General features: G+C 39.7%; 1 protein-coding gene across 1 annotated transcript; it reads left to right on the forward strand.

The window, feature by feature from the left end:
- Nucleotides 1–18,720: 18,720 nt before the first annotated feature.
- si:dkey-121b10.7 (heparan sulfate glucosamine 3-O-sulfotransferase 6) lies at nt 18,721–48,749 on the forward strand. The gene is made up of 2 exons (XM_052137483.1): nt 18,721–19,369; nt 47,005–48,749. Exons 1-2 carry the CDS (start codon nt 18,867–18,869, stop codon nt 47,621–47,623), a joined length of 1,122 nt encoding a protein of 373 aa, XP_051993443.1. The 5' UTR covers nt 18,721–18,866; the 3' UTR covers nt 47,624–48,749.
- Nucleotides 48,750–66,600: the final 17,851 nt, after the last annotated feature.

A 66,600-nucleotide genomic window follows, 5' to 3' on the forward strand; every position in this document is an offset into this window, starting at 1 on the left:
TGAAATTAAAAATAAAAATTTATTAAAAATTTCTTTTATTTTACTGAAAATAAAGTGGGCTGTCTTTTTGTGTGTAGAATTGTACCCACACATTATAACACAAGAACCTGTATAATAAAGTAGATAAATAAAACCATATTCACACTCTTAATCTCAATATTTAATTTACAAATCTGTTATTTCATTCTGTTATAAGCACAACACAAACATATCATGTCCTGTCAGTACTTACTGTATGCAAGCACTAATAAAACCCAAATGTTCTCTTTACTGTGACTCGTGATATTTCAGAAATGATGAGCTAACCATTATCAGCAATGATTACTTCTGTGTGTAAAAGCTTTCAAATACAATTCTTCATAAGAATCATAAACTGATAGGACTCTTATTTCACTCTGTTGTCAGAATTGATTTGACATTTGACTGACACGTTTTACTTAAAGCAACTGAGAGTACACTCAATAAACTGTAGAGGAACAAATAGGATGTTTTGCTTTAGGGCACAACAGTGATATAGAAATCTCAGTAAAGTTGTCATATATGTACCATCTATATAGGTTTGATGGCTTTTAAATGAAGATCCTTAATCACTATAGCATCATGAAATATTCAATAAACTGATTCAACTTGATCTATATGAAAATAAAAGTGAAAGAATGTAATTGAACTACACACAAAGGTGGAAACTAGTTTGTTTTGCTTTGCAAAAATTGTGATGATTCCCATTGAATGGTGGTGAATCTTTCACTCAAACATTTCATCAGACATTTTTACATCGGCTCACACATAAGTACCTTCCCTTGTGGCATGACCGGTAGTGTGTTGCCTCAGCATCACGGGAGACCAATGTTCAGATCCCACATTGAAACAAGGAAGCAATGGTGTTTGCAAGATCTGTGATTATTCAGAGGTTGCATTTTTTCCCTCTAACATCACATTTTTAGTCCACTTACGGTCAGGTTTAGATTTGAAGTTAAAGTTGATAAAATATACATTCCTCTTCATTATATTACAGCCTGTACATCTGAAAGCAACTTGCTTCACATGTCGCTTTTGGCGCCACTGTGAATACTACAAGAGGAAAATGAGCTTACATATGTCCGTATGCACAACAACACTTACTGCTTTGGACACTGTTAAAAGACATTCCTAACTGCAATACACCATCCCCCAACACTATAGGGAATCAAAAACTGGCTGATGACCTGGATGTGTTTTACTGTAGATTTGAAAACCCGGTCACACACCCCACACCCGCTCCAACCTTCACAGCACACAAACATTTACACCTCCTGCAACCTCCCTCCTCCCCTCTCCTGTTAATCAACCTGCACTTAAGATCTGTGAAGAGGATGTCCAGCTGGCTCCCATATTCACACAGATCTTCAACAGATCGCTGGAGCAGTGTGAAGTTCCCTGCTGCTTCAAATGCTCCACAATTATCCCCATCCCAAAGAAACTCAAAATCACAGAATTAATGACTACAGACCTTTTGCTCTGACGTGTATGATCATGAAGTCATTTGAGAGACTAGTGTTGGCCCACCTGAAGTACATCACTGAACCATTCCTGGATCTCCTGCAGTTTGCCTATTGAGCTAACAGGTCTGTGGTTGATGCAGCCAACATGGGACTATGTTACATCCTTCAACATTTAGATAGACCAGGGACTTACTGAGTATACAGATACTATTTGTTGACATCAGTTCGGTGTTAACACATCAACCCTGCTCTGCTATGGACTAAATTAACCCAGCTCTCTGTTCCTGCCTCTATCTGTCAGTGGATCAATAGCTTTCTGATGGACAGGCAGCAGCTAGTGAAAATGGGGAAATTCACCTCCAGTAAATGTACAATTAGCTCTGGTGCCCCCCAGAGATGTGTAATCAAGTCTTTTGGGAGACTTTATTTTTGCAAATTTCAGCCGGGCTTGGATGTTTTTCTTTGTAAGAAAAGGCTTCAGTCTTGCCACCCTACCCCATAGCCCATTCATATGAAGAATATGGGAGATTGTTGCCACACGTAGCACACAGCCAGTACTTGCCAGATATTCCTGCAGTTCCTTTAATGTTGCTGTAGGCCTCTTGGAAGCCTCCCTGACCAGATTTCTTCTCAAATTTTCATCAATTTTGGAGGGATGTCCAGTTCTTGGTAATGTCTCTGTTGTGCCATATTTTCTCCACTTGATGATGACTGTCTTCACTGTGTTCAATGGTATATATAATGCTTTGGAAATTCTTTTGTACCCTTCTCCTGACTGATATCTTTCAACTATGAGATCCCTCTGATGCTTTGGAAGCTCTCTGCGGACCATGGCTTTTGCTCTGAGATGCAACTAAGAAAATGTCTGATAAATCCTACTAGAACAGCTGATCTTTATTTGTGATTAATCAGAGTCACTTTAAATGATGGCAGGTGTGTAACGACTTCTATTTAACATGAGTTTGAATGTGATTGGTTAATTCTGAACACAGCCACATCCCCAGTTATAAGAGGGTGTGCACACTTATGCAACCAGTTTATTGTAAGGTTTTTAATTTAAATTTTCCCCAGATCCTGGGAAATAGCTTTAACCCGTCCCAGACTGATGTATTTCAATCACCTTTTTCCTCATAATTTCTGGAATTTCTTTCGACCTTGGCATAGTGTGCTAATGGGGGAGACCTTTTAGCCAACTTCATGCTGCTGAAAAAGTTCTATTTAGGTGTTGATTTGATTGAACAGGGCTGACAGTAATCAGGCCTGGGAGTGTCTATTCCAGCTGGACCACAATATGAATGCAGTTTCATAGATTTGGGGATATAGTAACTAAAGGGCAAATACTTTTTCACACAGGCCCAGTTGCTATTAGATACATTTTTTGCTTCAATAAATAACATTATCATTTAAAAACTGTATTTTGTGGTTATATTAGATTTTATTAGAAATTTTGAAACAATTTAGGATGAGATATACACAAAAACAGAAGAAATCAGGATGGGGCGAATACTTTTTCACAGCACTGTATCTTGTCATCACAATGGACATTTAAACAATTGTTTAAGCAGAGGACGAGGCAAGGTCAAAAAAGGTGGAAATGGTTTTCCCTCAGGTCGACTCAGCGTTATTGTGCATTCGAAAAATATATGCAAAAAATACAATGAGAATATTAAATTAAAATAAGGAGTTACAGCATGAAGAACACATATTCGTGGTAAACTAATAAAAACTCTAAACAGTAAATCGCACCTAAAAACATCCTTAACCTCTCCCGTTTAAATTAATTGTGACAATTTTGTGTTTGTGTACAGTAGATAAAACAATTATGTAATATATAATGTTTATAGAAAATAACATTATTGTAGGTTATATATTTTGATATATTGGTCGAAAATATGGAACAATAGCTCCTTGAATCAAAAAGATAATTTAATCTTCTTCCTTTTTCTGTGGTACTCTTCTCGGAAGAAATTAAACTTTAAATTGTCACTCCGATATCATCTGTTATGGTTGTCCTTTATTGCAATTACATAAATATTGAATTATAAATTAAATTAAATTAAAATTTAGTCAAAAAGCTGAAAAATATTGAAATAGTTACCTCGATATTTTCCAGCCTTTTGACGATATTCAATATTGAATTATTTACTTATATCACCCAGCCCTAGTGCCTACATCTAGCCTACCATCTGTCCCCATTTGAAATGCTCTTTGTAATTTCAGAGTTTGAGTTTGGCCAGCAGAGGACAGGCTGAACCACAAGACTGAAATGTTGTTCATTGTACCACACCAGAGCGGGCAGGGCTTCCTGGTAAAATATTGATGGATTAACTGGAGTCTAAACTGTACACCCACTCTGTTTTTACATTTTTCTCAAGCAATGTAGCACTGATTTAAGCCATTCTTTTAAAAGTTTATAAGAATTTCAATGCTTTTTTAAATGAACTTGGCAATTGGACACATGGAAGCCTTCTACAAGGAAGCCACCATCATCTTTCATTATTAGCGCTTAAAACAAGATCCAGAGTTGCACACGTAGACCTGAACACTTGGTGCACAAAACAAGGTGACCATAACAATCAACAGATACTTTTATTTTTATCATGAACATGTAATTTAAATAGAAAATTAACCAGAATTCACACAACAAAAAGTTACCAACCGCAAGAAAAAAACATGATAAAAATGGTTTAAATAAATGTTCAAACAGTGAAACCATGTGTGATAATGACAGGTTTGTGGGCAATGGAGGAGTCAGGAGACAGCGAACAGTTGAGTGTTTATTCACCCACACTTTAACAAATACACAAAATCAAAAACGGCTCTAGTGGCAAACTCAAAATAACTCTCTCTATAATACAGTCTCTGTTGCGGGTCTTTCCTCTGCCACTGCTCTAGGCCACTCTCTCTCTCTCTCTCCTCTGCCACTGTGGTGGACCTTATCAGGTATCACCCCTCCATCACTGTAATGAGTGACAGGTGTTAGAGTAATTACAGCCCAGGTGACGAGCTTTATCGCTTTCCCTCTCCTACAAACAGAAACATCTGCAAATTCCGCTTGCAACCAGGCAATGTCTTTAAGCTGCGACAGTTAGAGAGGGTCTCTGCAAGGGACAGGGGTGAATAAATTTGATTTGTGAGATACATCCGGCCTTCCTCCCAGGCTTCATGTTTGATGTTGAGCACGCTGCATGGCCGGCACCCATACAGTAACTCAAATGGGGAAAATCCTGTGAAGGCTTGCGGGACCTCTCGTAATGGAAACAGCAGGGGTTCGAGCCACTTATCCCAATTCTTAGCGTCTTCGTGTATGAACTTACAAATCATGTTTTATTAAATTGTTCGACCAACCCGTCAGTTTTGCAGGTGATAAACAAATCAATTTAATGCCTAATAAATCATACAGTTTGCATAGTATACGTGACATGAAGTGGTCTAATGCACATAACTGGTAAACTGGTAATCAGAAGGTTGCTGGTTCGATCCCCACAGCCACCACCATTGTGTCCTTGAGCAAGACACTTAACTCCAGGTTGCTCTGGGGGGATTGTCCCTGTAATAAGGGCACTGTAAGTTGCTTTGGATAAAAGCGTCTGCCAAATGCATAAATGTAAATGTAAAATGCATGAATGTTGTACCTTGATCAGTGAGGATTTCCTTAGGAAACCCCACTCAGGAGATAATTCTGAATAGTGACCCAGCAACACTACGTGCTGAGATGTTGCGCAGGGGCACTGCTTACAGATATCGCATTGCATAGCCCACCAGAATAAAAAGCAATGGCCGCATGCAGTCCACTCTAATGGCCTGACGAGGTCCATGCCAATTCTCTCAAAGGGGACCTTGATCAACGGCACAGGGCACAATGACACTTTTGGGGTGGCCAGTGGATTCACCAACTGACATTCACGGCATGCAGCACACCATTAGCATACGTCCCCAGGAATGCCCGGCCAAAAGAAACGGGCCATTATACTGTTCAGTCTTTTCGTGACCTAAGTGACCATCCATTGGGTTATAGTGAACCACCTTGAAGAGTGTTTCTCAATGGCTCTTTGGTACTAACAGCTGAGTTGTATTCTCTTTGGTCTGAGTGTCCTGCGTCACTCGATTCAACCACTCTTTGATAGTAGAAAAGTACGGGTATGTGAGCGCAACATTAGGATGGAGCTGTATAGACCATCAATTACTTTCACTTGGTCAAAGGCATGCTTGAGGGACTCATCACGTGACTGCTCCAGAGGGAAATCCCCTCAGGAAAGCCCCTGAGTATGGGAATTCCCTCATCTCGTCATCGTGACGTGGAACAGAAGTTTACCTGGCACCGCCTCTCCAGCCATAGCGTTGCACGTCACACACAGTGACACTGCTGGACCCATCCACACACATTACCCTCAATACATTTTTAAAGCTAGGCCAATTGGTTCCCAGAATTAGTGGATGGGTGAGGCGGGACTAAACCGCAGCCTCAACTCTATCTCTTTTTCCATTGAATTGTATCTCAGTTGTAACCACTGGATACTTGTGAATGTCACCATGCATACACCACACCCTCACCCATTTATTCTTATCCAATGGCCAGCCTTGTACCAAGTGTTGGTTAACAGATTTTTGAGAACAACCTGCATCCAACAAAGCTTGATGTGTATCCCCTTTAACTCTTACCAGTATCCGATACGCCCCTGCCTGATTGGGGGCAACTTGTGGCAGGGATTCGGCCCAGTGTCCCCACCTCCATTACCGGACACTGATCCTGACTTTGTCTGGCTTCCCCACAGCTCCAGCAGACTGGCCCAGGTCTTCCTTCCGCACTCGTGGGGGTGGTCTCTCCAACCTGGGGGGGATAGCGGAGGGAGACAGGGGGAGTAGGAGGGACAGACAAGGGGAAGGGGCCTCTGGACCAGGGGTGGGGTTTGGGCGGGGCTTCTCCCCACTTCCGAGGAGCCGGAACTGGGCAGGACTGAGGGGGATGGAAGGGGGAAACATGAGACACAGGGGTTGGAAAGAGAAGAGATAGAGGAGAGAGAGAGAAGAAAACACTGCTTCACGACCTCGTAGAAACGCCCCCATGTAGTCCTCTGCCAGCTGGATGGCCTCCTCCAGCGACGCCGGGCAGTGGCACTGGACCCACTCGGACATGCCTCGAGGAAGTTGGTAGATTAACTGCTCCAGTACCACATGATCGACAACTTCCATGGTGCCGTGATTTCCCCCTACCAGCAACCACTTCCAGCAGATGTGACAGAGCTGCTGCGCAAAAGCAAATGGACGGCCGTGCTTCCAGAAGCTTAGAGACCTGATTAGCTGCTGACTTTGCTCTGGGGTTCGACAGACCCAGATGTCTTTTTTCATGTGGCTGTAATTAACAGGGCTGGCAGCGGGAAGCTGCTTTGTTGCTAGCTTCGCCTCCCCATGAGAGTAAGGGCAACAGGCAGGCCGCCCACTGATTGGGAGGCCACCTCCATACCTCGGCTGTCCTGTCGATCAGGTTGAGGAAGGCCTACGGATCATCATTTGGCCCCATCTTTATCAGGGCCACAGGTGGGGTAAGCTCCAGGGAGGTCGTTGCGCCAGCCCGCTCTCTGGCGATCAGGCTCCGGAGCACCACTTGGTTCTGGAGCAGGACTTGGAAGCGCTGTTCCTGCTCCAGGCGTACCTCCATGAAGGATTGATGCTGGTTCTGCTGAATACTGGTGAGAGTCTTGAAGACTTCTCCCAGCGGTGAGGACTCCATAACGTCATTCTCATCCAAAGCTGGGTTTTCTGCACCACTGTGATAATGACAGATTCGTGGGCAATGGAGGAGTCAGGAGATAGTGAACAGTTGCGTGTTTATTCACCCATACTTTAGCAAACACACACACAAAGAATAAACGGCTCTAGTGGCAAACTCAAAATAGCTTTTTCTATAATACAGTCTCTGTTGTGGGTCACCCTCTCTCTCTCCTCTGCCTCTCTGGTGGGCCTTATCAGGTCTCCCTCCACCATCACTATAATAGGAGACAGGTGTTAGAGTAATTACAGCCCAGGTGACGAGCCTTACCGCTTTCCCTCTCCCACTGACACACACATGACCATGCCCCCAAAATGTATTTGACTTATTTTATTTACCTGTGAAATTTACTCAAATTAGCAAATAAATATGACAAGGTTTTCTACTTTAGGATTGAAACATGATTGTGCATTGTAAAGACAATCATAAATAATACTATTCATTTTTTTACATATTTGAATTGAGAAATTTTTAATTTACTTTATATTTTCAAAGTCACACTTAAACTACCTTATTCAATGTAGAGTTGACTTTATCTTTTTTGCTATATTTACTTCTCCACAAAATCATAATTCTTTTTCAGTGTGCAGTTTCAAAATGTTAATAAATGTCCCTACTTCGCATTAACAGTTTTTACTGACATCAGCATCTGTAATAATCCCTAAAACATGCCTTAAGCAGTGCAGGCAAGTACAAAGAAAAACATGCAATGTTAGCATTAATGAAGCTCATTTACAGTAGCTCTTTTTTATGCTTAGTGTTAACCACAATTCAGTGCCTTCATAGTAATTAGCATTATCAGTGTTTAGTAATAGCAGTCCATGTAGACATTATCTCAGCAGTCTCTCATTTACCAGTAAAAAGAAAAATAAACTGAAAGGCACAAGAAGGCACCACACTACAGGACAATTTACCATAATTTAATAAGAAATTGAACTGGTTTGAACAAGACAGGTTGTGCAATGTTTTTCAACAGCAATAAATGTAACTCAGAGAACTCAGTTTTATTTACCATTAATTATAACTCCTTGAATCCCTATAAATCAGGTAATGAGGAAGTGTGTCAGAAAAGGAGAATCCCTCAGGCACAGACTCATTAGATTAATCATGACACAAAGAACTTGTGGTGACTTTATCTGTATTAACTTGCATATGATTGATGTTTCTCTTTTGTTAGCAGATCATTTAGGATTGCATGCTTGCCATCTGTTTACATGACAGTTTCACCCATCCAACTAAAGTACAGAAGGTTGTCCTACATATGCGCAGCCTGCTAAATGTCTTAAATAGAAATGTAAGCCTACAGATTGTCGTACCTACACTTTAAGTCTTGCTTATACCAGCTGTGACAAACTAGGATAGCTAAAATCTGTACAATTTGTTTCCCTTCCTTGTGTATGACAGAAATGTACATACAAATTTGTTTGGGGGGGAAGTTCTTCTTAAGATTTTGCCAAAGGAAGCCTACCTAATAATGTGGAAAAGAGACAAACCCCATTACCTGGTATTCCGACATAATTGATTTTGCTGGTCATCCATACAGTAAAGAGCACACATTCACACAAACACACACACAGTGAATACACACACTCTAGCAGGCATGCATGTGTGGTCCTAATGACTGTAGAATTGGCTCCAGATATCATATCAAAGCAGTGCTGATGGCTAACCTATGGAAGAAAAGAAGCAAAAGGGCATTACATTACAGAGCCATTGAAAAAATAAAAGGCTTATTTCAGATTTCAGAATTCGGACAATGTTTACATGTACTTTTTAGTAGGAGTCAAGTAAGGAATAATTGATGACGGATCATTGAAATTTTAAAAATGATGCAAAGCTGAGGTGGTAATGCGGTGGTAATGCGGTCATGATGCATTCCCACCGCGGGTGTGCATAATTTTTCAACAATTCAATGGGCCGGTGTCAATTATTCCACTTATATCATGGTTACCACACCTTGAGACATTGTTCAGGGCTTTATCTCAAGACATTTTCAGTTTTTTGTCCCTAAAATGCTCTTGTGAGAGGAACTACTTTCTTCCACCAAAGACTGAGCGTCTTGCTCTCATATAGTCCGAGCCTTCGTTGCTAGTCAAAAACATCACTTTAGAACTAGCAACAGAGGCTTGCACTGCTGTACTGGAGTATTAAGTAGTGTGTTTGTGCACGTGTGTCAGTTTGTGTTTGAATGATCGAAAGAGAGAAACTCCGAAACTGAGAGAGATCACGTGTGGGATTAACTTTATGAATTATCTTTATTTTGGGGGCTTTTCTCAGCAAATAATGATGTCTGCGCTTAACTGTGCTCAATTTGATTAATGACAGTCATTTCTCATTTTATAAACCACAATGGAAAAATACTTAATTTCCTAGAATGTTTTAATTTGTTAAATATATTATTAAATATTTACATTACATGATCTGAAATCATTACATGATTCGTAAGTAGGTACTCGAAGACGCTAAGAATTGGGATAAGTGGCTCGAACCCCTGCTATTTCCAGTACGAGAGGTCCCGCAAGCCTCCACAGGATTTTCCCCATACTGTCTGTGCCTGTTTTGCATGTTTACTGTCACATTGAACATCTTCTCCATGCACAACTGCAATGGGTTTGTTTGCACGGACACAACAACTTCAGCTCAATGATGATGTGAATTTGGGGCAGGACAATCTATTGGTCTGAAATCAGGTACAGTGTTTGAAAACAATAGGTTTGCAAGTCTCTTGGGCACCACTAGAGGTGCAGAAATTACACACTGATGTAAGATGTTTAGAGATGTCCTGCCCAAACATGCCCACTAAAAACATCCCTTTATGTCTCTCTCTTTATGCAAAGTGTTCTCTCCTTCGCTCCTTTTTTGTCTACTACACCCATGCACTGTAATGTAATTCATGTCTTCCCTATACTTAAGGCTAACCACAGGCCTTCCATGCCATGCATGTAAAGAGACTTGCTTTGCCACCATAGACTTCAGCTTTCATGTGCAAACACTGTGATGAGGTCCAAGAAAAGAACACTCAAAAATGGAGTATTTTTCAGAGAAGCACCGCAAGCAAATGCAATGGATATATGAGCGTATTTTCACTGAACTTCTTTGAGTGAGTGTTGCTAAGAGGCTTTTAGGCAAACATTTCTCATAGAATCAATTTACTATACGTACATTTTGGCTAAATGATTTTAAGTGGCTTGTTGTACGTATCGCTGCAGTTACCTGGTGACATGAACACTAGAGGCCATTTATCAACAGTGACTTTTATTCGCTTTCACACAAATCACAAGTAAAAATCAAGAATATCGGTTCATAGACAAGTACCTTTCGCTCTGTTCCTCTGACAATGCTTTCTTTGACATATAAACACATTTACATTTAGCTGTGCATGCTACACAACTGCTTGTCCAAGCTTTTGTTCTATCCAGGCTGGATTATTGCTTCTGGCAGGCCTTCCAGCATGTACTGTCTAACCTCTGCAATTGATCCAGAATACAGCAGTGAGAGTGGACTTCGACGAGCCCAAGAGAGCGCACTTCATGCCTCTCTTCATCCAATTGCACTGGTTGCCAATGGTTGCTCATGTTAAGTTAAAGGCATTGATGCTTGCTTACAGAACAACCACTAGCTCCGCTCCCCACAATCTAAACTCACTACTTAAGACTTATGCTCCCTCCAGAAATCTGCGTTTTGCAGATGAATGGTGCCTCATGGTGCCATCTCATAGAGGCACAAAATCACTGTCCCAGACCTTTACTTTGACTGTTCCACACTGGTGGAATGACCTGCCTAACTCCACCCGAGCAGCTGTGTCTTCAGCCTCTTTTTATTTTTCTTGAACACCTAATCCATTCATACTAACACACTCATGTTCTTTAAAAAAATGTTTACTTTCCCTGCTATGTGTACTACTGCTCTAAGCTATGTGAGACTTGTATTACAGCACTTATTATATTGTTGCCCCTATTGTTGGATGAATCGCTTCTATTTTCTATGTGATCAAGTACGAAAGCTCAATTGATAGCACGATGCACTTGCGATGCAAAAGGTCATGGGTAGGAGTCCTGAAGAGCATGCACATTGACATGTGGGTCAAAAGTGTCAAAGAAGCAACACAAAATAATGTGGTTGCTTAAGCAATTGCATTTTCACATCTTCGATAGTTTTGTTGATTTAAAACTCAATAGACAGTTTACATTAAACTCACCTGTTTGGGAAAACAGGGAATACATGTAACTCGCTTTGAGCGCCACACAGTAGATATATTTCACCTCAGAAATGTTGGGACATGTGTAATAGACCACGTAATGTCTTCTTGTAAAAAACCTTTTTTTTGGACATTTTTACAATTAGGTTTGGTGCAACTAGTGGCACAGACACAACACACTTCTCCTTTAAAGACTGTATTGAAAATATAATGACTTGCTGCTGCAGGTGAACCTCAGCTGGCATCCCAAAGATGTTATGCAGGTGTTCAGGAGGCTTTGTACTTATCTCACCACTCCTCAAGTTCCTCTGTATTCTGATAGAGGTGACCTTGGAAACTCTGCTCATTTGTTGTTGTTTTTGAACCATTAGCGTGATGCGATCTGCCCTCATTCACACTTCTCTGACTGAGCAACCAGATTAAAAGAGGTTTGAGTGTCAGAATAAATGTGTGCATTTGTGTGAGTATGTGTGGGCATGTTAAAATAAAGAAACACCTCCCCAGCTGTGAAAACAAGTGTGCCACATCTGGCTGAAGGTGATTAAGGACATGGGCATCAAGCGTAAAACGTGAGACAAAATTCTGATTAGAATAGAGAACTGGTCCCTATTTTTTGCTGTCCATTCTAGCATTGTCCGAATTTTGATTTCAGATCATTTGACAAAAGAAACCTCCATGAAAGATGCCTTTTGGTATTGCAGATCAAAAATTGGTCTCTTTTTATGGTTTAAAATCTTGGGCCATTGGGGTGTGAGTACAATGGCTTGCATCTCGGTGGTGGGATGATTAACCGCTTCACCATGCATGCTGGGACACGGGACAGAGACGGGTCTCTCAAAGAGAAGCGAGAGGCATTCTCTTAAATCAGCATTTAACGACAGCCGTTATCAGCAGCAAGTGATTGTCATTGTTCCCCTACACACTCTCTCTTTCTGTCTCTCTCTCTCATGCCCTCTACAGTCGGCAGCCTGGGTTCTTAATTTTTGACCACAATAGTTGCGCTGACGAGAGACGAGGTCAATCCGAGACAAGTGCTATTTTCACCTTGTTTCATATTATCTGTCCCTTTTTCTTTTCTTACATTTTGATGCCATATTTTATGGCTTGTGACATTTCACACACTGCTGAGATATTTTCTCAACCTACCAGATTGTCCACCATGTTGGATTTTGACCTGCTCTCTACTTGCCATCTCACTGCTCACCACTACTGGGTGGGGCTACGGAGGTGATAAGGTAAAGTAGGCATTGTTGTGGAGGCGGTCAGATGCAAATGTCTACCACAATGTGACATCACAATGTGGAGGAAGTAGAGAATGAGCCGTTTTGGCAGCTTTGTTTCAACAAATGCCCTTTTCGCAGTGAAAAGTGTTGAGTTCTGAAATTTAGAGTATAAAGTAAAACCATACTGTAATACCAACAAAATGAACCATGCTACAATCATCCTTACTACAATATTACTATATATAAAACTATATATTTTTACTATTTTATTAAATATAAAGCTATATAGAGGAAAACATTGGTTACTAAATGGATACAGTATTCATTAGTAAAACCATAGTTAATCATCAAAACCATGGTTTTCACCAAAACATGGTGACTACTGTTCAGTCATGGTTATAACAATATTACTATAGTACAACCATGTTTTCCACCCCAAAAAAAACAACAACAAAAAAACAAGGTTACTACAGTCTATGGTACAATACTTGGCTTACAATAGTAAAACAATGGTTAATTTTTCAAAGGGTTAAACAAACACATGGAGGTCTTCCTCAGCAACCTGTCACGAATGGCGTGTCAAATCTTTCTCTGATGTCCCACAGTTCTTCTCTCACATGGAGCCCATTAGAGGTATTTCATCATCATGGCATGCCTTCAATATACCATCAATGCATGCCATTCGGAGTAAATTCTAGAGACTGTTGTGCATGAAAATCCCAGGAGATCAGCAGTTACAGAAATACTCAAATCAGCCCGTCTGGCACCAACAATCATGCCATGATCCAAATCACTGAGATCACATTTTTTCCCCCCATTCTGATGGTTGATGTGAACATTAACTGAAGCTCCTGACCTGTTTCTGCATGATTTTATGCACTGCTGCCACACGATTTGCTGATTAGATGATCACATGGATGATTGTTGGTGTCAGACGGGCTGTTTTGAGTGTATCTGGGATTTTCACACACAACAGTCTCTAGAATTTACTCCGAATGGGGCCAAAAATAAAAACATCCAGTGAGCGGCAGTTCTGAGGACGGAAACACCATGTTGATGAGAGAGGTCAACAGAGAATGGCCAGGCTGGTTCGTACTGACAAAGTCTACAGTAAATCATATAACCACTCTGTACAATTGTGTTGTGAACAATAGCACCCCTGCATGCTGTTTTGAGATGCGGGTTGGTGCTGGTTTGGCGGCATGAAGGGGACCGCAGGTGCAGGTGGTTTTAATGCTGTGGCTGATCGGTGTATGTACATACAGTTTGTGTTTTTGTCCACACAAGTAATTTAAAATACACTACAAAATAAGTTCATTTTCAAAATATGATTGTATTGATGTTTCTGTTGGAAGTTTTCTCATTGTTTCAAAACCAGCTTTGCTTGAAGCTACATACTATTCCGTAATCCCCCTTAAATAATGATAAGATTTGTTTTTCACTTGTAGGTATAAAAGTGAAAGACTTGTCTTACTGTATGCTTTCTGTCAGCAGAAGTAAGTTTTCATTATATTTCTGTCATTTTACAACATTTACACCACCACACAACAATAATGTTATTTTGGCTTGAACAGCAGATGCTGAGTTGACAGGTTGGCAGGTCATCAGTCATGCGTATGATGTGAGTTTGTGGGTGGCAGCTCTCGTTTGGTGGTCCACCTCAAACGTGTAGCCGTGACCACTCTTCTCCTCTTGAAAACGGGCACTCTTTTCTAGATTATTTGATAGAGGTTTGTTTTAAGTGATGAACAATATCTCATGTACTGTAACTCAAACTCACAAATAATTATTTCAAGAAGCCAATCACTGGCTGTTGTAATAAAAGGGATAATGTACAGTCAGATGGTCATCATCACAAAAGACACCCTGACAGGTTGATAGGGATGAGTCTTGTATTTACCTGAAGAGGTGTATTTTATGATAATGGCCGGCTGACAGTATATACAGTATTTCTGCATATTACTTGGTTACATATTAAATAAATAAATAGACAGGAAATATAGATTTTTGAAATAAATAATAACCTATAATAACATGTTACAGTTTTATGACATATTGTTTCATGGACTTCAACACCAACAACAAACTCTGGAAGCAGATTTCGGCAATTCTGAAAAAGTTGGGACAGTATGGAAAATGCTAATAAAAACAAAAAGGAGTGATTTGTAAATTCTGTTCACCCTGTGCTACAGAATATATATAATGTACTACATCAACATATTATTTGATGTTTTACATGTAACATTAATTGTTTTGTCTTTCGACAATATATACTCTCATTTCAAAACAGATGATTGCAACACGCTGCAAAAAAGTTGGGAAAGTCAAGTTTTTACCACTGTTTAGCATCACCATTTCTTCTAATAACACTCATTTAGCATTTGGGCACTGAAGACACAAGTTTGTTAAGTTTAGCAAGTGGAATTTTACCCCATTCATCCATTATGCAGGTCTTCAGCAGTGCAATTGTACGGGGTCTTCGTACCACAAACTGCCCGGATTACAAGTGCACAGCTGCGTAAGCAGAAAGTACAGGTGCTAGATTGGCCTGCATGCAGTCCTGACCTGTCTCCAATCGAGAATGTATGGTGCATTTTGAAGTGCAAAATACAGCAACAAAGGCCCCATAAAATTGCACAGCTAAAGACCTGCATAATAGATGAATGGGGGAAAATTCCATTTGCAAAACATTGGTCTCCGGTGGCCAAATGGTAAATTAGTGTTATTAGAACAAATGTTGATGTTACACCGTGTTTGTAGCTCTAGAACTGTACAATATTGCTATATGAACACATTTGATGAAATGAATCTGAGTTTGACATAAGGTCCCTGTGACCCGCCCTTTAGGGTGAAGAGAGTGGGCAAAGTCAGGCAATATTGTTTTTAGCCTTGCAACAGGCTCCGTAGAGTCTGGACCATAATGACACCTGTCCTATAGCGTCAATGAGACTGTAGACTGTCAAGACAGATTGTCTTGTCAAGATTGTCTTTTCAATTTCAAGACTGTCAGCACAAAATCAAATGTAAATATTACTGGGGGACTGCAGTTATGATGAAGTCATAAAACAGGAAATGAGGCTAAATCTTGGAAACACTTGGTCTATCGAAAACAAAAGATGGTATGCGTCATTAGGACCATGATCTAAGGGTGCGTGCAAAGTTTGGTGACACAACCACTATTGGTCAAGAAAGCTAAAAAAAGTTCGATTTTTTTGCCCGTAACTTTTGAAGCGTTTGGTCTGAAATCTACAGATTGTATCGCCGCTCTGCCGTTTGTCATATTGAAACAAAACTTGTTAGGCATCATCGATACCATGTCCTGAGGAGTGCACCTGAGGAGTTTGAAGAGAGCGCCACCTAGTGTTCAGAAGAAACAATCTATTTTATAAGTGGGTCACTGACAAATAACAGCCTGGTGTCATGAAATGAATGTGAACATGACAACATTTTTGCAATTCAGAATGGATGTGCTTTATAACATGTTTTGCTGCAGGTTTCTAGTGACATTTAAAAAAAGATATCCTTACCAAATCAACGCCTAAACCTAAACATTAATGCTTTAAAATATGTATGAGATGTTAAAAAAGGCATCCTTACCTAATCAATGCCAAAACCTAACTGATCGTGTTTTAAAATGTAAACGTGAAATGAAAAAGCTAATTTTCTGAAGCAATCACATGCACTCTGTCGTGTCATAAGTCAGCTTGAGTTTCTGGCTTGAATTAAACCAAACCAAACGCATCAGGGAGGGGTGGACTGGGAAGAGAAAACTGTCCTTTTCTGCATATCGCTGCCCCCTTCGTCATATTGCGGTGCCATTTTGCGTCCCATTCATTTCAGCTTATCGTGGTCCGTTTCGTGACCGGCCCGCCCGGTTCTCCCGATGGGCTGTCCACCCCTGATCGGCCCCAAAGTGCGTAGGCCCACCGGGAAAATGCCCAGTATGCCAGATTACCAATCCAGCCCTGGCATCAGGTGAGCTACAACACAAGCTAATCATGTTGGAATAAGTGTATATATATGTAGGTGGGTCTGTAATACGAGCATTGAAATGTTTTGTTTTTCAAAAGAAATGTTTGCGTAAAAGTGTGAAGATATTATTCAATAGCAGGGTCTGAGTAATATAGAGAAAAATACGTCTTTATATAGTCATAAACAGCCATTAAAGTCATGATTTGAGTGAAAGTGAATAAAACACACAGATGTTGTAGCGCCTCTAGTGTTCATTTCACCTGGAAACTGCAGGGAATTAGCAGTGATAAAAATGTGAAATATTTTAAAACTTTTACTTGCACACAGGCCAAGTTTGTAGAAATGTAATCTCAGGGTTCATGTTGGTTTCATACAATTGAGAAAAATATTTTGAGCATTTTCTATAATATAAATACTGTAAATGTAAATTTAAACACTTTAAAAATGTAATGTGGTGTAGCCATCAAGTAAAAGGAATTAAAGTACTTTCATTGCACCTTAAATACATGAATGTACACAACTTAATCATTACTTTATACATTATTAATTAAAATTCAAACACAATTTTCTAAGTTATTTTATTATTATTATTATTATTATTTTAAATATCATGAATTTTTGAGTCAAGAATATCAAGATGTTTTATCAGGGTTACTCCATATGACCCAAAACTGCCTTTTTATAAAAAAAAGTTTTTGAACCACTCACAGTCTGGAGGGTCTAAAGGGGTCCTCCCTTTTTCTAACAAAATGGCCATTTTTAGTTACAACAAATGATTTTGATTTGGCAGACAAAAGTTTTTAAATGTATTTGTTTTTTGATATGGATAATATGTAATATATAATCTCTACATATTAAAAAAAAAATACAAATAAATTATTATTATTATGCAATAGGCTACTCATGCCAAAAAAAAAAAAAAAAAATCAAAAAATACATAAATTCAAAAAGAATTTCAGCATTTATTTATACCTTATTTTCCACTGGTTCAACAGTGAGACCACATGACTTTTTATTTTATTTTTATTTTTTATTTAAGCAGAGAAATAGCATAATGACATTGAACTCATTTATTGAAAAATATTAATTATCGAATAGGTGTTTTCAAGTAATTATTACGTATATATTAATTACGTTAATAGGTGAATTATTACATATTATGAATGGATTATTAATGTATTACTTTTGTATTTTTTTTTTAATGTAATATAAGAGTCACGTCATTGAACATATACATAATCTTTGTTAAAAAAAAAAAAAAAAAATGTACAAAGCTTATTGTCTTGGTCTCTTTATGTTTCTTGGCACAGGCAAATTGCAAAAATAGCCTAACCTATTTTGTCTTAATTTCGGCCATATTTCGACCATTTGTTCGTCATTTTGAATTTCAAACAAAATTGTTTTTTTTTACTATTCCTCCTAGAAACTGTCCAGCCCCAGACCAAACCGCACAGATATGACTGAAAATAATTTCCTGACTGAAATTGTGCAAAGTCACCAAGTTGACCGTGACGATCACGCGCTTTCCCTGAATTGCCCGATTTGTAGACAGTAAAAATCGAGAGTAGTTCACAGACTGTCTCCACCGAGTGTGTGGCCTTTAAGACAGGTGTTGCTCACAGACTGACCTCTTCATCTGTGTACATATGCAGTCCTCACACAGCAGTGAAGGAAAGTGCATGCCATAAAAATACCTAAGATAACATTTCACTGCTCTTATGCAGTGCGAACTTTGACCTGTTCTTTTCTTAACCAGAAGAAATAGGCTCCCGTCGATTTAGCAATAATTAATGGATTTGAAACTGCTTAGGTAGGTAAGTCATAAAAGTAATTTGAGCAACGGAGCCAAGGGGTGGTAACTCGGAAAGCAGGGCGTGGATACGCACCAAAACGAGTGTGATGGATGAATGGTAACCTTGCGCACCCGGGAGCGCATTAAACGCTCACGGCTGTGAGACCTCAAGGCAAAGAAATGAAGATCGGGAGTCAAACCGGTCAAACGATAGGATCAGAAAGAAGCATTTTCTCCCAGGATACAACAAAATCGCGCATATTACATTCACTTGATTTGGCGATGTGAACAACACGCGGCGTAAAAAACAAACAAACAAAAGAATAAAACAAAAACTATTAACTAAATGTTTAGTCGAGCTGTTATTGTACTTTCAATACGGCATGATTCCTCCGTTTAACATTTTATTTCATGCGAGGCAAAGACACTCATGGGATGTTGGACAACGAGTTTCAAATTCGGACACCTGAAGGCGCACTCCAAGGTGTCCATTTTCTTTACCATGATCCTAATTTTCACGTATTTATTCTATTGCCTCACTGGATACTGCGATTCCATGCCGACTCCACTGTACGTCCATCAGAGGTTTAGAAGCAAACTTTTCCCGAAGGAAGGGAAGAAACTTCAACCGGACGCGCACTGGAACATCTCCATCGTTCGCGAGCTCACCGAGTCCGACCGGATGGACTTTGATGCGAAAGACGTGGAGGATGAGAAACGGCAACGCGGTTTAGGTCATGAAACCTTCAACAACCTGTCAGTGTCCAACAACTTTGGGACCAAAGAGTTTCCCCAGGCGATTATTATCGGCGTGAAAAAGGGGGGAACGCGCGCGCTTCTGGAGTTCCTGCGCGTGCACCCCGATGTGAGAGCCGTGGGTGCAGAGCCGCACTTCTTTGACAGGTTCTATGAGAAGGGTCTCCAGTGGTACAGGTATGCCGTCTGTTAAACGATCCATCCATTTGGGATGTTGGTGTTAAGGCCATTTGTGGTGTTTGATAAGACAAGCGTCATTGTTTTTGCTCATAAGAGTTAGGGGCCGTTCACAACAAACGCGACTTGAGCAAAAAAATAAATAAATAAATAAATAAAAAAAATAAAGCAGACACATATAAGCTACATCACCTTCACATCTATTTGATGTGTGTGTTCACATCTGGAAGGCGTATATGTTTTATTATTATTTTTAGGTTTGCTTATCTGCAATAACTCTATAAGACATATGTCAATAATAGGCTACAGTGTGTCTCGGATGTCAATAAGACATTCAGCAGATGTTTTAAGACGTGTAAGATGTTAAGTAGATGGTGATGTTGGAGATGTGCGTGCTGGGTACCCTGATAGCACACATACATCTCCAAGACGTCTATTAGATGTAAGTGTTTAGATCTGGAAGACGTCTATTTTACGTTGTTTGCTCATCTGCAATACGTCTATTAGACGTGTTGTATCCGTTTCCTCACAGATGTCTATTAGACACTCAGCAGATGTCTTTGAGACGTTTATGTGCTCTTTTTGAAATGTTTTGCAGATGTTTATTAGATTGTGATTGTGATGTTTTCCAGATCAAAAGATCTAAAACAGACATCTCAGAGATGTACAGTAGGCCTATGTGTGCTATCCGGGATACAGTATATCAATACTGTATGTCTCAGATGTCAATAAGACATTCAGCAGATGTCTTTAAGATGTTTTGATTTAGATATGTTTGTAAATCTGATCTTTTAAAGATGTTTAGCAGATGATAGTCCGATTTTGATGCTTTCCAGACATCTCGGAGATGTGCGTGTGCTATCTAGGGTGTGAGACACTTGAAAAAAAAAAGGCAATGGACAAAGACATGCATCTAGCCTAGCCTAGCAAATGGGGGAGGGATAAAGTTACCTTAAATTGGTAAGTATTATTATTTTGGTAAATTGGAATATATTGACTTTAACTAACCTGCTCAGCAATAATCTCTTCAAACTGTTGCTCAGTCATGACAGTACTTGGCTTGAAAGAAAAGTCACCATAAATTAAACCGTTCACATGGCTATAGCTCCCCTTGTGGCAATGTTGAGAATGCAACGCGGACTGGCGTTTGTTACAATCCTTTTTGGAACACAACAACACATCAAATCAAGCTTGCAAACAAATTGCATCTGCATTCAACTTACTTGCATATAGTATGTTTCCCCATTTAGTAATGCATGGTGGATGATAAAACGGGTGAAACAAATCCATAGACTTTGAAGATAGACCCTAGCCATAGGGACCAGAGTATATTGGGGGGAAGTTTCTTTTGACTTTGCCTGTAAGCATCCAAGTACCAACTATCCAAAATACCCTAAAAACCACACAGCAACATGTTTACAACCACTCAGAACACGTTAGCAACCGGATTAGTCTTAATAGGTTCATTTGCATGAATTTTTGGGGAATTTGGTGTTTATTATTTCTTTAATATTTCTGCTTTTTAAAAACAAATCACACATAATAGCATCATGCATCTAAATGCATCTATTTATGCATAATATGCATTGTTTATAACCCGGTAACATACTTAGAATCGTATTGAGCGGTAATTAAGTCAACCATCTCATGTCTTATCACATGGATTAGCTCAATTTAATTACAGAGACAACAGTTTAATTTAGGCAGACAGCACAATATTGCTCAATAATTGCTGAAATGCATAAACAGAAACGTTAATGCAGTCAACATAAAGTATTCCAGCAGAGCACATTTAGTTTAATTAACCCTTCATAGGGTTTACACACTAAAGCATCTTATTTTATTAGTCTGATTGCAGATGAAAGTTAGGTTTTTACATACAGTACATATAAACCTTTTTAGACCCTCTTTAGACAGTTTAGACATTGATTATTCCTCTCTATATTAATGCCACTTTGTTCAGTAATATCACCTGCCAACAACCCTCCCAGCTTAGAGTCATGTCTCATCGGCAGGACATTCAAACTTCTGTCAATAAAATGACTATCAGTGCTGCTTCTGTCACTCTCCTCAGATGAATGAGAGCGATGTGGACTAAATCAGTGGTTTAGTCAGCAGGGAAAAAGGGTGCTAAATGAAAAACAATAAAATGCAACTAAATGCATAGTTAGGACAGTAAAATAAATAGGTTAATATACTTTTAAAATGGATGAGATAACACTTGCCACATCTGGGCCATTGAAGGCCATGTATCCAATCAAACTATACAAGCTGCAAAACGACTATGTAGGTAAGTTTGCAGCTTTCTCTAATGCACACGCACACTCACACTCACACACACAGGGTTTTGTTCCAGTGTATAGCCACTGCCTTATGTAAACAAACCACCCATGTAAGGGCTTTTTGAAAAGTATAATTCAATAACAGCCTTGTCAACATTCTGCGTATTATGTGTGTATATGCAGATGTGCAATGACAGCTGAGATATTGTGCTTGCCAGCTGGGAGCTGACCATGAAAGTGCGTTGTCACAGTATAACAGAGCATGGTCACTAAGTGTGTGTGACAGAACAAGAGTGAGTTCAGAGAGAGAACATACACAAATTTCTCCTCAGTGACCAGGTGCTCATATACCTATACTATGATGTACAGTAGTACTTATAAAGTGATGCCATTGTAAAGTTATTAATATGACAACAATGATAATATATAATGGTGCAATTGTTGTTGAGTGTGTGTGTGGGGGGAGTTGGATGGTGTTCGCTGTCCTTTACTGCATATCTGCAGCGGCTCATTGTTGCTTATCGCAGCCCATTCGGCACGTTTCGCGACCGAACTAGCCCGCTCAGTTCTCCCGATGGTCATTCTGCCCCTGATCGGCCCAAAAGTGCGTCAACCCAACGGAAAAATGCCTGGTATGCCAGATTACCAGTCCAGCCCTGATGCTAATTAATTAATACAATCAATTTTATCACATATATCAATATTTGTTGAGAAAGGCCCCCAAATAGAGATAATTCTATATAAATGATACATAACAATTGAAATAGTTGTTCTTATGTTCCATCTGTGCTATTTTTAATAATATTGTCCGTTTATGTATGCGTCAGACGAATGCTTTTGGGGCGTCTCAGTGGTTTTCAGCATCATAAATGCCACATTTTTAAGATGTTGTGTCAAGTGATTAGCATTTTCACGACTCCATAAATCACTATCTGGAATAAAGGTCACCTCCCAATCAATGATCTGTGCAGACTTGCTGCTTATCGATTTCTCCGTAACCAACTTTATTGCACTTAGGCATAGGGACAGTTAATTAACCTGTGCATATTCAATCTTGCTGACAAACTACTGTTGCCCTTTTCATCTCATGACATTCTTTATGGTGCTCCAAGGTATCAGGTTATAAAGGTTTATACTTCAAGAGATGTTTTTAAGAGAATGGTTGTGTTTTGCTTTAGGTTTATTTCCTTGTTATCTTATTAGTGTTGTATAGCGCAGAGTGTCTTAGAACTGACTAGAAGAACTTGTAATATTCCTATTGTTGTCAATGATGATTTTTTTTACTATATTTCATTCAAAAAGACAACATGATCACATGGGAAGTCAGCATGCTGTTTACGAAAGTTCCGTTACCCTAGGATCGGCAACAGTATGCCGAATCACTGACATGCCCGATCTCCCATCGGACATATTTGGAACGGCTCAACAATAATTACTTTCCCTTGTGGCTCGACTGGCCACAGTTCAATCCCCAATGAAACAAGGAAGCAATCACATGTGTATAAACAATCACGACCGAGAAAATGAGGTTGCATTTTTGTTCTTAACATTGCATTTTGTCTCTACTGATGGTTAGGGTTAGATTTTGGTTTTGGTTGGGGTGGTAGATTAAATAAAATATGCACTTTTCTTCACTGTTAATCTGAAAACAACTCTTTTTACAACTGGCTTCTGGCAACATCTCCTGGATATAGATGGATGTCACACTTGTTTATATGCTCTGAAACACTTACAGCTTAAGCCTTAAGGCAGTGTTTTCAAATTCGGTCAACGTATATCAATTTCGGCTAAAGAAAAATCGGCACATACTTGCCAATTTTTATGTAAGATCAGGCTGAAAAAGAATTCAAATAATGCATTGTTATAAATAATAAATAAAGACAATGTGCATAACTAAAAAATCTTAATGGCCCTAAAAATTCACTTTATTTTCTGTATGCAGACTATAATTTCTTATTTAGTGCTTTTATTTTTTGGAATAAATAGGACAAGGACATTTTCTTGACAGTGATGACTATACAGTAATATGACTTGATAAAAATATTATGTGGCCTATATTTGTCAAATATGTCTATTTCTGAAAATAAATTACAGAACAAATGAATGGCATTCAAATGTTCATCCATTGCCAATGAAATACCATCCAAATACCAACAAATAGTCTTAAAATACCAGCAATCATTGCAGTCGACACAAAATCAGACTTTTCTTCACAGAAAATCCATCTCTGATGCTAATGAATACAATACATTTACATTATACATTCAGTTTTTATTTTAAACCCATACATTTCATGATGTCAAAGTGCTGATTTGACAGGCTTGATTTCCCATAGGACCCAGGTCTCTAACATTAAACCAGTCATTGATTGATCAGGGTTGAGGGTAGTGGTGTGGAAGGGCCCATCTCCGCACACATCAGCGTCACAGTCCAGAGATAGATGTGTGGCACTAGCTTGTATCATAATGAAGAACAGGCCATGTTTGTAAAGAGCGACTGACCATAATCATATACTGAAGCTGTTTGATCAATCTCTTGCTATTAATTCATGTTAGAACTGTTTTATTGGACCACTGAACAATCTTAGATCTCACTGATTTCAGTCACAGATCTACTAACCCATTCAGATGGAGCAACTTAATACATTTGCTCAAAGGACTCATCATGACCAAGGCTGGAAAAATGTGACCTGTGACTGGGAACAGGTGTGCTAGTTACATAGCGTCAAGGTGGTCTTGTTTTCAGTAAGTGGCGTGATTGTCCTTGACTAGTCCAGTACGGCAGCTGTTGCCTTCTGTGAGGTTTGATATTCATGCATCATTATGACAGACTTAGCTATTAGCTAATTTACAAGAGAGATAAAGACAGAGGTGTTAGCTTCTTATATTCAATGTGATCTCTTTGGCTTTCATTATTATGTGTACATAAAGTGTGCTGTACTTCTAACACACATATATTTTAGTTACTGGCAAAAGCCATCTCCCATCAAACATCTCTGCATCAGTTCACATGTGTTTACCTTGTCCTGAACCGCTACTATTAGCAAGTTGTGTGAGATGCATCAGAGACACGGGTTCTGGCTCATAATCAATTTTGAGTGTGATTATAAGGTTGCATTTTCATTCAAGATTACATTGTTTCTCTGATAATGGTTAGGTTTCGGGTTGGGGTTTGAGTGTTTGGTTAGTAAAATATGCATTCCTTTTGACTGTATTATATCAGTTACAATTACAAGCAACTCACTTTACAACTTGCTTTTGGAAATGTAATCTAGAAAATGGAGCTTGCATGTGCACATACATTCAACTACAATTCCAGCTTCAGTCACTAGGGGCAGTGATTCGAATTTTAAGTCAGCACAGACTGATTTCTGATGAAGAACTTTCAACCGAATTCACAGCGAAGTCTGTTTATGCAACGCAGTTAACGCATTAACCTAATTACTATAATTGACATTATAACGGTTTCATTCTTTTCTGTCAGAGAATGGTCGAAACCATTGGAACAGCAATCATAATACTAATGTTTCAATTCAATATTTGTTGAGTTGTGATGATAATTAAATTCAGCCACACAAAAAGTGCAAATAATTTTACTTTTACACTTATCTCATTGTGAAGTCAGAAACATTAGGTTAAATTCGGTCTGTGCTCATTGAAATTTGAAACACTGCCCCCAGTGGCCAAAGCGGTGAGCATTGTTGAGTATATGGGCTTGTGTGAACTCCATTTTCGGGGGTGAAATTTCCATGGAGGTGCGCCAAAAGCAAGTTGTGAAGCAAGTTTTTTTGTACATGATGTAATAAAATTTTTGTACATGATGTAATACATTTTTTTGTACATGATGTAATACATTAAAGGGGTCATGACATGGGTTTTTTTATTGTATTATTATGTTCCCTTAGGTGCAATTATAGTATTAATATATTTTTTTTTAAGAAAAACTTTTAAAATCTAGTAATTTATGACCTTTTCCCACCCTGTTTCTCATCCTCTGATTCAAACAGTCTGTTTTGGGGCGTTTCCAATTAAGACTTCAGTGTTAACGCCCACTGTTATGATTGGCTAACGTCAGTGCCTATGTATCAATTATTGACGCCTCCAGCCAGAACAATATGCAAGTAAACTAAGTAAAAACACTGTGATTATTCATAATGAATGAAATTGCGCTTTAAAAAGTAGTTTAAAGTTTAAAATAGATTACTTACAGTTTAGCGTCGTCGTTGTTCCCAGAATAGTCGGCACGGACTTATCTTTGAGCAACAGTTTTCTGGCAAAGCCAGCATCATATTGAGATTTGTTCTCAAAACAGTCATCCTTAAAATGTACAGAACAAACGCTCAAGTTAACACTGCCGTGACTGGGACGTCCGCAAAAAATAAACTGCATCCATTTTTCCCTGACGTCTGGATCTTTCGACAGCTTATTCAGAGTTTTTGTTTGACCACAGCCAGGAACAGCACATCTGTGTGGCATCGTAATTTTCCTGTGCACAAGTAGTCTTTGTCAGAGCTCGCTGTCCATCGACTGAACAATTGTGAAGCGCACGGCGATACGAAATGAGCGTAGTTGTCTTGCGCTGGAGGCGGTCATATGCAAACGCTGTTACGTCACTTCTAACCGACACGTCACTTCTAACCATGAATCCAGAACGAGCTGTATTTTGAGCTTGATTAAATAAATGATTCGTTTAGAATGGGGAGGACGTCTTAAAATATTAAACTTGCAGGACGTTTTAATGATACAAAGACCTCTTATATACCAAAAGATCAAGGCAAATTTGGTTTCTCATGTCATGACCCCTTTAATACATACAGAGGAATGCATATTTTATCAACTGTACCACTTAACCCAAACCCAAATCCTAAACCTAATCACCAGTGGAGTAAAAATGTAGTCTTAGAGTGAAAAATGCAACCTCCGAATTGCGCTCATCACTGAACATGCGAACGCAATTACTTCCTGGTTTCAACGCAGGGTTCGAACCTGAGTCTCCCATGCTGCTAACGCAATGCACTTCTGGTTAATCTAGAAGGGAAGGTTAACATACTTGAGCCAATGCAAAAATGTCTGATGGGAAATGGCACATGTCAGTGAGTTGTAAAATATGGTTGGTCCTACGGTACTGGAAATCTCAGAAACAACAGACTGTCTTCCTGTCTGATTATGGTGTTACTGTTATTAGTCATTTATTGATAAATGAAAGTCCCGCTATGGGATTGTGCCTGAGTACTGAACTCTGTCACCTGTGGTGGTACCCTAAGAAGGGTACTAGCCAACCCAGTCTCACGACAAGTTGTAATAATTAGTACAAGATGACTTATACAGAAATGTACGACTTTGACTCACATAGAGAAAATTCTACAAATTAACAAACAATGTTTTTACAGTGTTTCCTAAATTTAATCCTGTGACTAAATTTAAAGGATGGTGGGGCCAGGCCGTGAGTGTGTGCGGCCGGCCCCCAATTGGGCTAATCAGAGAGAGAGCCACAGGCAGCTGCCATGTGTTTATGTTTGTGCCATTTAAGTTTTCATTAAACATTATTTTGACTGTTCAGCCGGTTCCCGCCTCCTGCTTGCCCATCTTTTACCATGTTACATTGGTGCCAACAACCGGGACCATCATAACAGTATAAAGGATGGGCAAGGAGGAGGCGGGAACCAGAAGAAGCAGCAAAGTCATAAGTGGCAGCGGGGGCGTACTTGATTTTTTTGTCCCGGGTTTCAGCACCAGTGTAACAAACTTCAGGCCAGGATCGGAAGGAGAACACAGGAAACTGGTTTCTTCGTCTCACAGTTACAGCTTTTAATTAATAACCTCCAGCACTTTACAGCTTCACAACAACACAATAGTTCTTCAGCTCAACAACAGGTCTCTTTGTCCCTGACTGTCTCATATTGTGCCAACACTAGACTGGCACGTGTTTCACTTCTGTCTAACTGGAGGTTCTGTGGCCATCTTTATGCCACTCTCCCCATGCTCACTGAAATTAGAGACAGGTGTTAGACATAATTTAGCTCAGGTGCAAGCGCCCTTACCGCTTTCTCTCCCGGACGGGTGCTTGACCACGCCCCCGCTGCCACATCATATTTAACGAAAACGTAAACAAAAAGTCACAAAACACACACACTGCAGCTGCGTGTGGCTCTCTCTCTCCTGAACCTTAGATTTATCCCTCTCTTCGGCTGATTAGCCCAATTGGGAGCCGGTCCTGTATACTCACATCCCGGCCCCGCCCTCCTCCTCCTCCTCATCATCACAAAACACTAACTTAAACCTAAACCAAACAATAAGGTGTTGGTTTGAGGCTAGCTATAAGTAGTTTGAGATTGCTAAATTCTGTTTGTTGAGTGGTTGGTCTCTATGGGAATAAAAGTTGTACAAGCCAAGTTGTACGATATCTTTCGTTTTTCGCCATCTCTTGCGAATTATAATGATTTGTCATGAGACTATTCTGGCAATTACAGTTCCAACCAGTCTTTAGGGGATTCGTCATTTCTAAATGTACATTTTTACAGTACACTGTACGAAAAAGGCTTTTAGATGCTGTCAACATGTTAATATTGTAAGTTTCATCCAAGTGTTTATATAAACTTTACAGTCAAATATGATCTCTGTGGTTTGACAGCATTGTTTAACAATTTTTCATGAACACACCTGTCTGTGCTGACAGTCTGTGAGAAACAGTTCTGGTTTGATTGCTTTATGATGTGGTTAGCTGTATAATCATTCTCTAAGAAACAACTATTTGCACTTAGCGTCACCACACATAGGTGTTTTGCAAGTTCTTTATTCAAATGCAATTGCCATAGGCCTTTGAGTTAGTGGGAAATTTACAGTCAAGGCCAAAAGCAAGAAAAGCTTTGGCTTCTTCCAAGTTGTTCTCCAACCCACAAACTGCATACATACATTCTTAACAACTTGTTTTTGATGCACGGCTTCTCAGCAGAAATGCCTAGACTTCTACTTCTGAAATATACTTCAGACATCTCAAGAGACAAGCTCAAACCATTTCTTTGAATACAACTCTTCCAACAAGCAAAGTATGATTAACCGGGCAATCAAAAAAGAGGTTTTCAACCCCTTTTCCCAAAGTCTCTGCTTGTGGATTGACTTTATTTAATGTTCAGCAGAAGAGCTGCAAACTTTCATGTTACTGACAGTTGAAACTGCACATATGGTGGGCTGATAACCAAGCCAGGGATGTGGTTTCCTCCAGCCCAGTCTTAAAGCTTCATTATGCTGTTACACACTCCATATTAAGTCGGTTACATTTCTGTGTGGTGCAGTTTTAAACAGATTTCCATTGTACAGTGTATTTACTATTATATTTCATTACTTCTATTGGAGCTATAGATGTAATGTATCTGGTCAGATATTAATTGACATGTGCTATAAATTTAATTTAATTTTTGGCTTTCAGTTCAGTTGACAATTACAAGACTTAGACTTAGTGTTTACAATGAACTATATATTATGGTGGAGTATGAAGTGAATGCTAAGACATACTTGCCAAGTTTATACCATTGAATTTTTGATGCCAATCCTTGGTGAGCATTTAGCAATATCCTGATCCTCGACTGTTTCCAGAAACAGTGAAACATCCTGAATCCCAGATGCATTCTGGACAAAGAGGCCTCATTTATAAAATGCATGCACGATTTGATCCTAAATCCTATGGATTTGATCAGTGGCATTTCTTGGCATAGGTAGTATAAGCAGTGGCCTTGCCTGGGAGTGCCCTCTAGGGTGCCTGGCCGAGCTGTGTCACACCCTGCTATATATACATATATATATATATATATATATTTTTTTTTTTTTTTTTTTTTGTCAGGTGGGGGATGGCTCATGTCTTATCTTGCCTAGGGCACCATGTGAGTCAGGACCACCACTGGATTTACATTTACATATATGCATTTGGCAGACGCTTTTATCCAAAGCGACTTACAACACACTTATTACAGGGACAATCCACCCAGAGCAACCTGGAGTTAAGTGCCTTGCTCAAGGACACAATGGTGGTGGCTGTGGTGATCGAACCAGCAACCTTCTGATTATCAGTCATGTGCTTTAGCCCACTACGCCACCACCACTTGATTTGAATAGTGGATTTATGATTTGAAAATGAAAAACTGATTAGGTTGAAAAGTTGAATAATGACTTAAATATCGGGAAATAGTACGAGTAAATGTTCTCGAAATGGGATTTTCTTTTGTGCGTAATGAGCATCATATCAATCATTCTTAGGAACAGTTGGAAAATTGTCGTAAGTTCACATTTAGTGAAACTGTTAAATGTTTCGTGTTAAATTAAAGAACTCCAGTTGCATATTTGGGTGGTTCAGTGGTTAGCACTGACACCTCACAATGAGAAGGTTCTGGGTTTGAGTCCTGGGCCATACTGTGTGGAGTTTGCATGTTCTCCCTGTGTTCATGTGGGTTTCCTCTGGGTGCTCTGGTTTCCCACAGAAGTCCAAAAACATGCAGGTTAAGTGAATTGGAGACTCTTAATTGCGTGAGTGTCCCCCAGCCACTGGTTGTTGTGTCAGGAAGGGCATCTGGTGTAAAACCTGTGCCAAGTCAAATATGTGGAACACAGAGGGTCTGCTGTGGCAACCCCTGACGGGAGCATCCGAAAAGAAGAAGAAGATTTCTTTTATGCATGTTTCCAAAATTTCTGTTTATTTTTCTTTGGTTATAGACCTTAGTCAGTGTAGACAAAAAATACATTTGCGATTGAAAATGTGGCTATGAGGGATAGACCTACAGCACATGTATTGGGTTGTTGTAGCGTTAAATACCATTGTGTCAATCGTTTAGCAGACTAAACATTGAAAATAGTGTCATGCCAATAAACATTCCAGTTGACGAAAAAAAACAAAACAAGAAAATATGGGTTGTGACTTTGCACATTTAGATATAACAATCCCACTGTGCTATATATCTATATGATGTCATAAGAAAATACGTATTTTTCTTTGGTGCTTTTTTTGTAGCAGACCGTTTTTTTGCAATTTAAAATGAGGCTGTGAGGGAAAAATTCCAGTAGATGATAAATCTAGAAAACATAGATTGTGTTGTTTATATGATGCAACTTTGAACATTCAGAATATAGCTTTGTTTACAGTTGCGTTTACTCTGACTAAGGTCTATCATGTGTCTTTTTTCAGCTGAGATCTTCCTCCTTGTTATTTCCTGTGACTGATCATAAACACAGTATCAAACATGCTGATCTGAAAACAATGATAATTAGGAGATTCAGAAACTGTGCCCTTGTCTCCTCGCCTGTGAACCGTCATAAGAATGTCTATGGGACTGCTGCATTATGATTTTTTGCTAAATTTGCAGTCTAGCCTTGGTAGAAGGGCTCTGGTTTTTACAAAGCAGAGTCTGAGTTGAGGTTAAGGGGGCTGCTCCACCATTACTGAGAGAGAGTTGTTTTTAGACATGCACTTTTGCACTTAATAAAGTTTCAACATTTACGTTTACCTTCTCATCTGCTTTGTGTATCATGACAGTAAATAGTGTTCCACTTGATTGTTTTCGGTTCTATTTATTTCATATTTTTACGGAGTGAGAAACGCTCCAAACTATACAGTGTGTGAACTGTCTGAACGATTCAGACCATTTTGCTAAACCGTTTGAATTATTCTTTGAAGGAATCGACTCAAATGACATTAAATCATTGTAAATCAGGCACGGTCACAATACTATTCCAATATTATTAACAATAATCCAAGAAATCCAAAACAGCTCTTTAAAACAATAAATTATCTTCTCAGTCCACCTGCCCTGACGCATAAAAACAATACTGATGACCAGTGTAACAAATTCCTTGACTTTTCACCACAAAAATAACTACCATCTGTGCTAACCTAATACAACGGAATGTCATTCCATCCATCACCCCAACCTCTGTAGCAATACTCTCTCATTTCACTCTTCCTACATATAGACAGGTTGAGACTCTCATACACAGTATGAGACCCTCAACGTGCTCATTGGACCCTTTTCCCACTGCCATGATCAAATCAAATACTAATTCTTTAAGTCCTCTCATCACTACTATCATTAACTCTTCCCTGCAATCGGGTCATTTTCCAATCTCGCTTAAAACTGAGCTTATTAACCCTCGGCTTAAGAAATCATCCCTCGATCCGGATATCTTCACAAATTATCGGCCCATTTCCAACCTTCCATTTCTCTCCAAAGTTATTGAAAAAGTTGTTTCAACTCAAATTCATAATCATCTTCATTCACATAGTCTCTATGAAAAATTTCAGTCTGGTTTCCGCTCCGGCCACAGCGTAGAGTCAGCCCTGGTCAGAGTCACAAATGATCTTCTTGTGGCTGCTGACCAGGGCTCTCCATCTCTCCTTATTCTCTTGGACCTCACAGCCGCCTTGACACTGTTGACCATACCATCTTACTCCATCGTCTGCAATACTTCATTGGCATCTCACATACAGCACTTCAATGGTTTCGATCCTACCTGACTGATAGAGTTGAGTATGTGGCCCTGGGGGAGCCAGGTCGAGGCCCTACACAGTTACTTGTGGAGTGCCCCAGGGCTCTGTTCTCGGCCCTACTCTCTTCTGCATTTATATGCTCCCATTGGGCCACATCATCAGCAAGCATGGCGTTGCCTTCCATTGCTATGCTGATGATACTCAGCTCTATGTCAAGCTGGACCCCACATCATCTACACCTTCACTCTCCACTCTAAATGCCTGCCTGGAGGAGACAAGGGCATGGATGATAGATAACTTCCTCCAGTTAAACAGCACCAAAACAGAAGGTCTCCTCATTGGGACCCCACACCAACTCCGATCTTCCCCTGACAGTCTACTCATTTGCTGGCCATGATATTTCTTTGACGTCCTCTATAACAAACTTGGGGGTACGATTTGATGCCCACCTATCATTTAACGCTCACATCCAACACACCTGTAAAACTGCAATTTTTCATCTCCGAACATTTCCAAACTCCGCCCCTCCCTCTCTTTTTCAGATGCAGAGATGCTGGTGCATGCCTTTGTCTCCTCCAGGCTTGACTACTGCAATTCACTCCTTGTTGGGATCCCTGGCAGGAGCATACAAAGATTGCAGTACATTCAGAACTGCGCTGCCAGGGTCCTGATGGGGGTTCCCAAATTTGAGCACATCACACCCATCCTCCAAAAACTTCACTGGCTCCCTGTTAGACTCAGGATTGATTATAAGATCTGTCTCCTGACCTATCAGTGTGTCTACGGTAGCGCACCAGTGTACCTCAAAGAACTCATTACTTTGCATAATCCACCCCGACATCTCCGCTCTTCTGACAGCCACAAACTCCAGGTTCCTAAATCCAAACTCCAGTACTATGGGAGACAGGGCCTTCCAGGTAGTTGCGCCTCGCATGTGGAATGCTCTCCCTAATCACCTGAGGGCTCCACAGTCTACAGAGGTTTTAAAAATAAATTAAAGACCCACTTATTTTTAACTGCTTTTTCTTAAACACACCCTGTTCTAGTTGTCACCAATTGTTCTTAATTTTGTTATTAAGTGTTTTAATCTATTTTATTGTTTTTTACCTGTGCACTTGTAGCACTTTGAGATATGTTCCTTCATGTGTAAAGTGCATTACAAATAAAATGTATTATTATTATTATTATTATTATAAATGTAAATCATTAAATGAAATTTAATTCATAAATCGGGGCATTTCTAGTTTTGATGCTTAACAGGTGGAAATAAAGGACACATTACATGATTGCTAAAATATTGTCAGGGAAAATGTTTGGGGGGGTTAGAAACATTTGCTGGGGGTGCTACAGGGGTGCTATGTACTTTCTTGGGATGGCTGAAGCACACACTAGCCCCTCCCTTGTGCCGCCTCTGATGTTGGTGGTTAGGCCCATCCAATGAGAACCTCTGTTGTCTATTCAGCTTGAAGAAACCTAAAGGGCACCTATTATGGCATTTCAAATGTTCCTAATATTGTTTTGGGAGTCCCCAACAACAGTTTTACATGCATGCAATGACAAATAACACTTTTGTTGTCTTATAATATGCATTTATGTTTACCTGATTTGCTCACCGACTCCCAAATGATTCGTTCAACGACTCATTTTTCCAAACCCCTCCTTTGCGTGACGCTAATCTGCGGTGATTGGTCAGATGACCCAGTCAGTTGTGATTGGTATACTCTGTGCAGAGATTGTCGGAAACGGAACGCCCATCACCGCTTTGTAGTAAAAAAATCCAAATCAGAGAAGGAATTTGAGTTGATTTATGTTAGCGATCATAGCCCAAAGTTCGGTGGTAAACACCCAATCAGTTATTGTTTGCGTTAGCCCAACGCATAAACATATTGATAAAGCACTGCATTACTACAAGTTATTGCTCTATTCTTTATGACAACTCCAATAACATCGACAAACATTTCACATATTTCAAAAAAATTGACATTGGAGACCTAGAAGCTGCGCTGAGCGTAACGTACACAACACACACAAATACTTATTAAGCATGCTAAAAAACACATAAAAGCAACAATTATTAATAATACTTACAGGTTGTGATTCGGAGGAGGAAGCTGATCCAAATAAACTTGGTACTGAACCTTCCTTCAGTATCAACCGGCTCGTGAATCCACACTTGAAAGCATTCATGTTCGTAAAGCAATCGTCATTAAAATGACGCGAACACAGCACAAGGTTCGAGCTATACTTGTGTGGTATAGTTGTAAATATAAACTCTATCCACTGATTCTTCACATGCTCGTCCCTGGGCAGTGAAAAAAAGGTCGCTTTTGATATGCACTTGAGAAAACAGCGTCTTGTTGTCGACGTGATGTTTTAAAGTTTTCCCTGGTGTCTGCGCGCGCAATGAGTGGGCGCGGCCAATTTGATAATTTTTCGTCTTGACGTCACAACGAAAAGGAAAATGACTCGTTGGAAAATCGATTCATTACATTGACTCAGAGTCGACTCCTACTTTTGAGAGACAATAACTTTTTTTACGGTGAACTTTCATATATAAAACTTAGCAGGATGTTTTTGTTCACTTAAATCTATGTTACACACTACATGAAAGGTAATTTTCAAAATTCCATAATAGGTGCCCTTTAAGCATGCAAATATGACATGGTGCTGATCTTCCACCTAAAAATAGTTTAAAATCATTGCATTAGGTTGTGCGATAATTTTCAAGATATGGACCACACTAACTCAATTACGCAATTGGCTGCTCACTGCAGATGTTAACCAGCTGATAAGGTCATAGCGATGGCTGTTTTAGATGAGATTTAAAAGTTGGAAGTGTTTACATTTAATGGTAGTTGTCTTTTGCGACTATTGTCTTTTCATCTTTGGGTGTGGTCATCCTACTGCCGGTTCAGAAATAAACCCACGGAAACACACAATCGCACTCTGAGAGCAACAGCACTGATTTTCCCACATGATAGTGAGGGCAGAAGGGTAATTAGTTTCTCTCCCTTGCACACACACACACGCACACACATGCACACACACACACGCACACACACACACACACACACATGCACACGCACACACGCACGCACACACAAACACACATGCACACATGCAAACTTTATATTCTATCCCCTATATGCTGCGGCTCAAAAAACATGACCACGAAATACACAACAAAATGTAGCACGTTGTTTTTTGTACTGTTTTTGACATTTTTCTGAATAAATTAAAGTGATTACAGTTTTTTCCAATTGCTAACACACAATTTTGCAAACTAAGCTGGTTTTATCAAAATACTTAACACAATTCACAAAACCACACACCCAAACTGCAAAATACCTCATATATCCTGCAAAATTAAGCACTGCAACCAAAACTACATATAGCATTATCAAAATCAAACGTTTGCACGAAATGACACACACTTCATTCATATTACCAGATTTTTGTCTAACCAACTACACACTGTTGTGCATAATGAAAAGCACTCTCATCTTTAGTATGCTTTGCCATAAAACTAAAATAGTTCAAATTGTAGAAAATTTTTCAGATTGTTCACATGCACAGAAATATTTGCAGATACACACACATGCTGTTGAAACATTGCACAGCAGATATATTTACATTGGACTGAACAAAAATATGCTCACAAAAAACAGTAAACTGAAAAAGAAAAAAAAAAAGAGGCAAGAAAAATAATTAGGCAGCATCTTGCCGCACAGCTGGATCTTCTTTGGCCATGAACTCCTCTACCAGCTCTACCCCTACATCTCACTCTTCCTCCCCCTCTCATTCTCACCCTCCCTCTTCCTCTTTCTGCAATGTCTTCCATTGTTGTTGTAAAACAAATGGTGCTCACCTGTGGTCTTTTCATAGTGCTTACTTCCTGATTGAAGTGCTAACCATTAACCATTGAGGTGTTTGGCCAGGTGGCACATGTATTGGCCAATTAGCTCATGTAGTGTTATTTTGAATGGCAGTGTTTTGAAATGGCAAACATGTGACTTTATGTCAGATTGTTGTGTCTTATGCAGAGAACTGTTTTCAGAGCATTTAAAAAGTGCCATTTTGAAATGCAAAATGTGTGTAAAGCAGAAAATGTGTTTAGACTTTTGGAGACTTGAGAAGTTTTGCTCTCTGTGTGTCAGTTTAAATAATTGTGCTGTGCATGTCATTTTAGTGTGTTAGCAATTGGAAAAAACTGTAAATTGATCTGTCTGTTACAAATGTTATATTGTAAATACATTTTTAGGGTTAGGTTTAGGGTGGGATAAGTGGCTCAAAATATGAGGGTGGTCTGGGCTTGTCTTTTGATAAGTATATTTCAGAAGTAGAAGTCTAGGCATTTCTGCTGAGAAGCCGTGCATCAAAAACAAGTCCTTAAGAAAGTATCTGTACAGTTTGTGGGTTGGAGAACAACTTGGGACGAGCTAAAGCTTTCTTGCTTTTGGCCCTGACTGTAACTTTCCCACTACCTCAAAGGCCTATGATATATACTGGATACAGGTGTCTCAGAGTCCCAGAAGAACATTTTATAGCTCATTTTAGAGCTCAAGAGACTTAATCTTGGTTTTGGCTCATGAAGTGTTAACTTTCAATTGTTTCCCCAAATATTCATTATCCATAAATATTCATTTGGAAAATAAGAATAGACACACATCAGACAATTGTTGACATTCTGTAGCTATCAAAGGTGGACAGCAAAGCAGATACTTTTGAGAATTTGATGAGAAAAGTTTGTATCGAAACCTTTGACTTCAGATTAGAAACTATCCTGGCAAATGTAAGCACAGTTTGAGACATGGTTGACATATCTTCTGAAACAGGGGACACATGTGAGATATCATTTGTGATTTTTCTGTCCTAAGGGCGTGTTTTTCTCCTGCTTTGTCTCTTTGCATGTTTGAGCAGTTTTATGTTGCTCACTTGATTCCAGCTGACATTTAATTGCTTCCCACAGTTTCTGGAAGCTTCCATTTGCCTCTGTAATGACAAGCCTGTTCTGAATGAGAATGCCCCGCTGTCCTCTTAAGTGCTGTGTTTCAATACAACCTGTTTTTAAGGATGTTTGGTGGATCTCAAACAGAGTCATGAGAGTGAAGGTTTCACTCGGATGAGCTCATTTGTATAATGTCTAGTGGTTTTTGTATCTGTATTATGGGTTTAAAACAAAAATATAAATAGTCAAGTAGCGGTATTTCAGCAGTTCACAGCGGTTTGAGTGTTTGAGAGAGAACGACATTATCTGTGCAAGAAATAAAACTTAGAGCAAAAATAATCATAACAATATACATGTAAAAAATCTAAATTCGAGCAAAACAATTAATAAAAAAAATAATCTACCAATGGTGTAAGCAAATGTTCTTGAAACTAGCATAAGTACATACCCACAAAAATGATAAATATACCTTAAAACTTGACAGAAATGCCAAAAAGTTTAACTTCTTACACTCAAATGGATAATTTTAAGATTTACATGAAATTGAGATGCGTAAATCTTAAAAATAGTCAAAAATATTTTTGAGTGTATAATCATTGAATATTTTGCCATTTTGGTGAAGTTTGCATCAAAAACTAGTGTCTTTCAACTTACATGTATGCATTTTGGCAGACACTTTTATCCAAAGCGACTTACAGTGCACTTACTACAGGGACAATCCCCGGAGCAACCTGGAGTTAAGTGCCTTACTCAGCTTCCAAATTGGGCATTCCAAAAAGGCTGTGGGGATTGAACCAGCAACCTTCTGATTACCAGCTCAGTGCTTTAGCCCACTACGCCACCACCACTCCACCAACTTTGTATGAGCATTTAACACTAAGCAATTTTAGTGATCGCATTGAAACGTTCAACTTTTTATAAATATTGAATATTAAGCAATTTTAGAGGATTTAGTCATTTTTGAAGATTGTGTTAAAAGTAGTGTATTTATCTTTCAACTTTTAATAAGCTTTGAATTTTTGTGTAGCTTTACAAAATCAAATGTTTCCTTACCCTATTGGCAGATGGCTTTACTTGATTTTAAACAGTTTTTGCTCTATTTAAGTGCCATTTTCAAAGTGTAATATAATTGATACATTTTCAAATCACCTAGTAGAAACATACCACTAGAAAAACCTCACGCCCAAAATAAATACATAAATACATGAAAATAAGGAGTTAAAAATAAGATATTCAAGCTACATACTCTAGTCTGAAACCAATTATATTATAGATATTGCTTCTTAACTGGATTTATCTTTAAGGACAATTTGGATATTGGATATTTAAGGAGGGGGTGGGGGGACAGTTGCTAGGGAGGGTAGAGTCAAGTTGGGCTAACCTCTTAGTGGTCGCTATAATGTGGTTCTTGCTCTCGATTGGGTGTGTGGTGAGATTTGTGTGGATTCCACACTTGTTATGTCTCCGCGGCAACGCGCTCAACAAGCCACGTGATAAGATGCATATATTGACGTCTCAGACGCAGAGGCAACTAAGATTCCTCCTCTGCCACCCAGATTGAGGTTAGTCACTATGCCACCACGAGGCCTTAGAGCGCATTGGGCATTGGGCATTCCAAATTGGGGAGAAAAGGGGAGAACCCCTGTATACTGCCCGTATAGCTTATGCATAAGATCCTTACCCATTCCGGGCCCATAGTGAGCTGGTAATGGAAAGCAACTTCCTCTCTGAGACTCATTGCTACCAGATGTGGTAGAGATCAGGATGGGAACATCCCGGGTCACTGCTGCCAGACACGAGGGGGTGTTCTGTCTAGATGTTTTCCTCTGATAATGGGAGAAAGCTTATATCCTGCGGTTCATATACATGAAAGGGAGGGAAGATACAACTCAACTGATTCAACTGTTATGATGTGTATTACGCAAGGAGCTTAGAGGAAGAGTGCGTTTATATGTGATTTTCAGGCCTTATGGATATTCTTAAACCTGTGACAATCAGTATTAAACCATATTCTTACAATAACAGTTTTCCATGGATAGTTTGAGTCTTTACAACAATACAAATACACATTGAATCAGTCATGCAGATCGCCTGTAGAAAAGAGAAATCACTAGAGAGATCTTATAAATATCTCAGTTATTACTGTTAATGTGATTCATTGGAGAGAACATGGAGACATTTTATGAAGAGATCTCAATAATGTTTCATACTGTGGTCAGATTTGACAAGTAGGTCTTGTGATATAAGAGTAATAATCTATAATAGTAATAATTTGAAATAATCAAGGCTATTGATGTTTAATACAATTTAATGTTGTTTAAACATACAGTTCATAGTAATAGACAGAAATATCTACTTATATACCTTACTTTACATTTTTACAAAACATTACTGTAAATAATTATATTTAATACTGTAAATCATTATAGTATATACATTTTGTAAAAACGAATATACCATAAATACTGCATATTTTAATGATAACACAAACACATCTTTCAATCAGGCTAATGAAGTAATTAATCTAACAATCTTAACGCTACTTGCCATGTCGCGAGACAAGGAAGATCATAAAGCTAGTCTTCTGACACAGTGTTTAGCGAACTTAATGGCCTTAATGGAAACTTATTGTTCCTTAATTTGGCAATCGTTACTGACAATTAATTTAATTTGTCATTAAACAATTTCTTTAATGTGCCAGCTAACATGCTAACTGCTAAGCCAAGGCTAGCGTAGGACTGTTCCTTTTAATATCCAATTTTGCAACAGGCCACCCACAGCTGTGCTTTCAGTACTAGTAAACAGAAGAAAATTTTTGCCAGATTCAGATCTGATAAACTCATGTGCCGCTCCAGGCTAGCATTCCCGCTGCAGACGCTAATGCTACGCTAGGTGTGATCAAAACAAACAGCATGGATGCAAGCCACTTTATCTCACTGGCAATAGCACAGGTTGTAATAACAGTCACCTGATAACAAACAAAAACCACAAGAGCACAACTGGTAAGAGATCAAAGGTTGTCAGACATTGCTGGTCAGCTGTTTTGCAAACTGAGGCGAAATGAATTAAAAGGGATTATCTTGCTATGCTTTTTTAAATTAGTGTTTGGGCCATTGGCATAGATTAAAATGAGCCCAAACTATTTGTTGATTACAAGCATGCTCTCCCCAATGTCAACATGATGTCTGCACACACAGCTTGTGGCATTATGGCTTCCATTAGCTTGATTACCCCAAATTAAACCTGCACTTAGCAATGTGTACATAGCCAAACAGTACACTGTAGATGCAGGACAGGGGATGACACCATGGACATTAACCAAGAGATTGTGAATCCAAATTAAGATGTTGCCATGTACTGTTTCAAGGTCACATCCCTAAAAGCAGGCCCGGGGATCATGCATTGTGTAAATGCACTCGAAACACAAAGTATTAAAGAAATGCTGGAAAGTGCCACTCTCCACAATGTTACTGTATCTTCAAAGCCAACGTTAACGCAAAGTAGGAAGTTCTGACATAATAATTTTTTCTCCTAATGACATTACAAATCCATGGCCCAGTGATGTTCTTTAGGTAAAATGGGTCTGAACTTACAGAAATGCAAAACAAGAAGTCCATTGGCCAAAGCAGTAAGTGTTGTTGGGCGCATGTGTGAGCTCCATTTTCCGGGTGTAATGTCCACTGTGGGGCAACAAAAGCAAGTTGTGAAGCAAGTTTGTTTTTCAGGCTGTTGTACAGTGAAGATGAATGCATATTTGATAAGATGTAGCCCCAACCCAAATCCCAAACCTAACCGTAACCATCAGTGGAGTAAAAACGAAACGTTAGAGGAGAAAAATGCACACTCATCAGAAATTATGCCAATGCAATTACCTCCTGGTTTTGATCCTGGGTCTCCTGTGCTGCTGACACAATATGATTCTTGTTGTGCCGCAGGGATAGGTAAATACACTGGAGCCAATGCTTAATTGTCTTATAGGAAATAGCACTTGTCAATGAGTCTGCATAATGTGTCCAATTCTAAGGTACCAGGATTCTCAGAAACTACATGCTAACTTTCCGTGTGATTATGTTGCATCTGCCAAGATCCAAAATGGACAAAAAACTACAGAAAAGCACTATAGAGTAGTTCATACAACTTAAAGAAACAGTTCACCCCAAAAAATGGCAAATTCTCTCATCATTTACTCATCCTCATGCCATCCCAAATTCTTTCTTCAGCAGAACACAAATTAAGATTTTTAGAAGAATATTTCAGCTCTGTAGGTCCTTACAATGTAAGTGAATGGGTACAACATTTTTGAAGATCCAAAAGCACAAAAAGGCAGCATAACAGTAATTCACAAGACTCCAGTGGTCAATCTATATATTCAGAATGATATGATAGGTGTGAGTGAGAAACCGATCAATAAGTTCTTTTTATGATCAATCTCCACTTTCACATTTTTCTAGCTTTGGTAGCTTTGGTACCCTTTCACTTGCATTGCGAGCTGAGATATTCTTCCTAAAAATCTTCATGCACATCTGGGATGGTATGAGGGTGAGTAAATGAAGAGAGAATTTTCATTTTTGAGTGAACTATCCCTTTAAGGACAACAATAGCTTTGGTTGACAAACTAAATTTAAACATTTACTCACTGATCTTGCCCTCCATTGTAGTTTTAAAATTAAATATGGCAGCTTTAGAGGCGTCACATTAGATTTATTGTTTTTTCTTTTTTCTGTGTGAACAATTCCTTAAAAAGCATGGCAAGTCCATTAACATGGCAAATCCAATTTATTGCTTCTGAAGTTACCCTTCATTTCACTGTCAACTATCCATTGACACTAAACAGCCAGTCAGTCTGATTCCTCTTGTTTTTGTCTCTGTGGTGAAGCTGAGAAGAAGAGCTCTCTTGGAGCAATATGATACTTATTAGACATCAGCATTAGCCTCATGGCAATGCAATGATGGCCAGCCTCAGAAAAAGAGAGATAGAGCGACTGCTTTCCAAACCCCAGCCCAGACCAATGAAGGGTTAATCTGTAGCACATGTCCTCTCTGGAAATAATGAGACTTGGAGTTAAGACTTTTCCATTTGATGCTGCAGCTATTAGACATTGAATTAAATGAACTATACCCAAATTTGTGCAAATGCTATGTATTTTTATACTAATTAGAGAATTGTTTCAAGGTAAGTCAGATACTCCACTGCTTACACTGCATTTGTACCGCTTTGTGGTAAATACTATATCCTTCTTTGCTGATTTAAGATCAGCTTCCATTTCCAGAGCTAGTCCAAACTTTTGAATGGGTTTCTCACAAAACTGATCTCAGATTAGCATTAAAGAGTCTTGCAAGGATCGAGGCATTTTGGAAGACATTCTGGGGAGAAAGCCCACTAGGAAATAACAGCTAGAAGTTATGGTTTCAAGGTTTTTTTAATATCATCTCACCAACTCTAAAAGTAACTTTAATAAAGTCTACTTTAATGTTTATTTAACAACACTTCACACTTTGGATTACATAGAATAAAATAACCGTTGACCTCATCAGTGAAATTCACATTTTATAACTGGTAACAAAAAAGAACATTTTCTATCATAATAAACAAGAATGCAAAACATATGTCAAAGCTTCATCCCCTGGCCAGAGGGTGGCAATTATCATGTCTTTAGAGTCACTTGTAATAAAGTTTTTGATTTTGTATGTGGTATTCCCCTTCTGCCACTCACTCAACGTTGTGTCGATGTAGTGTAGAGGTCGCTCTTGGGGGCCAATGAGAAAAGGCCAATGAGAATTGGCGAGTGGAAATTGCATGCCACTCCCCTGGACATACAGGTATAAAGGAGCTGTCTCAAGTGCCTGGACCTTAATCATTTTGAGGAAGCATTCGCGGATGGTTCATGTTCTCATTGCGAGAACATGACCATGGCAACGTTGCGATCGTGGCTTTCCTTCTTCCGGGGGAAAGCCACTGCAGCCGTCGCCCGCGCCGGTCCTTCTGCCTACGGGTACGAGGCCAGCCTGTTTGATGCTGGATGCGATTTGGGGGCTCCAATGGGTTCGGATCCAACGAGAAATACCCCGTTAGCCGCTCATTCCCCAGTACGCTCTTTTGCTCCCAACCAGTTCTGGGAATCGACAGGCAGCTCGCCTCAGTGCCAGCCTGATGTCTCTTTCGGAGCTCGCGTGTTGGATGAGATTTCGATCGCTGCATCGGAGAGCACCTTGGCGATGTCAGATGCTGAGGACTCGACTGGGCTAGCGCCTTCGGGTGTGCCGGCTCAGTCTGAGGCCGACGCGGAGCTGACCGCCATGCTTGGCCGCCGCGAGTGTCGGATTGGTGTGGAACCCTCCACCCACCCCTGAGCACTCGAGGCTTGACGATTGTTTCTTGGGGTCGGGGCGCAGGTCACGGCCACTCATCCTCTGCCCCCCCAGTCCCTTTCTTCCCTGAGGTGCACGAAGAGCTGACGAGGTCGCGGGGGACACATTTCACTGCCCGTACCCAATCTCTCAGCTCTCATTTCTCGACGGCGGGGTGGCCGAGGGTTATGCCGCGATTCCTCACGTGGATTAGGAAGTTACAGGGCACTTGTGCCCACAAAGCATATCCACCTGGCGGAGTCGCACGGCTCACCCTTCCAGGGCCTGTAAGACTATGTCGTCTCTGGTGGCTAAAGACTACAGCGCCGCTGGTCAGACCGCCTCTGCCCTGCATGCCATGGCCCTCCTGCAGGTCCACCAGGCCAAGGCACTGTACAGGTACACCAGATACGATCGTTCCTTTAGTACCCCTCGCCCAGAGTTTGGACGTGTGGTTAATGCTTTCCAACCCATAGCGCTGGTTGGCCAGGACCATCCGACATGGCTACATGATTCAGTTCTCCATGTGACCACCCCGGTCCCACGGCCTCAGCCGTCTAGGGCTTCAGGTCAACTGGGATAAGAGCTCTCCCCAGTTCAGAGCATCTCTTTTCTTGGCATGGAGTTTGACTCGGTCTCGATGATAGTGCGCCTCACAATTGCACGCGCAGTCGGTGCTGAGCTGCTTGAAGTCATTCAGGTGGCGTACAGCGTTTCCACTGAAGTAGACTCCTGGGGCATACGTAGTGTACATAGCAAAGGTAGTGTATATAAATAGCCAAGGTGGCTTACGTTCTCGTCGCATATTGCAACTCGCCACTCTCTCCTCTGGAGGCAGCAGAGGCTGAAGTCGTGCAGCCTCAATGCGACATCGGATGCGCTGTCGTGGCATGTGACACTCAGTGGAGAGTGGAGACTCCATCCCCAGGTGATCCAGCTGATTTGGAGTTGATTCGGCAAGGCACAGGTAGACCTGTTTGCTTCCCGGGAATCCTCACCCTGACGGGGGCCCCCCTTGGGACAGACACGCTGGACCTTAGCTGGCCCTGGGGGCTGCACAAATACGCATTCCCCCATTGAGTCTACTTGTACAGACTCTGTGCAAGGTCAGGGAGGACAAGGAACAAATCACCCTTGTGGTGCCGTACTGACCCACCCAGACTTGGTTCTCGGACCTCACGCTCATCGCAACAGCATCTCACTGAAAAAATCCCCTGAGGATGGACCTTCTTTCTTAGGGACGGGGCTCCATCTGGCACCCACGGGCAGATCTCTGGAACCTCCATGTCTCACCTAAGTGGTCTACTGCCCGTGGTGTTAAGCACGATCGCTCAGGCCAGGGCTCCCTCCACAAGGAAGCTGTATGTCCTTAAGTGGCATGTGTTTGCAAATTGGTGTTCTTCCCGAAGCGAAGACCCTCAGAGATGCACAGTCAAATCAGTGCTTTATTTCCTGCAGGAAAAGTTGGAGGGTCAGCTGTCCCCCTCCACCTTGAATGTGTATGTAGCCACTCTATCGGCACACCACGATGCAGTAGATGGTAAGTATTTAGGGAAACATGACTTGATCCTCAAGTTCCAGAGAGGCGCAAGGAGGTTGAATCCTCTTAGGCCGAGCCTCTTTTGCTCATGGGACCTCTCCGTGGTCCTTCGGGGCCTACGGGGAGCTCCATTTGAGCCCCTAGAGTCAGTCAATTTGAAGGCCATCTCATTGAAGACTGCCCTCCTGACCGTGCTCACTTCCATCAAGAAGTTTGGGGACCTGCAAGCATTCTCTGTTAGTGAAACGTGTCTGGAGTTTGCTCTGGAGGACTCTCACATGATCCTGAAACTCCCACCAGGCTATGTTCCCAAGGTTCCCACGACCCCTTTTAGTGATCAGGTGGTGAGCCTGCAAGAGCTGCCACATGAGGAGGCAGACCCAGCCTTTTCATTGTCCGGTGCATGCTTTGCGAATCTGCTTCGATCGCATGCAGAGCTTTAGACGCTCTGAGCAGCTCTTTGTCTGCTTTGTCATGCTCATTTGGGAATACGAGCACACTCTACAAGGAGTGTGGCATCCTCGTGGGCACTAGACAATGGCACCTCTCTAGCAGATATCTGCAGAGCAGTGGGCTGGGCAACACTCAATACCTTCGCAAGATTTTACAATTTGTGCCGGTCTCGTCCGTGTTTTGTCAGGTATGAACAGGCCTGACCTGACAATCTCTGTGTTCTAGAGCTTCTCCCCTCCGGGGCAGGACCTACCGCCACGCCTCTTCCATGTGCAGCTGTGAGCCAATGTGATGTATTTGCCACATGTAAACCTCCACCTCAGGGCAGGATGTGGTCTCCGCGGGGTCTTTTCACCCTGAAAGAATACGTTAGGAAAAGAACACATTTCCCGGCACATATAATGTGGAGAGAATTACTCTAAATACTCTGTGGAGAGAAAACATAGAGAGAAAAGGCAGCGGCTGGTGCAGCCTGCTCCCATGCTAGATACATCTTTTCCCTCCCCGTTTTTTGGAGCATTGGGTGAGGCTACGTGCAGTCCGAGTGCATCTGATTTTATGCCCGCAGTAGCCTGCTTGCACCTGCATCGGCAGTTCAAGTAACACAGTTCAGCTGTTGTGGCGTTTTGTATATGGACCACTAGTGTCACTACCTCGACACAACGTCGAGTGAGTGACAGAAGGGGAACGTCTTGGTTACAGTCGTAACCTCCGTTCCCTGATGGAGGGAACGAGACATTGTGTCCCTCTTGCCACATTGCTGTACTATCCACTGAAATATCTGGGACCTTGTCTCGGCTCCTCAGCAGAAAACCTGAATGAATGGATGCATTCCAGCTCCTTTTATACCCGTATGTCCAGGGGAGTGGCATGCAAATTCCACCCACCAATTCTCATTGGCCTTTTCTAAATGATCTGAGGTGTTTTGGGGCTCCCAAGAGCAACCCCTAGTGTCACTACATCGACTAGAAACTAAGACGTCATTACTTGTAATTGCTGAGTTCAATATTCCATTTGGCCAACAATCATGCAGCTATATATATCTGTTACAAAACCAAGTAAAGTACATGCATTACCAGAATTTTTAAGACATCATAGCACTTCTAAGATACAATTCATTTTGACTAAAATGTACAGCAGCATCACATTTATGCATTGCCTTTAAGGCCATTACAGAATACATTGTATCAATTATAAATACACTTACAATTAATTTAACACAGAAAGATATTCATAATTTTGTGTGGGCAGTTTGTTTTAATGGGTATTAGAGTATCACGTGGTTAGGTTAGCAACATGCTAATGTCAAACTCTATTGAAATTAATTGAGTAGTCTCCTGTATGTTTCGCTTTCGAGTTGCTTACTATGTAGAGCATTTAAAATCAGTCACTTAAAAGTTAACGATAATGCCTAAGAAGATATCTGCCTATGTGGGACTAAACAGCTAGGCAGCTAACTAGGTTTTGGAACAAAGGTTTTGTACATAAATTGTTTTGCCTTTATGCATTCTGGCTTATGAAACTGATCATGAAATTGACTATTCGACTATCATGACTATTCAAGTTTTTAATTTCCTACTTTCTCGTTCTGTAGGAGTTTAATGCCTCGTACTTTAGAGGGCCAGATCACCATGGAGAAGACGCCCAGCTACTTCATCACCCGTGAGGCCTCTCACCGAGTCTTCTCCATGAGCCGCGGCACCAAGCTCATCATTGTTGTCCGAGATCCTGTGACCCGGGCTGTGTCGGACTACACTCAAACTTTGACCAAAAACCCTGGCCTGCCATCTTTCCAGAATCTAGTCTTCAAAAACTTCACCACCGGTCTCATTGACACTTCCTGGAGTGCTATTCGCATTGGGATTTACTCCAAACACTTAGAGAATTGGCTCAGGTATTTCCCGCTCTCACAGCTTCTATTTGTGAGCGGCGAGAAGCTTGTCACCGACCCCGCTGGAGAAATGGGGAGGGTGCAGGATTTTCTGGGTCTCAAACGGGTGGTGACCAATAAGCACTTTTACTTTAACCAGACTAAAGGATTCCCATGCCTCAAAAAGCCGGAAGGGAGCAGCAGACCGCGATGCTTGGGGAAGTCTAAAGGAAGACCTCATCCAAACATACCAGTGGAAGTGCTGCACAGACTCAGGGACTTCTACAGACCTTTTAACCTGAAGTTCTACCAGATGACTAGTCAGAACTTTGGCTGGGACTGAAGAGTTGTGATAATGCAATAAGGCAGTGATTCCTTTCTCTAGAATTTGGATGGACCTCCAGACTGATTGTTATTATTCTAACCTTATATTGACAAACCTGGTCAGTGAATCAAGGGTTTGTTGACTGGTGGCTTCATGAAATCATGTGATATTTCAGGGATAAAATTAAAGCATTCTCTAGGGACTTCCTGAGCAAATTTGGAATTCCATTAAATTAGAAATTGAATTGAATTGGCCACGCCCTAGAGGATATTGAATTGAAATTGGAATTTTAATGAAAGGAAGAGGGATTTGCAAAATTGCCACTCAAAGAAATAAAACAGAAGAATTTTCCCAATGTTTACGTTACATTTCTTCTCAACAGGTTTGACATATTTCTCTAAACTTACAACAATATCATCACAGCCATCATATTTTTTTGTCATACAGCAGGGTCAGAAATTTACTTTTCCATTAAGGGGTAAAGTTTGCTCCCTGTATTTGATTTTCATGGACATATTATAATTTATAGGGCATTTTATTTTTACAGGCTATACCAAATAAAAAATATCAATAGAATTTATTTAAACACTAGATTTCCATTTTGATTTATTTTGTGTTTTTTTTTAATTACTAAAAGGAGACCCACCAAAACACACACACCTGCTTTAAAAATGTATGTTTTGCAATAACAAAAAATGTTTCAATTGAAATTGAAATTTGACAATGTTATGTTGCCTCTTTCATTTAGATTATAGACCATACGTTAATTTTCCTTTTATGTTTATAATGACTAATGGTTATTCAAATAAGCATTCATGAAATTCTCTCTAAGATGTGTTTCCATAGTAAAACTGAGGTGTGTAACGTGTCTTATTTTAAACTCTTATATTTTCTCAGAATAATCATTAGTTTTATACAGGGATGAATACAGGACTATGCATTATTCTGAAGCAAATATCTCCTCCTGATTAAAACTGTTCTGCTTCTGCTGTAAATTGCTATTATTTATATTTTAGGATGTAAAGATTTTAAAGGGATTTCATTTTGTTAAAATCAATGAGCAGCATTTTTTATAATTGTATTTTTTTTTTACATAAATTATCCTTTATCACATTCTTATGATTTATGTTTCTTCTCCCTGATCAAAAATAGATGAGATTTATATTAGCTGATCATTTTCAGTCAATTGTAAATAAAGGAATTTAAATTGAGTGAACTGTCCCTTTAATTGTTCTACGGTATTTAACATACTTGGTTCTCAAACAGCATATGGGTATTTAATAGGGCATATGGGTAGATATCAGCACCACCGAGGCTTAATTTGAGGTTTGCATTCTGAGATGAAGGTTTTTGATGTGTAAGCAATCAATTTGTTAGAGATGAAAATCTTTGACCCTTGACCCCTGGATGACCCCCCCCCCCACACACACACACACACCATGTCGTATTAAATTGCTGACCACCTGAGCTGGCCACACAGAGCCTTTCTCCCACTGCTTTAATGTTACCAATCTAGAGACACCCTTCTTCATACTTTAAAAAAATATATCAAAATCAATAATTGTCTCTTTAAGTTTATAGTTCCACTGCGGTGTGCCATAATCCATTTAGTCCCCCGTCAGCATGATTTAACCCAGATTGAAGGCAGCTCACTTCCAAACACCCATAAAACGATATTTAAATGGAGGATTTACAGCATTTTCCAAATCCTGATAGATTAACGTGGCCTTTGTGGGTTTATATGAAGACGTGGACAGTCTAGAAGCCATGCTTTTAATCTACCAACAAGACACCATTTGGTGCATACCGATTTTTGTTCTTTAAACAAGTTATGTTTTCTGTTTATCCTGACCTAGCAAAAAAATATTTTAATTATCACATCACTTTTTAGGGTTTGGGCTCATTTTATTCTACATGTCCTCTAACACCGATAAGGTGCCAAGTTTGAAAATTCTCTTTTAAAAATATGTGATGCTGGGTGTCATTACAGATTTCCATTATTCATTAGATTTGTATACAATATATGTAAACATGGGCAAAAAATGTGTGTTCTCAGTCATATAGTGTCTAATTTTATATATATAAAAAAATTCTGAGGCACTCTGAAATATGCCATATTTCTTGGGAATTTTGTTTTCACCTTCAACTGTCCATCCATCCATCCATCTTCAACTGCTTATCCGAAGTCGGGTCGCGGGGGTAGCAGCTCCAGCAGGGGGCCCCAAACTTCCCTATCCCGAGCCACATTAACCAGCTCTGACTGTGGGACCCCGAGGCGTTCCCAGGCCAGTGTGGAGATGTCCAAATAATCCTGGGTCTTCCCCGAGGCCTCCTCCCAGCTGGACGTGCCTGAAACACCTCCCTAGGGAGGCGGCCAGGGGGCATCCTTACCAGATGTCCAAACCACCTCAACTGAGGTCAACTTTGGACCTTCAACTGTACATTAAAAAAAATAAAAATAAAGATTTGGTTCCATGTGTCTGAAATGAGTTCTCATTCATATGTAATCTTAACTCAAATACTTTGTGTAGGGGGAACCTCATTTAATTGAGTACACCCAACAAAATTAGACATGTCAAAGTAACTCAAATTAATCCCTTTTATTCCTTTATGTACTAGCTTGTGACAGTAAGCGTTATCATGCTAACTACGTACAGCTTGGTGACTATATTATGATTAGCATAGCAACCGCTCGATGAAGAGAGCAATAAATATCATGTACTTCATCCACCTGTTCTCAACCTAAGTTTAAACTCCACATTTCACTATAAATATTCATGTTGAGCAAACACAAATTACTTTTTTTCCCTCTCTATTGAAACAACTCAGTTAAATGAAGTTCACTTGGTTACATGCATTTTGGAGTAACATGAACAAGGGAGGATTCTGTAAACTTAACAATAATGTAAAACATAAAAACGAATGAAATTAACGAGTTTATTTCCAAGAAACAATTCAATAAAATACAATCGATAATCACAAAATAATAGATAATTCCCATAAAATATCGACATTTGTAATATAAGCCATTTTTGACAACCAAGGAGAGGAAGTTGTCAAGGCCAAATGCCCCAACATTTGGCATCTCTGAAAAGCTCAGGATGTCCACTTTAAGATACACCTGACTTAAAACTGGCATGGGCAGACTTTAAAAATCAAATGTCATCCATCGAGGACAAACATTATTGTCAAGGTTTTGAAGTTAATTGCTGGTGTTCATGAGAAAGATGAAAGGATTAAAGCTAAAGATTGTTAAATTGGACAGAGTACAAACACAATACTACTTGGTTTGCTAGAGGAGAAAAGAGAGCTTCATTTCAAATCAGAGGCCTTGGAATCAACACCAAAGAAAAATAAAAACCGCCATTTCTCTCTGGAAATAGAAGCCCTGTCTGCTCGTTCTTTCTACTGAAATGAACTTGAGGAATTCCTTTGAGTGCTTCCTTCTGTAAAGTCTTCTTTGTATTCCAGTGGCCACTACCAAATCACAGAAAGCAGAGATGTTATCCAATTCTGCAGCTTACTGCCTACATTCAAACGCAAACAACATTAGGTTTGGCCTCTTCATCGTGACAGATTGTGTCCCAGCCACAGGATTTTTTGTGCAGTTGTTTCAGATGTCAAACTCTCTCTGCGTGTCATGACGGTTAATGTTTAGGCCTTCCTTGCTGTCAGAGCCTTCTATTAGCGAGAGATTAGACTTGTCCCAAAACCTCCATCAGATTAAAACGTTTCACCCTTTTCGATAAAGAACAACCGATGACCCTGAAACTATGGGTCAAGTATCAGCATTCAAGTGTTGGAGATCCTCTTGAGTAACAAGTGCTCTGATATTCCTGATGAAAATCATACAAAGCTCAGGCTTTTTGTCAGTTTTAGTATATTGAAGTCAAATAAAACAAACTTGCCAACTTTCATTTTCAGTTCAAAAAAATTGCAAGTAAGAGATTATTTATTGCTATTATAAAGAAAAGGAAGCCATTGCATGCTTATTTGGAACACAAATTGTAGGGGATGTCAGGAGGCAATTGCAATTATTATATTCATTTAGGGGTGTTCTGGTGTTTTTTACATTATGTGAATTTCTAATTGGCACAAGCACAAGTCAAAAGAACCCTCAAGTCTCTATGATACTCTGGTTTCTAATTCTTCCTTTGAAGTTAGAATGAACAGAATTTGAGAATTTTGATTTCAAGATTCAAGATTTAGAGTCTTGTATCCTTGGGAAAATGGTGACATTAGGGAACAGAAAATGGGTTTAGAAATGTTGTAATGATTTCTAAGTTTGAGTTTGGGCAGGGAAGCAGCCATAGCAGCATAAGGGCCTGTTTCTCTAAGAGAGGGGCAACTGCTGACCTTTGACCCCTCTGGTTAGAAGTGTCAGTGTTGGTGAAAGCTGCTTGTCAGGCTGAGATTCATCTTTGGTAACAAACACGTTCACCTAATAAACTCGCTCTCACTGCTGATCAGGACACAGCCATGATAACTCAACTTCAAGACAACTTCATAACCTTTAGAGGGTTCAAATAAAACACATCATGGTACACTTTTTGTAAAAAAAATTAAGTTAACGGCTATTAATATGATATCTGTTTTCAAAGGCAGTAAGTGGGTAGAAATGCGCTACGTTTATTCCGTTACGAGTCATTTTTGGGGATAAAAACTACTTTTTTTGTACTTTTTACTCTCACTCAAGTAAATTTCTAAGGAAATAGTTTTTAACTTTTACTTCATTATGATGGGCAGTGTTCCTGTCATTACATTATAGGGTTTCATTTGAATTAATGTGCAATTATTGAGAGAATACTGAATGGGACTTTTACAACAGGGGCAGTTCACACAGCTGAGCGTACTGTCACAGACTGTCACTCAAGCTGAGTCCATCACTGCTGCAGCATCATGCTCTTCAAACAAAGTGAAACACTTTCTTAGCTCTGCACAGTGAAAAAGTAATAGTTTTGTCATGCAATGCCTTCTTTTAACACAAGTAAAGCAGATATTTCAAGGTTAAAATTGAAGCTCCAACTTAAGGCATACATTTTACATGTAGTCTTGTGCATCCGCTCCTCTAAATGCCACCCAGAGTGGCGTGACCGGTGTCTGAATGTTTGCAAACAGTTTGTCTTTGCTCAGCTGTTTTGAACTTCTTTTTGGCTCGGAGTGAAAAATTCAGAAGCACTCTGCCATGAGCGTGCTGGGGCCTTAAACCTGCATTCAAAAAGTAAATAGCTTCAGTTTATCTTTCAAGTTTCTAGCCTTTGAAGGAATTAAGCTCTCTATTTTCTGCAATATGTTTCCAAGTACCTCTCAGAATCAAATGACCCATTTGCTTTAGCCATTTGGAAGATTTTGCAGCATAACAGATCAGAGACAATTCTTGAAGTGGCTGTTTCTTACAAAAGCCCAAAGTCTTTCCAAGACCTCTAAGTGCGAGGGTTGGCCTTTCCCTTCCGACACTCAATAAAGCCTGCAGCTACATTATGATCAAGTCACCAGAACTCCCTGGAGTGAGCACCAGAACGGCTGTCTGGAATACAATTTGGAACTTTTGACAATCTTTTAAAGTCATTCTTAGAACCAGAAGCCGTTCCTTTTCATGTCGTCTTTTCATATCTGGACCAGGTGTTGGAACCCACACTCAAACAACCGTCAACCCATACAAAGGCCAGATTTGTGTTCATGTGCTTCCTAAAAGGACAAGCCACTAAATTATAAAAAGTGTTGGCGGGTAGGAAAATGCATTCCTCTGTTGGGTGCAGTTGCAACCTATTCCTCTATAATTAAACAAGGACCTGATCACAAGCAAAAGCAACATCTGTTCTTGTTATAGGTCAGAAATGCTTCCATGCTTACATTTTTGTTTATGTTTAACTTAAAGAGACCATTATGGATGTTTTGTTGTTTTGTGACTCACTTTGAAGCTTAGAAAAGCACCCAAAATAAAAGTAATCATAAAAGTAATCCATTGGACTCTTGCCTCATATTCCAAGTCTTTTGAAGGCAACCCATAGGTTTTAATGAGAAAAAAGCAGAAGTCTGTAAATCTTAAACTTACAACGCTGTGTGTATCAAATATGACAAACAATATTTGATGGCTCCTGTTTCACACTGTTCAAGCTGATGAGCCAAACGATATATGGTATGTAAGTTTCAAATGTTTATGGCACCTCTAGTGGTTATTTGTGAAAAAAGTGGTTTCAATGTTAATATCGATCTATTTAAAATGGTGGTAGACTTTCACGAAAAGTGACTCGTTGTTACTTATTTTAAAAAGTGAAAGTGCTATAATGATAATGTGCATAATGATCATTTTGTTACTGATTTTTTAAAACGAGTATTTGCTGAATATAAGCAACTTGTGCTTGGTTCAAATTTTGTAAACTATTTTATTGAAAAAGTTGAAATCTTGTGTATCAAATGTGCTACAACAGGCTTTTGAGGTATCTCTCAATCACCATTACATTACATTCATACCCACTACAGAAAAAATAAAAAAACAAAAGAGCTTTGAAAATTATGACATATATTTTTTATAAGATATATTTAAAATGTGAACTAATATTTATGTGTATTTTAATATATGCAGCCTGCATATATCAATCAAACGAAAAGAGTTTCACAATTTCCCTGTTTTTAAATCAATATAGTGTTTGGTGTATAATACATAAGATAAAAAATATATATATATATATATATATATATATATATATATATATATATATATATATTTTTTTTAATTTATTTTTTATTCATATTGTATTTGATGTGCTGAATTGAACTGTGATGCATTTAAATCCATATTTATAGACTAAGGAGAGGAAGTTGTCATATCCAAACTCTCAAATGTTTGGTATCTCTTAAAAGCCCAGGAAGTTTTCTGACAGTTCTTTCATATGTTAGACTTTACATGGTTAACATCTGTTGCACGTTTCATGAAGCGCACGTGTTGTACCATATATCGTATGCCTTCAGAAGACTCCTATATAAGACTCCTTCAGAAGATGCTATATAGTAAATAAAGCCTTACTTTCTTACATACTTAATATTTAAACTATGCTAGACGATGCTGCAAATTATTTTTCATTACCAACTGAACTATGACAGAAAAAGTATTAAACTGAACCTACAGTTTACAAGTGGACGCCAATAGAGACTCAAAGCAAACATGCTGTCCAGTGATTCTGTTGCAAATTCCCTGTTGATGTGAAGTGACCCAAAACTAGGTCTGGATTAGCTTCTGTATGCTCTCTGTGACCCCTGACCTTATATCAAAAGCCCTTTTTTGCCTGAAAGCCATGGCATGGCTGATAACAGGAGACAGGCAGGTGGTCCCGTCAGAAACATTATAAACCGAGGAGGCAGGACAATGTGTGTTCCGGAGGTTTCTGTGGTCACGAGTGAGTAGTTCAGTTCCCTAAAGATGCTGAATTCTCTGTACTGTGGTCACTCTGTGTTCATTTCCTGAATTAAACAGCGGTACTTCTCGCTGGCCAGCTGTATCTTATCTGTCTACCCATTAACCCTGCATCCTGCTCTCTTCACATTACACAATCTACACACACTAGAAAATACCTGCAACCTACTCTGGTAGTTAATGCTGCCACCATCTAAAACAAGGCACTGTAGATTATAACCTGTTCAGGGTTTGCTTTGTTTAGACAGGCAGAGAAGATAAATCTTTTTTTTTTTCGTGTATCTGACTAAGGGTTAAGTGCTCACGGAAAAGTTTACGAGTAAACTAACAATGTTTCTTTGGCAGAATGATTATGAATTTATTACCATAGTTTTGGTTTTACTGTATTATTTCTACAGTTTTACCATGAACATCTTGGTTAAAATATGGTTTAATACAAATACTATAGTTGATCTATGGTTACTGTAATAAAACAATGGTACATTTTGTGGAAGCTATGGTTTTACTTTAAATATCGTAGTCGCGTTATGGTTATTGTTGTAAAACAATGGCTATTTTTCACAAGGGAAAGTTAAAGCTATTGCGAGGGAACATTAACTAATTTCAGGGGAACGCAAAACTATTGCGAGGGACTCAAAATGTTTTGTCAGAGAACTGAGGGAATGCAAACTACTTTAGAAAAGAAATTACCTTGCTGACTTTTAAGTGGCTCCGTACATGTTTCAATGAACAAACATCACAGAGCAGCTAATCATTATGTACAGGAAACAGGTGCGGAAATAGATACCTCTGAGTTTTGGCTTGAAGCACAATAAAGTGTTACTTTAAATGCTCATTGGTTTGGAAACCTGACCACTTCAAACAAAACCTCATTAGCATTTTACTCCCTTCTCCCAAGCAAATAGGTGCCATGAATTCTTAACTCTTAAGCCAAGGTAGGGTTTGCTCTCATGAATGTCTGTTTGTGTGTGAGCTGGTCAGTGTGGTCTCAGGTTTAAACCCCACCTGCTTCACTAAATGTAATCCACCAGAGAGAAAAAGCAGATCACTTTTGGATGTCCTCCCCAAGGATCTGTAAAAAAGCCATGGAGTTTTGACTTAAAAAAGCCATTACGCATTAAGTGAGTTAAGAGATTTTTAAAACATCACGCAAACAGACCTACACATAAGCAGACATGTAAAACCCACATATAAAATACATTAATTGTAAATAAAAAACTGCCAGTACTTTACCACATTTAGCCTAACAGTAATTGATTACAATAAAATACTGTGTTTTGCTGTATTTTCTGTGAAAACGATATTAATAAATCAAGAAACACATCATATATCATTTCAAAATTATAGACCTCTGAATTAGGCTTTTGCCCTTGCTTTTGTTTTTAAAATGTCCATCATGCAGGCTGACACACACACACTTATTACCAATATAACAAATTATGCATTCATAAATCTGAACTGTCATACTTAATTGCAATCTAAGTACCTCAATGGATAAACATGTAAGACAAACTGCAAGGATGCAATAGATTCTGGAGCAAATATAAATAATGTCCAACGGCCACTTAAAATACACAACACACACTGACACAAATGTCTCGGTTACTGTTGGAGGGAACGAGACATTGCTTCAATGTAGTGACACTAGAAGTCACACTTGGGAGCCACAAAGACCTCTGATCTTTGAGAAAAGGCCAATGGGAATTGGCGAGTGGAATTTGCATGCAACTCCCACGGACATACGGATATAAAAAGAGCTGGCTCGCAACCACTCATTCAGGTTTTGCCAAATGTACTCTCATCAGGGAAGGTGTTCATTCTCAGCAGGAAAAGACACCACGGAGACCACATCCTATCAGAAGGGAAAATTCCAGTGATCTGGACACGGGTGCCAGATGGTGCCCCATCCGTGAGAGAGAAGGTCCTGCCTCAGGGGAACTCACATGGGAGGGGCTGTCATGAGGAGCAGGAGTTCCGAGAACCAAGTCTGGGTGGGCCAGTATGACGCCACGTGGGTGACCTGTTCCTCGTCCTCCTTGACCTTGCACAAAGTCTGTGCAAGCAGGCTCACTGGGGGGGAACATATACTTGTGAAGCCCCCAGGGCCACCCGCACCTGGACACTTGGTGTAAGGGGACCCCTGCCTGCAGAAATGCAAGTTCTATCCAAGGGCTGAAAAAGTGGCAGCAGATCGGCGTGATGGGCACGTGATGTGTGCTGCGGCGCCATGCCCATCTTGGGACTCAAGTCTGAAGCCGGTGCTGGAGCGGTCTCATATGCATCAACCCGAACACCTTGACCAACACGAGGATGAAAGTGAGGCACGCTGTCATAGAGACTGAGTCTTACTCCATCCTTAGAAAAGAGATGCTCTGCGCTGTCCCAAACCCCCAACCGGCTGAGGTGCTCGAGCACTAGGTCCCTGTGCGCACACAACAGGTCTTGAGAGTGAGCTAAAATCAGTCAAACGTCGAGAGTGAGGATGCAAATGCCCACTTCCCTTAACAGGGTAAGGGCTGCCTCTGCGACTTTTGTAAAGATGCGACAGGCCAGTGGAGAGGACCTTGTACTGGTATGCCCAGTCCTCAAAGGCAAACCGCAGAAAGGGCCTGTGCCAAGGTAAAACTGAGACGTGGAAGTACGCATCCTTCAGGTCTACAGCCACGAACCAATCTTAATTCCAGACGCATGCCAAAATGCGTTTCTGCGTAAGCATCTTGAATGGGAGTCTGTGAAAAGCCCGGTCCAGGACTCGCAGGTCCAAGATTGGCCACAATCCACCGCCTTTCTTTGGCACGATGAAGTAAGGGCTGTAGAACCCTTTATTCGCCACTGAAAACTGCTGGGCAAAGTCCTCAATGGTGTCGCTGAATAGGCCGATCTGGGAGATGGGAGCATTGAGGAAGCGGATCTTTTATTGCGTCCTTCATCACGACCAGATTCGGCCATAGGTGGTGCTCCTGGAAGGTGGACATCACAAGCCCGAGTGCCTGCACAGTGACCTTCATCGCCCGGCGGGCAAGATCGGTCGCTGAGCGCAGCTCCTGCATCACTTCAGGGTCAGGACTACCCACGTGCAGCTCTTTCAATGCCTTGGCCTGGTGTACTTGCAGGAGGGCTATGGCATGCAGGGCAGAGGTGGCCTGTCCAGTGGCACTGTAAGCTTCGTTTGCCATAGACGACTTAGACCTACAGGCCCTGAAAGGGAGTCTTAGGCGACCGCCGTATCCACCTGAGGAATCTCCGTATACCCCCTGGTCGCCCCGCCATCGAGGGTAGTGAGAGCGGATAACAGAAGTCGGGTCCATGACTGTGAGTTCTTTGTGCATCTCTGGGAAGAATGGGACCAGCAGGGCGCAGCCGTGAGCGGCGCTCCGAACCCAGGAACCAATCATCAAGTTGCGAGGGCTCAGGGCAGGGTGGAGGGTTCTACTCCAGCCTGACACTCACGGCAGCCCGGGCAAGCTTGGTGTCCAGCTCCGCGTCGGCCTCAGACTGGGCGGCCACACCAGAAGGTATTATAGACCTCCTTGGTAGATTCATATGAAAAATTATGATTTTTGACATTAATTTCACAAAACAGTCATGCTGCAGTTAAAATTAGGCTTGCTTGAGCATTAAGTTTCATTTCAAGTTCTGTCTTTCGTGCATGGACATGTTTTTAAAATGTCAGTTGGTATTACTAGTTGATTGCCATATAATGAATGATACCCAAAGGCACACAGCATCTTATTAATTGTGAAACTGTGTTTTTTTAATGGTGTCAATCACACTGAAGGCCTAGACTTCAAATGCACGGCCCGCGGCTGTTTATGATTGATAGTATGAATGACAAAAGATCAGAAGGGTAGAATTGAATCCCATCAACAGAAGCTTGTAGTCGACTCCTTTTTCCCAAAACCTCGTGATCAAAGAGTCGATTCTTCTTGGAATCAACTCCTAGCCCATGCAGAACTTTACTGACCTTAAACATGCAGGTTGGGATGCTCAAACAAACAGGGCAATGTTTTGAACGCGCCACAGTGTTTTTTGGAGAAATCAACTGACAACTGGCTTACTTATGTTTGAAAACTTACACACTTTACCACAAAGACTGTACATTCAAAATGTCCCACAGGTCATTATAATCTAAAATTACCAGAATATTAGTTCCATTAATTGGAGGTCAACATGGTGAACCTTTGGGAAGCTAAACCTCAGCTAGTGAGAGAGATCTTATTTGATTGATTTGACATTGATTTATTTACCAGTAATAAGTAGATAGCCATTTATGGTTTTTCATTTCTGTCTCTGAGAGGGGGCCAGTTGGTATGAATTCAGCTTTTGGCTCCTTGAACATTTTCATATGAATACTGTGCCCTTATTGTTCTATCAGGAAGACTCGCAGACTTCAGTGAAATGTAAGATGACATTTATTTGATGAATATAAAACAGAAAGGTAATGTCTCTCTTTTTAGTGTAGGCCCCGTTTGGCATTCCGAGGAAGTTGTACTCGGAACCGTCATATCCTGCCATATATAGGAGGCAGGGGCGAGGAGCCTACCCCCATGCAGGTCTGGACTCAACTGGTGGTGGTGGGGTGGTGGAGGTTGCCGTGTTAGAGTTTGAAAACTTCCTGTTTTTTGGTCATTAGTGACCCTTGGCCTTTAGCCTCTAGTTAGGAATGCAATTAAACTGGGCTGGAAATTACCCCTCTTTTCCCTCATGGCGAAATCGGAAACTATAGGTAGACTTTTCTTTAGCTAAAATTGGTTTGTACTTACTGAAAGGCAAAACTCTTCCCCCAGTGGCCAAAGCTGTAAGTGTTATTTGCCGTATGGGCACTTGTGAGCTCCATTTTCCAGGTCAAATGCCCACAGGTGGGCGCCAAAAGCAAGTTGTTTTCAGCTGTACAGGCTGTAATACAGTGGAGAGGACCCCAACCCAAACCCCAAACCCAAACTTAACCATTAGTGGAGTAAAAATGTAATGTTAAAGGGGAAAATGCAACTTCTGAATCGCACTCTTCACTGATTATGTGAACACGATTACTTCCTGGTTTCAACGTGGGATCTGAACCCGGGTATCCCGCACTGCTGAAGCAACACATTTTCTGACAAACTATAGGCAACGGTAAATATGCTGGAGATGCTGCAAAAATGTCATATAGAAGATGCCGCTTGTTGGTGAGTCGGCATAATGTGGCCGATCCTAGGATAATGGAACTCTCGGAAACAACATGCCGACATCCTGTGTGATCGCGTTGGTTATAAAGTAAATTTTTCCATCAGTTTTACTCATCCAAAGAACAAGTACCTGGAAAAGCTTGATGTCAATCCCTGGTTTCTAGATGCTGCTGGATAACATTCGATCATTGTTCCAAGCTTGTACCAAACCCACAGCACTGCATGATTACATCATATTTTATTTCTATTCATCCTTGTCTTATGGTGATTATAACCAGATGTTACAGGATGGTGTGTATAAGAAACCCTGAAGTGATGTTATCTAGTTACAAGCTGTTTAGAACTGTCATGCAATGATCAATCTATAAGTTTAAATTACAGTTAATGTAATATGGTTTGGTATTTTGAACCTGTGTATACAGGTCATGGCCGGATAAATACTCACTGTTGAAGATGTGCACTTGGAAAAATGGTATTTCAAAATGCCACTAACTGCAATGAGGATTTGTGGGTAGGATATTTTACATTTGGTTGATAGCTGGTCCAAAGTAATGTTAAAGTAATACAGCATAGTTTCAAACCCAAATTAACATGTATGCACAGAGGACCGCTGGTCAATCGTTTTCAGTTCAAAGGGCTTGTGTGTATGTCTTTCAGTTCTACATTATGCATATTGTAAAATACTTACATACAGTTTAGGTGGTCCTAATGTGATCTGCTCCACATGCCCAGAATGAATTATTCGTCTCCTATACTTGGTGACTCGTGTAAATAATGTTCATGTTAAATAACTATTTAGAAAAGGGTGTTTTTGGATTGAAATACTGGGAAATGAAGGGGTAGACTTCAGAATGAAATACTATAGCCTACTGCGTAATGTATACTGCCTATACTATTTTTAAAATATTGTTTTATATATTTTAAATATTGTGAAATAGGATTCATTATGCAACAATAAACGCTTCAATCAGTGGTACACTACATTGTTGTCACAGGGATCTCATCACATGCATGTTTAATTCATATAGTAATCATACGAGTAATAATAGTCATTTAGTATTTTTTTTATCAAACACTTTAAAAATTATTTTAAGATTTATGCATTTCAGTTTCATAACACACTTTCATCAAGTATAATTAAGTTATCTTTAATAAAAATGTAATTAATAAAACCCTAAATATTTGAAATGGAAATGTGTGAATCTAAAAAACGTGTTTGTTTGTTTGTTTGTTTGGTTGTTTGGTTGGTTTTTTGTTGTTGTTTTTTCTTTTTGAGTGACGTATGTTTAAAAATGTGTTAACTTTGGGCACTCCAGCCAAATAGTTAATAAAGTAAAACATATAATAAATAAATAAATAAACAAGGCTATTACTCACTCTCCATCCTGCACACAGTATACATACTATATACTCTAGAAAGGGGAGTATGCTATTCTAAACACAGCCTGTCATAATGTTTGAAATTATGGGATGCCATGATTTGAGGAACAAAGGCAAAATTGGGCTTTGTACTGGACAGTTGAAAGATTGTTGTGATGGCGCCCTCTGTTGTTGAACTGAGGCTTGGCTAATGTTGGATGAAAGCACAAAGTTTATAGAACTCGGCAACTTCAGTCAAAACCAACCCTGAAAAAAATAATATATATTTATATATACAGGGTTGGGGAGTATCGGAATACATGTAACGGGATTACGTATTTAAAATAAATATAAGTAACTGTATTCCACTAAAGTTACAATTTAAATCATTGTAATTAGAATTCAGTTACATTCAAAAAGTATTTTAATTACTTGAAGAGATTACTTTGCATTTTATTGTCATTTGTTTAATTTAATATTTAGTCCTTTCAGATGGAAAACATTTATAATATAAATTATGAGATCTAAAGTGCATTTGAACAGCGGTGAAACACTTTCTTATGATGTGTTACATTCATATGAGCAGACAGAGAAGTAAGTTTGAAGTAAGTTTGGAGCAGAAGAAATAGAAATAAACCTTGTGTAAATTGTTAGCTTTATGCTAAGCTAAAATGCTATTTCTAGCCATTTTACTTGCACATGTTACCAGACACGATCATATTTATTTATCAAGAAAATTCACGTTGGATCATAATTTCTTTTGTCTAGTAAGATCTTTGATATTAGGACAAAAATCATGTTCTTGAATAATATTATTAGTATTGTTTTCCTAAAATGTACAGATAAAAATTTTCAGCATTTATTCTGTATTCTGTAATCTGTAGTGAAATACATTTCAAAAGTAACCCTCACAACCCTGTGTATGACCATACAATCGCCAAAAAATCCCTTCCTCGAGTATCTGTGTACAAAAAATAAGATAAGACTAATTTAAGACATAAAATAAAATTATAATAAAATATCCCAGTCAAAGGCATCATAAGGGAAAAAAATAACTGGTTTGTGGGCAAGATAAAATAAATCCAGGGCTTTATCCCACTCTGACACCCCTGGTTTTTATGAATGTAGTGTCAAAGTCTGACGGTCGTGCCACCATCTAGTGGAAAATGAGGACACTGCAGGAAATAGAATCTGCATTAGTCAGAACACAAGCACATATTCAGTTTATGAGGTGCAAATGTTGAATATTGAATCATTTCCAGTCAGTGCTGCAGATGAACCCTAAATATGATAGTTCTAATCCACGGTGTCTTGCATTTGTATCAAATGCAGGACTGAAGCTATATACTACCTTGGCTCATCCTCTGAGACATGAACATTTGAATGCCTCTTACCAAAACCTGAAGTTAATTCCTTTAAGCCTTTAAAGCAAGAGAGTGCAATCCTTAGGAGAGTGAAAAGAGTGACCAGGAGATATGCCACTGCTTTATTTAAAGACCTGCATAGTTTTGGTGCTGGTGTCCTCACCAAGTACTCCTACCAGTTTAAAGGGACAGTTCACCCAAAAATGAAAATTCTCTCATCATTTACTCACCCTCATGCCATCCTAGATGTGTATGACTTTCTTTCTTCTTCAGAACAAAAATGAAGATTTTTAGAAAAATATTTCAGCTCTTTTGGTCCTCACAATGCAAGCCAACAGTGACTAAAACTTTGAAGTTCAAAAAAGCACATAAAGGCAACATAAAAGTAATCTATAAGACTGCAGTGGTTTAATCCATGTCTTCAGAAGCGATCTAATCGATTTTATGTGAGAACAGGCCACAATGTAACCCCTTTTTCAACATAAATCTTGACGTCATCAGCGATATCCTTGGCAATGATGATTTCAAGCTCGATTAGACTTCCTAGTACCATCTAGCAATATGCACATGTGCCACTTTTCCACTGACTTGAGGATCAAGTCTGTTTCTAATTTACAAAACCAGGCTACAAACAAACAAAACACATCGTGTTATTTGCTAACGATGAGGCTCGAGCCGTTGTGCCCATCAGTGCAGATGAATGAGAAGCAAGTGAGTAAAACATTGAAATTTATCCTTGTTTTAAATCACGATACACTAAACATAAAGAAAATAAACACTCAATTGCGCTGTACATCCCAAGAAACATCAGAAAAACTGCTGCATTAGACATATGAAGCAATCCAGTTCCCACGTTGGAGCATCACATTCAGCAGTGATCATCCCTATGCCCTACTTCCTTCAAAGACATTTAGCCTACACTGTGAGAGCTTCAGATGGCTGAAAATGATACAATTTCAAGTGATTCTTATTGGAAAATCTGTTTGGAACGACACTACAGCTATCATGGATTATGCACCCTTCGAAGTGCCCTGCAAAGTCATGATCATCGCAGGTTAGAACACAGCCAGACACACTGATCCTATTGAGGAGGTGGGGGCGTTCTCGTTCTATAAAGCATTTGATTGGTCAAAACTAATGCAGTACATTGTGAGTCATTCTAGCCGGAAGACAGAGACTGCAGATTTTAAATGCTTATATCTTCTGACAATGAATTTTGTCAACATTTAGAATTATACTATTATATAGATGGCTTTAAAGCTGAAAGATATGGATTAAAAGCAGCAAAACTTACATTTTGATTTCACAAGGTCTTTAAAATCATGATCGTTCCTAGAGACTGCAATGGCAAGATGTAGGCTACAGTAAAAAAGGAGTTACGCTTTGGTCTGTTCTCACCCAAAACTGATCGGATCACTTCAGAACACATGGATTAAACCACTGGAGTCGTGTGGATTACTTTGTGCTGCCTTTATGTGGTTTTGGGGCTTCAATGTTTTGGTCACCATTCACTTGCATTGTATGGACCTACAGAGCTGAGATATTCTTCTATAAATCTTCACTTGTGTTCAGCAGGAGACAGAAAGTCATACACATCTGGGATGGCATGAGGATGAGTAAATGATGAGACTACACACTCTCACTTTTCTAAATTTGGCTAATTTGTATGATATCGTACGACTTTCACTTCAGCCAATGACGTCGCTGGACATTAATTCTAAATTCTACAATGCGGCAATTTCTTGCTTCTGTCACACACAACAGCTTCCATCTATCATGTTTACAGCTATCATGTTTACACACTCCACTGATCTGTTAGGTGCGAAACTCACGCTTAATTTCTCATTAGACATCTGGGCATTTGTCATGTAAATTTAAATAAATGAACTCGTACAAAATCATATGAAATAACCAACTCATTAAATATGTACGAAATTTCATGAGACTGGGTTGGATGAGAGAATTAAAATTTTAAGGTGAAATATTCCTTTAAACTTTATATCCGACTTTTCTTTCTTTCTTTTTCTTTTTTTTAGCTGGTAAAATCTATATTTTTCTGAGTTGCATGTTAGAAACATCCAGCTTTCTTTCTTTCTTTTTTAGAAATGACCCTCTCAAAGTTGCTGCTAGGAGATCTCATCAGGCTAAGCTTCGTTTTCAAGAATAATAATATTTGCTTAGAATGGTAAAGGCACTACATTTGAACATCTTTTCCTCCATATTTCAATGACATGACACAGAAACTCTCTATTGTGTTGGACTCAGATTCACCCTGGATTCTTTCCATAAAAATACATGTAGAAACATGACAGCTGCAGGACAATCATGACCAAATAAAGTGTTCAAATTCCTTTAGTCTTCTTTCCTCACTTCTACCCTCCCTCTCTCCATAAACCATCTTCTATCTACCCTCTTTGCTTCCTTTATTATAACTTCAGTGAAGTGTAGGTGTACAAGCAAGCTTGTTCCTGGGCAGCCAGGAAACTTCAGCAACACCAAACTCATCGCTACACATGAAATATGTAAAATACATAATAGGTATAACAGTATAAACTGTAATTTGCCAAAAAAATTTTAATAAATATTACATTATTTGTCATATATTAATAAATAGTTCACTTAAAAATAAAAAACAGTAACCACTGGAGTCGTGTGCTGCCAGCTGTGCAGAGTGTAAACCTCACTTTCCTAGCATTAAGCGGTGCACTAGCAATGAAGATACTAGAAGCCATGACTTTTATAGCCTCCTTGCTACCGCGTCCCGTTTCGCATAGGATTCCGCTCTAGATGGGTCACCTAAGTTAGTGACCTAACCCTCCTCTTTTCCGTAAAACAACAGTGACCATGAGAGTCAAACTCCCCCCCCAAAAAATCCCCAAATAAGTAGAGCACTATAAGTTATCTTAAAAGAATATATTTAAGCAATATCACACGAGCAAGAGTGCGATACGGCCCTATATCAGCACGCTGTGATTCAGCCGTAGTTAATCACAGCAGTGCTGATGTAGGGCCAAATAGCACTCTTGCTCGTGTGATATTGCTTATATACAACAGTTCAATGAACAAGTACATTTTTAAAAATGAGGAAAAACTGAGTACAGTCATAAAAAACACATTTGTGCATGGAACTACTTTCTTACGCACCGGATCAGAATCTGCTGTTGCTGATTCAAAACAAATGATGCGTCCAAGACTTCTAACAAGTTATTGGATAAACATGGATGGATGTGTGTGTGTGTGTGAGTGTGTGTGTGTGTGTGTGTGTGTGTGTGTGAGTGTGTGTGTGTATGTGTGTGAGTGTGTGTGTGTGTGTGTGTGAGAGAGAGAGAGAGAGAGAGAGAGAGACAGAGTGTGTGTGATCACCTGTTCCCAAGCAGAGATGCTGTCAGCTTTCTGAAGATCAGCATTCTCAGTGGAAAATAGCATCCAAGCGGAGGTATTTCAAGGTAGCAGGTCCACAAGAGTAGATCACTATAGAAACCACAATGTCCTCTGCCATTTTAAACAGCATCCATTGTGTAATATTCTGTCTGTTGTGTTTCTTAGCTGTGATGAGCCGTAATGCTGAAGTTGTTCGTTTAAAGCCATTTAAAGCTATTTTCTAGTTTAGTAGTGTAGTGTAGTAAGTGTAATAAGTGATCACAGAGTGTTGTATGTAAACACTGACTGTTGTGGATTCATTTCACATCATTT

Source organism: Xyrauchen texanus, chromosome 11, assembly GCF_025860055.1.
Source record: "Xyrauchen texanus isolate HMW12.3.18 chromosome 11, RBS_HiC_50CHRs, whole genome shotgun sequence".
In the NCBI taxonomy this organism is placed as follows: domain Eukaryota; kingdom Metazoa; phylum Chordata; class Actinopteri; order Cypriniformes; family Catostomidae; genus Xyrauchen; species Xyrauchen texanus.

What these genes read in the sequence shown, in the direction of transcription:
- si:dkey-121b10.7 (XM_052137483.1), top strand. Translation starts at nt 18,867, where the DNA reads ATGGGATGTTGGACAACGAGTTTCAAATTCGGACACCTGAAGGCGCAC. An exon ending in AAGGGTCTCCAGTGGTACAG is followed by an intron (nt 19,370 to 47,004) that starts GTATGCCGTCTG and finishes CTCGTTCTGTAG; the next exon opens with GAGTTTAATGCCTCGTACTT.